Below are 72,089 nucleotides of genomic sequence, written 5' to 3' on the forward strand. Positions count from 1 at the left end.
GGCAAATTGTCCAACCTTTTACCCTTGGGAACCTTCATTCATTTATTTCGTTCTCCATATTATGCACCTCCCAAGCCACCAAACACAACCCTTCCACACACAATTAAAGTACCTAGCATTTAAGCACATTCCAAGCTCCTAATACAATGATAAAAGTACTAATGAAATGTTCTAAAATGCCACTAAATTTACCCAAGTACAAGCCATTAGCTAGGTTTAAAGACATAAAATATAACTCTTTTCAAGAGTTATCAAGTGTATACCAAATAATGCATTAGCTCATCCCTAGGTATCTCAATATTCACAAATTTAATCAACCAAATAATCACAAATTCAATAATTCATCATACATACTAGCATGCTTGTTTCCTATATTTTCTATATCATATGGTACATTCAATTGCTTAATGTTTATTTACGATGTAATATATTAAACTTAGTAGTCAAATACTAAAACATTTAAAATCATCTACTATCATGCCAAATTTATAGTTATACAATCAACCTATATACATGCTCCTAACAATTCACTTGTATTTCTACAAGATAAAACATACAATTGACAATAAAAATCAAAGAAAAGCCTAAAAATTAAAACAAATCACCTATGTTACCCTCCACACTTTAGAAAACAATTTGATCGTGGTAGTTCCGTAGACTATTGGTGGGTGCCTCCTCATTTGCTCTTTGAAGCTTAAAATTGTTGTGCTTCTTCCATGTGGGGTTCCTACATATAAAGTTTTGAAACAGAACAAATAACAATTTACTGTTACTCTTACTCATAGTTAAAATTATCTAAAAATTAAAGCTATCCTAATGCAAAAATTAAAGGTTCAATCATCCTCCTCAAAATCCATCTCCTCGACCCCATTTCGTTCCTCAATTTCACTTTCTTCCTCTTCTTTGCTTCCATGCTCCTCTTATTGTTGCTCAGCATGCGTTGGCCCGAACATGTCGAGTGTATGATTAGGCACTCTTATGTTGTTTTGCCATTCAAATTCTTGAAAGACTGGACTTGATTCTTGCATCTAGTGTATCATCCAATCCAACTTTGGATGGCTACTCTCGCCAATTTCATGTTGGGTTGTCCATTTTGCTTTCCTTTGAATGAGGCTGGAGTGGCTGTCATCTCTTGTTTGCATTTGTTCCACTCATTCATTTTTTTGTTCGAAGCTTGGTATACTGTATATACAAAGTGTCGCCAATTATGCTTTGGGATGGCTTCATTGATTGTTTTGTGGATGCCATTGTAACACCTTCCCTTTTGCATAGTGCTGTTGCTAAGTAAGGAAAGAAGATTCCCATCTTCTGACCACTGACGCATCATTTCATATTTCGATAGATCCATTTTCTGATGCATATTTGTTCTTTCTATAAAATAGCGTAAAGCAAAACTGCTCAAAAGGTATTGACATTATAAACATTTAAGTAAGAGCAACTCATCTGCATAAAAATTGAATCCACGTTTTCATTACAAGAAACATTATTGCTTGATTAAAAGAGGTTGGGATATCAGTACCTGGACGACACTTCCATTCACTCTTCCCTTCTATTAGGAAGCTTATAACGTTTTCCATTTTTATATCTTTAAAATAATCTAAATCAGTTTCCTCTGTAAAATCTCTTTCATAAAATAGAGCGTTATAAAATTCGTAAATAACTTGTGGGGTAATTCTGACTTCCTTCCCCCGTACTAGTATTATTTCCCATTCTGTCCTTCGATTCTTTTGGACTTTTGGTCCCGCAATGATGCGTAAAATTCCCAAACTATAGGAACCACAACAGAGTATTTTGGGATCGTACAAAAATATTCCCATCTATGATACCTAACCAAAGGCCAAATCTCTTGACAAAGGACCACCGACGGCTCAAATCCCCTATCTTGAGTAAATGTTTTCCCTGAAGTTCAATAAAATATTTTTCAATGTTTGGATTCGGGAAATTGGCAGGGTTCGAAACCTTCGATGGTTCCAGTTCATTAGTTCTCCTGACCTTTCTTGGTGGCATTCTCAATGGTATTCTAGGCTAACAACTAACAAACTTTCAATCAACATTTTCAATGGAACAGTAAAAAAAATGAGTTAGGGTTTCTTAACCTCATACAACTCTTACTGGGTTATTTGTAATGTTCATTTATTGTCGTTCCCTTGAGTACTTCCCATTTGTTTCTGCACCAAATAGGATTAAAAGAAGAATTTTTATAGCAAACTAGTAAAAGGAAACAAAAAAGAGGTTTAGGGTTCATCTAAGTTAAGAGGTTTGAGATGTTTTAAGGAGGTAGGATAGGTATGGATGGTGGCTTAATATGTTTTTGGGTTTTAAATGAGGCATTTTTAGGGTTGAAATCAAATGAAAATTAAGTTAAGCAAATCGAGTTGCGTAATTGGGTCGGGTTAACCCTGTTGAAAATTGCAGCGATGCCACAACACAAGGGTTTCGTGTTGTGACATCCTTAGTATTTTGTCGGTTTCGCGACATTGGGGTTCGATGTGTCGATACACTCTGAAATTTTGGAATTTTAGGTATACTTTCTTTGGTGTCATGACACAAGGATTCCATGTCATGAAATCATGTTGATTTTCTTAATGCCTTCGATTTTGGCCTTGGTGTTGTGACACGGGGTTGCCGTGTTACAACACTAACTCTATTTTTGCCTAAAATTTCAATTTCCAGAGTGTCTTGGTTCCTATAAAAACAATGTTAATAAAATTACAATCTAAGCTAAGCATTTAATTAAATATACATTAATATACATAAAATTAGAGTTTAATTAAAGCTGTCAAGTTTTACTCTCGGATTCATCCAACAGTTCAAGTAAAGTGCATAAGGAGGTTTTTCTGTTTCTGTTTCTATTTCTTTCAGTATTGGTCCATCATCCGTCATGTCATTCCACCTTTTTTTACTTGTCCCGTTCTTTAAACCTATTCTTTTGACCTGCACTGATTACAGAAAATATTTCCCTTGATCCAGGGTGGTTAGGTTTAAGGATAGATATTTCATTACAATGTTTTCCTAATTTTCTCCTATTTTCCCCACTCTGTTTGTGAGCACATTTAAAAGTTTCCATTTCTCCATTGATATTCATGGTTAACTCATTTTTCTCTAGATCAATGGTGGATCTTAACATAGCTAGAAAGGGTCTACCTAATAGAATGGGTATTTCACGGTCTTTCTCAAAGTCGAGGATCACAAAATCTGTAGGGATTATTAAATTACACACCTTCACCAACACATCCTCTATTACTCCCTTAGGTTGTACTAACGATCTATCGGCTAATTGTAATATGATTTGAATATTTTTGAGGCCCTTAACCCAAGTTTTTCATATATAGACAGAGGCAATAGGTTTATGCCAGCTCCTAAATCACACAGAGCTTTGATAAAATGTATATCCCTTATCTTTATAGGTACTGTGAAACTCCCTAGGTCTTTTAATTTCAGGGGAACCTGTCTAGATATTAGCACACTATAGGATGCATCTATATCTATCTGTACTTCAATTTGAATTTTTCTACGCCTTGAGATAATTTCTTTAAGGTACTTTGTGTGCTTCAGAAATTTTTCAATTAAATCTATTCATTTTAGTTTAACATTTAATGATTTAAACAAGTTCAAGAAACTTACAAAATCATCTTCATCCCGTTTTAGTTTCTTCTCCAACCGTGACCAGAATGGTACTTTTGTAAGTGCGAGTTCTTTAGTTGGTCTATCCCTCAGTTTAGCAGCCGACTTGGCTATCTTCTATGGTTTCGATTCTTCGTGAGGTTCTTGGGGATCTTCTTGAAGATATTTAGCACTCTCTTTGGTTCCCTCGTGTATTAGGTTCTCTAGGTCACTTAGTACTTTGACCGAATAGAGCGTAATTGCTTTCACATACTCCTTCTCTTCCCTTCAAGGATTGTTTTCAGCATTACTAGGAATGTCAATGCCAATTTGTCTCTTAATTTCTCCCATCATACTTATTAATTGGCTCCTATGATCTTCATGTTTAGTCAATGTTTTTATGGAATTGGTGTACTTAGACTGCACCTGTTTCATGTCTGTCCTCATTCACTGCATTCCCCCTTGATCCAATCTAAGCGTTGACCACATACTGTATGGTCATTTGGGTTAGACCTTTTTTGAGGCTTCTGTAAATAAGGAAGTTCATAATTAGCATTTTCAACTTGGTTAGGATTATTACCTCTTCTATGGTTTTCGCCCTATCTTAAGTTCGAGTGATCTCTTCCTAGTATTTGAATAAGGGTTTCCAGCCCTACTCCCAATGTAGTTTACACCTCGGTAGGATTATTAATGTAATGGAAGAGAGGTTTATCTCTTCCATATATAGATGACGCATTGGTTGAAGGCTCTATAGGGTCCACAATTTATTGGTATCTATCATCCTCTTAGACAGCTTTGACTGTGGATGGCTTCTGGCCATATGTGTAATGTACTGTTGGCCATTGGCTGGAATTCATTTCCATACTTTCTACTAGTTCATACGCATCATCGTATGTCCTGTTCATTAAAGCTCCTCCTACGGCTCCATTCAGTCCTAATCGTGCGTGTGCATCCAACCCATTATAGAACATTTTCAGTCTTAACCAGTTGGGTAATCCATGGTATGGGCATGTCTGAATTAACATTTTAAAACTCTCCCAAGCTTCATGAAAACTTTCTCGTTCCAATTGTTTGAACATTGCAATCTCCCTCTTTAATTAGACCTTTTTGCTGATAGGGAAGAACATTTGTAAGAATTTTCCTACGATTTCCTCCTATGTCTTGATAGATCCTTATACCTGTGAGTCTAACCAAGAGAAAGAGTTATCTATTAAGGAGAAGGGAAACACCTAAAGACGAATAGCATCATTGGTGACCCTATTGAATTTAAAAGTATCACAAAGTTGAAGGAACTATTTTAAATGCTGATTTGGGTCACCCGTCATTGTACCTCTGAACTGCAAATTGTTTCGAATCATTACTGGTTTGATCTCAAAATTATTAGTCGTGATTGATGGCCTTGTTAAATTTCCTTGAACCAGCTCCAGACTTGGTAGCGCATAGTCTCTTAAAGTTCTTTCGTTGCGCTATATGTATATTAGTAGCTAGTTGTGGTGGTGGTGCTAGATCTTCTAGGTTATTGATGCTAACCGTGTCGAATAGCGAATTATCTCGTGGTGGTAAATTACCTTTAGCAGGTGGTTGGTTCTACATTTGTTGTGGCTGTTGTTACTGTCGACGATTCCAACGAATTATTCTTTCTATATCTGTGACTGGCTCTATAGGTGTTCCCCTACTACGAGTCATACACTAGAACAAAAGAGAATAAAGAAGCTAGTAGAAATAAAAAAAATCATAGCTATAATTTAGGAATTTCCTAATTTCAATGCAAAAAATTAAAATCAATCTAGTTACGTTGACTCCTCGACAACGACGCTAACAACTTGATCGCCTCTGGACGTGGAAATGTCCAGAGTAAAAACCTTGCACAAAATATGTTAAAAAGGTGTTGCCTGCAAGTATACGGGTCAAGTTGTAATATAGTTACAACGAAGTAGGTGAGTACTCCGAGGATCGTACCCAAGGGAGGCGAGCACTAAATTAATCCTAATCTGAACACAAATAGATCTAATTAGTACTTCAAATAAATTATATTACGAATAAACATAAATAGAGATTTTTTGCATTTTTATAATAATAATGAAAATAATATAAATAAAAAAGCATTGGGGAATCAACAAGTAAATAGTATAAATCTGAGCATGGGTGATTAGTTTGCTTTAGTGATCATAACCAACTGTTTCTTTGGGGCTTCTCGTTCAATCAACTAGTCATTACCCTAGCAGGATCTTTCTATCTTCCACTAGAATAACAAGTCAAAAAGAACTACTTATCTCTAGACTTCACAACTTAGACCGATTTGGAGCTAAAGTGTTCATAGATAGGCCATACCAATTTTGGGTTGATTCCCACCTAAATGACTTCCTATGGTCATCAAGCCTAGGGTTTGTATTCTTCCTCTCCCAAACATTTGATCCGTTAAGAGAACCCTACAAAATAGTTAATTAATCATACCTCCACTCACTAATAAACCCTAAAAGAATTAGTTCCTCATGAATCTCATAAACATGATAAAATCGATATAAAAAATAAACATGAATAACGAGTCAAGAAAATAAATTTTAGGCGAAGCCTAAATTGTATCGAAGATAAAGTCGAATCCACACAGAATTGATTGAGTTTTACAGATCAGATCTCCTAACAAAAGCAAAAAAACATAACCGAAAATAATCCTAAAGCCTAAGAAAAGGGAAAACTAAATACTAAAACTAAGAAGAAAATTATACAATATGAAAAGTTGTCCATAACATGTGTTAAATGAGCCTATTTTTAAAATTAGAGTGGTCGTCATCCTTAACCTAGGTCAGTTGTCGTTTTTGAGCTTAATGTTTGATTGTGCTTAACCCTAGTTTTTATGTTATAAAATTTAAATAATTAAACATATTATAAAACATAAATGAATTTAATAAAATAAAACTTAGTTAGTGGGAAGAAAAAACAAAACATTTTCATTCCTTCTTCATGCAAGCTGAAACCATTTAGGAAGAAGAAAAAAATATTTGGTTCTAGGGTTCAAGAATTTCAAGCTTCATTTGGTTAATCAATTTAGTCCAATTTCTTGTAATTTTTATGTTTTTGGAATCCCGATAGCTTAAGCTAGCTGACCCATGTTGTATTTTTTGATGCTGTTAAAGATTGAGAATGGCGTCGTTGATAGATAGTTCAAGTTCTAGGGGGTTAATTTGATAAATTTTAAGTTTAGAGTTGAAAAAAGACTGAATTGTAAAGTTAATTGATAATTTTGTACAAAAAAGACTAAAATGCACCAATTTCCAAATTTGTGGTGGAATTGAGAAATAGAAGGTCTTATAGGGACTCTAGTGAATTCGAATTTAAAATTTGAGGATAAATTTGAAATCAAAATTAGTATCGGTTTTAAGGACTAAATTGAAAAAACTAAAAAAGTTACATAAATTAGAAATTGAATGTGAATTTGGCTATGTATTGATAATATTGTATGCTTGTTTTAATCAGTAGCTAACGTTACCCAGATCCCTCGAAAAAGAAAGGAAAAGATAAAATTTTCGATGAATAGATCGAAGGAAAAGATAAAATTTTTGACGAATAGATCGGAGTTTACGCTTTGTGTTTCTATAATCTGAACTATTTCAATTATTGCATTTTTAAATTGCATTGTATGGTAAGGTTATAAGTTGAGCTATAATTGATTCAATGAGTTTGAATGATGTGTTTGAATTGTTTACTTGTTTTAAGGATTAAATTGAATAGATTTAGAAATATTAAATGTTATTTGAAATGTGAAATTGGGATGATGTTATGATGAACTATGTTGTTATATGTGTATATATATGAGAATTATCGATTTGGTTGATTGAGATTTTCATATTGAAATGAAGAATTGATTGAAAGTAAGTGTGAGAAATTTTACCGTATTAACTGTTAGGGCAGGGTCGGGTATAATTGGTATGCCATAGGATGGAATGAGTTTAAGGTTATACAACTACATGTCGAGGAGTGCTGGGCACCCCATTTTTTGGTTATACCAACCAATGCCGGACACATCTATTTGTCGATTTATACCAACCAGCATAGGGCACAACTTATTATTTCAAATTTATCCGATAGGCACTGGGTGCCAAATGGGTGTGTTGGTTGGATCCGTGTATCCATCCGAGTTCGAGTCATGTTAATAGGAAAATAAAAATGGGAATTGGAACTACGATATGTGAAACAAATTGAAATAAAATGATTTTGATTTTTGGAATGCATATAAATGCAAATGGTTAGAAAATGGAAGTGATATGTGAAAAGGAATGTTTATTTGTGAAATGTGTTAGAACAATGATAGATATGTTTGTTGACTACATGAAATTAGAAATTGAAATAGAATGTGCCATCTTATGAATTGAAATTGCCAAATGCTATGTGAAGTTGTTTTGTCATGGTTTAATATTGGTAAATTGTGTTAGTTTTGATTAAGGAATGTAAGAAATGGTTTAGATGACATGTTAATTGCATATCATGATTCATTTTAGCTTATGCATTTAAAATGACTTATGTTATACTTAAATGTACGGATTATAGAAATACCACTGAGTATACTCAGTGTACGATTTTTTTTGTGTGCCCAGGTTAAGTATTTTTTATTCTATTATCAACTTTAGCATCCAACATCAATCCTAAACTCAAGTGTTGGTGATAGTTTATTTTGGTCACATGTACCTAAGGAGTCTTTGGTTAAACAATATTTATCTTGGATTTTGTTGGCATTTTGAGAACCTTGTATATTGATCTGCCGTAATTTGGTGTAGCAGATTAAACTAGTTTTCGGACTTTAAGAGCTAGAAATCAAGCATTATCATTAGGATTTAATTATGTTTTAGTAAGTTTTGTTAAATTCAATAAAATGGGAAAATTGAGTCTTTTATTGACCTTAGGGGCTAAATGAGGACTAAAGGTGAGATAATGAACTTTATAAGTGTGTAGGAGACTGTTAGAAGGCATATTAAACAGATATTGGCTGCTATGTCGCAACACGAAATGATCAATGTCGCAACATAAGGAGGAGAATGGAGAAATCACGAAACAGCCATTGTTGTCACGACATAGACTAAGGCTGTCGCAACATACCCTTGATGAAGTCCCAAAAGGAGTATACCGACTCCTATGTCGCGACACAGGTCTTAGTGTGTCGCAACATTGACTCTGGACAGGAAGTAAACACGAGCCAGGGTGTGTTTTGGTCTGCACAATATAACTTAAAGCTCGGGAACATCAGCTAACCTAGGGTTAAGGACGACGGCAACTTGAAATATATAAATAGGCTTCTTAGTCACATGTTATGGGGACCAATTACTTAGTTTAAAATTTCACTTTAGTTTTCTTTCTTCTTAGGTTTTAAGTTTATTTTTAGTTTGTTCTTGTTTTATATTGAGAGATCTAATTTATAGAGATAATCAACTCTGTGGATTCATTTTCATCTTTAATACAAATCAAACATTTTCTTGAACTCTACAGTTCAATACATTTATCATATTTTCTCTTTACATCAAATCCAGATTGTTTATGAAAGCTATGAGGAACTAATCCTTCCATGGAGGATTAGCGTGTGGAGGTATGATCTATTAATTGTTTTGTATGGTTATTCAACGGATCAACTGTTTGGGAAAGGAAGAACATAAAACCCTAGGTCTGAGAACCCTAGGAAGTCATCAAGGTAGGAATTAACCCAAAATTGGTATGGCCTATCCGTGAACACCTTCACCCCAAGTTAATCTAGACTGTTAGGGCGGAAGATAAGTAGACCTTGTTGACTCGTTATTTGAGTAGAAGATTAAAAGATCCTACTGGGATAGCGACTAGTTGATTGATGAGGACCTCGAAGCGACAGTTGATGGGGATTATCGAAGGAACCTAATCACCCATAATCAGATTTGATTTACTCCATTCTTTGATCTCTTGAATTTTTATTTTTTTGTGTTATTTTATTTTATTATTATAAATACAATATTTCTAAAATTAAGAAAACAAATGTTTAAAAAAATGTCAATAATATTAAAAATGAAATGTCATAAAAATACATAAACTAAATTTAAAGTGAGTAAAAGGAAATTACCAAAAAGCCCAAAATTACGGGCTTGATCAAACGGGTTACTCGACTCGGGATCCCTTTTCTGTTTTTTATTTTTTATTTTCCCCCTTTTTTTTTGCTGATTGGGCTGTTGGTGGGTTGGCTGTGGTTGGCCTGCTTGCTGCTAGGCCACTGCGTGTGGGCCTAGACAGGCCTGGTGGGGCACTAGGCTGCGAACTAGCCTGCTGTTGGGCCTGTGCAAGAATGGGCCTACAGGCCTGCTAGATTTGTTGGCCTACTTTTTTTATTATTATTTTCCTTTTTTTTGCTGTGCTGGGTCAGGCCTACTGGGCTGGCTGGGTTGGGCCTGTATTGCTGGGCCTGGCTATTGGGTTAGGCCTGTTGCTTTTTTTTAGTTGCGTTGGGCCACAGTTGTGCTGTTGGACTGCACTGATCTTGGGCCTACTGTTGGTTGTGGCTTTTATCGGGCCGGATATGTTGGGTCGACCCGACTGTATATTTTTATTTTTTTATTTTTTCCTTTTTTGTCCTTTTTTTCTTTTTTCTTTCTTTTTTCTTCTTTCTTTCCTTCTTCTTTCTTTCCTTCTTCTTTCTTTTTTTCTCTCCTCCAAACCCTATCCCCCTTTTTCTTTCAACGTTGCCTCCGCCGTCTTCGCCCGATGGTGCGACGACGGTTCCCTTTCCTTCTCTTCTTCCTTTTTTCCTCCTTTCCCCTTCTCTTCTCTTTTTTCTTTTTTATTTTTTCTTTCGAATACCCGAAAGGCTTCAAGGCGTCGCTGCCCCGCTCCGGTCTATCGCTCGATACTCCTCAACCTTCGATGGCCACGGCGGTGGTAAGGGGAAACTGAGTTTTTGAAGTTTTTTCTTATTTTCTTTGCTATTTTTTTTGTTTTTAGATCGCCTTTCTATTTTTTTATTTTGTTCATTTCCCCTGTTTTTGGTTTCTTCTTGGTGTTTTTATAGTTGATTTTTTACTATTTTTCAGGTAGCTAGGGAGGCCATCATGAGCCTAGGCCGGTCGCTGGACTACAAGTGCGCAACTGCCGCTGGCGGCTGCTAGAAGGACCAGATTACAAACACAAAAAAACTTCTAGGGTTAAAGTGTAATTTTAGGAAAAATTTGGGGTTAAATTGTAATTTTAGGAAATTTTAGGGGTCAAAATTAATGTTTGGAAATTTTAAGGGTTAAAATGAAATTTTTGGAAACTTTAGGGGTTAAAATGTTATTTTAGGAGAGTTGGGGTCAAAATGATTTTTTTTAAAAACACGAAATTTGACCCAAACAAAATTTAGTGATTACAGTTGCCCCTCTTTGCTCATCGATGTGAACAGGGATAGAGCACAGACTTAACAGCACTGAATTTTATTCGAATGTCTAATTTTTTATTTTATTTTATTTTATTTTTTTGAAAAAATGAAATCGAAAATAGCTAGGCGTACAACCTGAAGCTCAATTCACCTCTCGCATTGTGAGTTGATTTTATTTCGAAAAAACATAAATTGAAAAATATATCGACATGTGCCTGAGGCTCAACTCACCTCTCGTATTATGAGTTGATTTTTGAAAAAAAAGAATATAACATCCCATACCCGTATCTGTTGTCGGATTAGGGCACGAGGCATTACCGGAGTTTACAGAACATTTTCAATAATTTTGAGTCATTTATTATTCATATTCTGAAAATAATCATAACATCCCTCTATTGGGCCCTCGAACCCTAAAACATTCATTAGGAACCAATTGGGATTAAATCGAAATCATAGGGAATTTTTCGCAAAATCCTAAATATATATATATAGATAGATTTTAGAATATTTTTTATTTCCGAATTAGGTGCAAGACTCATACGGACGTATCACATAACAAATCATTTCATAAGAAATTGCGTAACTGAAACCTTTCCACTCTTTCATAAGTTCAATTATATTTTCATCTAAGCACTTACCATTCCAATGCACCTTATAATTAAACATATTACCATTCAACAGTAATTTGGCTCTTGCCAAAACTTCAAGCAACAACATTGGTCAGCGTACTTTAATATTGACAAACTTATTTTCTCGCCATGTCTCACTTAAATTTATTACTCGTCTTAATACACATAATTTTCCTTGTATCAACGTGTCAAAGATAGCCTCATATTTACATGTCATGATACATATCATCTACTTGGGTAAATTATATCATGCACGCACATCACTTTTACATTTTTCGCATAATGCTTTTAACTTTTTTAGAATTTAATTCTTTTACCAATAATCCAGTATATTTATATTTTCTCTACCTTTAATACATGCAATATATTTCAAAATTCACTATTCATCCATAATTCACTTGAATATCCTTATCATGTACTTCATATATATCACTTTTATATATTTTGCAATTTAATCATCAGCACAATATTTCTTGTAGCAATATGTTTTTCTTTTAATAACACATATAACATAACATTCATCATCGTCATGTGTTATAAAAATCTGTCCATACCTTTATGAGTTTCAATTCATCATAATCAACTTTTTATTCATATATTTGAGTATTGCTTTCAACATTATCAGAATTAGCTCGGTTGAGCAAGCATCTCTGTCTATAAGTAAAACAAATTTCATCAAAGTAGGGAAATATCACACTATCACAGGTTATATAATGACATGTATTTCTAGACTTCACATATCTACGTTCGGTCCGAGAATCAGCTAAATCGTAGCTCTGATACCACTAAATGTAACACCCCCTACCCGTATCCGTTGTCAGAACAGGGCACGAGGCATTACCGGAGTTTACTGAACATTTTCAACAATTCTGAGTCATTTATTATTCATATTCTGGAAATAATCATATCGTCCCTCTATTGGGCCCTCGAAGCCCAAAACATTCATTAGGAACCTACTGGATTAAATCAGAATCATAGGGAATTTTCGCAAAATCCTAAATATATATATATAGATTTTAGAATATTTTTTTATTTCCGAATTAGGTGTAGGATTTATAAGGGCGTATCACATAACAAATATTTTCATAAGAAATTGCATAACTGAAACCTTTCCACTCTTTCATAAGCTCAATTATATTTTCATCTAAGCACTTAACATTCCAATGCACCTTATAATTAAACACATTACCATTCAACAATAATTTGGCTCTTGCCAAAACTTCAAGCAGCAACATTGGTCAGCGTACTTTAATATTGACAAACTTATTTTCTCGCCATGTCTCAATTAAATTTATTACTCGTCTTAATACACATAATTTTCCTTGTATCAACGTATCAAAGATAGTCTCATATTTACATGTCATGATACATATCATTTTCTTGTTGTTTCTTCTTAAATATAAATTATTCAATTTATTATGACAATATTTCATGTACCATAATTTTATAAGTTCAATGTATATTTATTCCAGTAGCAGTTCATAATCTTGAATATGAATAATTATCAGGCAAGTTTCACATACATGTATTTTCCATGTCATATTTCAGTATATCAAATAATTATCATTTCTATGTATTTCAAGTTTAATTTCATGATTTTAAGTACTTATCATTTTCTATTTTTATCCCGTTGAATTTCTCGGAATTTCGATGGATTTTCAAGGGTACACTTTAGTGTACAAATTCGAGTCTGTCAATTCATATTCATGTGCGCACATTTTCATTTCAGAGAGCAGACTCCCGCGAACCTCATCTTTGCAACGGGATTACCATTCTAGGCTAAATCCCCTGTAATATAAACTCATAAAGTATTGTCGGGATTACCAGTCCAGGCTAAATCCCTTGCAACGATAATTACTCTAATGAGCTAGGATCTGAATTACCAGTCCAGGCTAAATTCAGACCCTAATTCAGATTACCCGTCTGGGCTAAATCCATTTTCCACATACTCTTCGGGAGGGCTATATCAGGATAGGATCACCCGTCCGGGCTAGATCTTTTTTACCGTCAATTCTTTTTCAAAGATCCATCAAATTTTCCTTTCATTCAACTGGGATTTCTTCCCCTTTTTATCAATTATATCAATGTTTCAGTGAACATTTAAATCATATTCACATCAATAACATACATTTCAAGCATTTAAGAATATAATTCAGGTTACACGAACTTACCTCGTTACTTGTTCGTGTTTACAATTTCACTAATCCGATGTTTTATCTTTTCCACGTTCAAGTCTCATATTTGTGTCATTCGGATCTTTATAAATAAATTTAATCATCATTTTCATTCATTTCATATTCTGATACATTCAATTAATGCTCTAGGCAAGATTACCATTTTGCCCCTAAGCTTTCAATTATCGACGATTTTAATCCTTAGGCTCAGAAAAATAAATTCTTGTAATTTAAATCCTTATTTTAAGCCTAATTATTCCCATACATATTGATAAAAACCCATGAATTCTATAAAATATCGAATTTTTCAAAATTTCAACACTTTTCAATTTAATCCCTAAAACATGTTTTCACCCGATCTCGTTCTAATTTCATTCAATTTTGTAACTTAAATAAATGAACAATCCATTTCATGCAATTTAGTCATTTTTAAATTTTACAAAATTACCCATAAAGTTTTACTTTTATTCAATTTAGTCCTTGAGCATAAAAGTACAAATTATCCATGCTAGTGAATATTCATTCATATATATATATATATATATATATATATATATATATTCCTCCTCCTCCTCTCCACTCCAAATACTTAATTTATATAACATGCTTATAAGTAACATTATCTATGATTTCACTATTTACTTGTAAATTTATTCAACCATTAGAGTCATAGTCACTAAATTATTTTTATCTTGAGCTACAGAATTCCAAATTAGGATCCCCTAATTTTCCCTGAAACCAGACTCATATATCTTCTGACCCTAAAATTTTTATAATTTTTGGATTAGCCAATAAGTACAATTTATTCTTTAAAGGCACCTCTGTTCTGCTGTCTGATAGTTCCAAACCTTCTTCACTAAAACTTAATCATCTCTTTGTACAGAATACTGATGATGTTTCCATTTGTTTCTATTGAAAAAGACTCGTTCAAGATTTTAAACATATAAATTTAAGCCTCTAATTAATTTTATTAAATTTTTTATGATTTTCTAAAATCAAAACAGGGGAACCCGAATTCATTCTAATATTGTCTCATAAAATTTATTATATCTCATGATTTACAATTCCATTACTTACACCGTTTCTTCTATCAGAAACTAGACTTAATAAGCTTTAATTCCATATTTTTTTCATCCTCTAATTCGATTCCCATAATTTATGGCGATCTTTCAAAGTTAACCTACTGTTGCTGTCCAAAACTGTTTTAGTGCAAGATGTTTATTACCATGTTTATAACACCCTTATTTTCTTTCTCTACACTATTTCACATCAGTTTCTCTTATTTTCTCTTCACTAACATATCAAGAACATAGGACCATATATATGAAAACTTTACATTAACATCATTTCCATACTTTTCAATAATATCAAACTTAAGAATATATTAAAATCTTGATGTTCTTACCTTGTCATATTGATTTCAATCTTTAACTTGATTTTCTATCTCCTCCAGCTTCTATTTCTTGAATCTAACTTGATATTCTAGCTCCCCATAATCTCCTTGTTATCTTTCTCTCTTGATGGATATGGAAATTCTTTTGATTTCTAGATGAAAATGCTATTTTTTTTGGTGAAAGGACCAAATTGTAAAGAAAAGAAAGTTTCTTTCTTTCTTTTTTCTTCATACGTTGGAATGCATGGGAGAAGATGACGGTTCTTCATCTTTCCTTCCATATATATATACTAAATAAAATAATAATAAAATAATAAAATATCATTTAAAATCAAATTAAAATATTAATCAACTAATATTTATTTATTTAATTAATCTAAAATATCTCCAACATCATCATTATCTTCTAGATTTCTCTCTCTTCTAATTGACCATTCTTCCCTTTATGATCTTTTAAAATTCCATCCTTGAGTCATCACTTAATTTGGTAAAATTACGATTTAATCCCTCAAAATTCTTCACTTTTTTCAATTTGGTCCTAATCCATCCATTTTCCTTAGTTTCTAGATCATTCCACCCTTAAAATATTTACACCATTGGTCCTTCAACATTTTCATATTTACACTTTAACCCCTCAAATTTTGAGTATTTACTCTTGGGCAACAAATCTTTTCTCACTTTTGCGATTTAATCCTTTCGTGAACTAATATGTCATAATATACTTCTCATTGTTGACATAACTCCAAAATTTTCCCTTTTTGTCGCTTTATTTCCATATTTTATTATATCAAATTTAATATCTTACTGTAAAAATTTTTGGGGTATTACACAGAAATTGAAAAATACATCAGCGTGCAACCCGAGGCTCAACTCACCTCTTGAATTATGAGTTGGTTTTTGAAAAAACATAAATTGTAAATTAGCTCAGCATGTGCCCGAGGCTCAACTCTCCTCTCTCATCATGAGTTGATTTTTGAAAAAATAGAAATTGAAAAATACATGGCATGTGCCCGAGGTTCAACTCACCTCTCGCATTATGAGTTGATTTTTAAAAAAAATTAAAAAATACCTCGGCATGTGCCCGAGGCTCAACTCACCTCTCGCATTATTAGTTGATTTTTGAAAAAATAGAAGTTGAAAAATACCTTGGCATGTGCCCGAAGCTCAACTCACCTCTCGTGTTATTAGTTTATTTTTGAAAAACATAAATTGCAAAATACCTCGACATGTGCCCGAGGCTCAACTCACCTCTCGGATTATGAGTTGATTTTTGAAAAACAGAAATTGAAAACTACCTCGGCATGTGCCCGATGCTCAACTCACCTCTCGCATTATCATTTGATTTTTGAAAAAATAGAAATTGAAAAATACCTCGGCATGTGCCCGAGGCTCAACTCACCTCTCACATTATGAGTTGATTTTTGAAAAAACAGAAATTGAAAAATACCTCGGCATGTGCCTGAGGCTCAACTCACCTCTCACATTATGAGTTGATTTTTGAAAAAACAGAAATTGAAAATTACCTCAGCGTGCAACCCGAGGCTCAACTCACCTCTCGTATTATGAGTTGATTTTTGAAAAACAGCAATTGAAAATACATCGGCATGTGCCCGAGGCTCAACTCACCTCTCGCATTATCATTTGATTTTTGAAAAAATAGAAATTGCGAAACACCTCAGCATGTGCCCTACGCTTCACTCACCTCTAGCATTATGAGTTGATTTTTGAAAAAATAGAAATTGAAAAATACTTCGGCATGTGCTCGAGGATCAACTCACCTCTCGCATTATGAGTTGATTTAAAAAAAAAACAGAAATTAAAAAATACCTCAGCGTGCGACCCGAGGCTCAACTCACTTCTCGCATTATGAGTTAATTTTTGAAAAAAAATAAATTGAAAAATACCTCAGCATGTGCCCGAGGCTCAACTCACCTCTCGCATTATCAGTTGATTTTTGAAAAAACAGAAATTGAAAATACCTCGGCATGTGCCCGAGGCTCAACTAACCTCTCGCATTATGAGTTGATTTTTGAAAAAAAAATTTAAAAATACCTTAGCATGTGCCCGAGGCTCAACTCACCTCTCGCATTATGAGTTAATTTTTGAAAAACAAAAATTGAAAAATACTTCGGCATGTGCCCGAGGCTCAACTCACCTCTCGCATTATGAGTTGATTTTTGAAAAACAGAAATTGGAAAATACCTCAGCATGTGCCCGAGCCTTAACTCACCTCTCGCATTATGAGTTGATTTTTGAAAAAATATTGAAAAATACCTCAGCATGTGCCCAAGGCTCAACTCACCTCTCGCATTATGAGTTGATTTTTGAAAAAATTAAAGTTGAAAAATAGTTCGGCATGTGCCCGAGGCTCAACTCACCTCTCGCATTATGAGTTAATTTTTGAAAAACAAAAATTGAAAAATACTTCGGCATGTGCCCGAGGCTCAACTCACCCCTCGCATTATGAGTTGATTTTTGAAAAACAAAAATTTGAAAATACCACAGCATATGCCCGAGGCTTAACTCACCTCTCACATTATGAGTTGTTTTTTGAAAAAATAGAAATTGAAAAATACCTCGGCATGTGCCCGAGGCTTAACTCACCTTTCGCATTTGAGTTGATTTTTGAAAAAAAAATAAATCGAAAAATACCTCGGCATGTGCCTGAGGCTCAACTCACCTCTCGCATTATGAGTTGATTTTTGAAAAACATAAATTGAAAAATACATTGGCATGTGCCTGAGGCTCAACTCACCTCTCGCATTATGAGTTGATTTTAAAAAAATAGAAATTGAAAAATACCTTGGCATGTGCCCGATGCTGAACTCACCTCTCGCATTATGAGTTGATTTTTAAAAAGATAGAAATTTAAAACTTCCTCGGCATATGCTCGGGGCTCAACTCACCTCTTGCATTATGAGTTGATTTTTGAAAAAATAGAAATTGAAAATAATTCTTGAAAGAATCAGGGTTTCGAAAAAATCATCAGGTGAAACTCAAAAGCCATCTTTTTCATTGATTTCGTGCAACTTTCTCCCAAAATTCCTTGCTCTGCTGGGATACATGTATATGTCATGTATGATGTTATTCTGATATGCACGTGTTTGTCCTAAATGCTTTTATGCCTACATGATCATGCCATGCACCCTGGGCTGTTTGCCACGTGCCCCCCTTTTTCGCGAGAGACTGCATTCATTGCCCCAATCTTTGACTTTTCTCTCAGGTTTTGTACTCATCTTCAAGTTTGGTGAGTAGCCCACATTTCTTCGTATATCACCTTCCTGCCCCCTATTGAACTTTGTTCTTGTTTCGGGGTCCTTGTACTTATCAAATTCTCATCCCGGTAATGCTAAACATTCCTTTTATTTAGAGTATGTCATCTTACTATTTATCATTTAAATGAACCAAATATGAGATGCTTGACAATGGCACAGTAGGTACGAAAGAAATACCTCACATTCCTATTTAATTCAAACGCAACAAAAAAAGAAAATTGACAAGGAATAGTTCAATAAAGAAAGCGTTATAAAGAAAAGAAAGTGAATTCAATGGCCACAAATGCTCTAGATATCCAACGCAATAAATTTTCCACATTTTTTCATCCAGGATCTTTTCGAGCATGACTTCCTATGTAGAAGATTTCGAGCTTCTGAGAATGCTTCAAATATTATAAATTCATTATTCGACTCCCTGTTTAAGTCGTCTTGCTCCTTAAGTCCGAACCCACTTCATTAGGACGCCCTTTCTGATTTTCATCCTAATCCTTTCTGTTTATCAAGACGCCCTTTTTGGGTTTTCATCTTGATTTTTAATCTTTTTTGTTTTTTTAGGTGTAGTATTTCTTCACAACATCTGAATTCACTAGATTAGGTAATTCTTTCCCATCCATCTCAGTGAGAATCAGAGCCCTCTCGAGAATGCCTTTTTTACAACGTACGACCCGTCCCAATTTGGTGACCATTTTCCTCGAAAGTCTTTTTGTATTGGGAGGATGTTTCTTAGTACGAGTTCCTCTTCATGGAAATATCTTGGCCACACCTTTTTATCATGGGTCATGATCATTCTCTTCTGGTACATCTGTTTATGGCAAATTTCCTTCAAGCGTTTCCCTTCAATAAGGTTTAGCTGATCATATCAAGCTCGAACCCACTCTAATTCTTCTAATTTTGATTCCATCAAGACGCGTAGGGATGGGATCTCAACTTCGATGGGAAAAAAAGCTTCCATTCCGTAGACTAGAGAGAAAGGAGTTACTCCCGTAGATGTCCGGACAGAGCTACGGTATGAATACAAAGTGAACGATAGTTTCTTCTGCCAGTCTTTATACATCTCAGTCATCTTCTCGATAATTCTCTTAATGTTTTTGGTAGCCGCTTCTACTGCTTCGTTCATTTTCGGGTGATAGGGTGGGGAATTATGATGTTTTATCTGAAATTGGTCACCCACTTCTTTCATCATCTTGTTGTTGAGGGTCAAAGCATTATCTAAAATGATTCTCTCTGGTAAACCATATCGACAAATGATTTCCCTTTTTAGGAATCTGCAGACTGCAGTCTTTGTCACATTAGCAAACGAATGACTTCAACCTATTTTCTAAAGTAATCTATAACCACAAACATGAATCGGTGTACATTAGAAGCCTTCGGGGAAATTGGCCCTATAACATCCATGCCCTACATAGAAAAAGGCCATGGAGAAGTCATGACATGAAGGGGCGAAGGAGCTGCATGAATTTTATTGCCGTAAGTTTGACACTGGTGACACTTTCGTGCGTAGCTAATGTAATCCCTTTCCATCGTTAGCCAAAAATAACCAAGTCTCGTAATCTGCCTAGCCATAGTGAAACCATTGCCATGTGTTCCACAAATTCCTTCATGGACACCTTCAAGTATTCTTCTGGCTTCAACAGCATCCACGCATCTCAGGAGTAGTTGGTCTTTTCCTCTTTTGTATAGGATATCCCCGTCAAGAACAAATCTAACCTCCATTCTCCTAATTGTTCTTTCGTCATTCTCGTTTGCTTGCTCGGGATACCTTTGATTCTTGGTATACTCCAAAATGTCATGGAACCATGGTCATCCATCTGACTCCTTCTCAATGCTAAAACAATGTGGATGGACCTCATATATGCTCATTTGAAGAGGCATTATTTCAGTTTCTTTGCTTGCTTTGAACATTGAAGCCAAGGTGGCCAGGGCGTCAGCCAATTGGTTTTCTTCTTGTGAGAGATAGTTAAAAGTCATTTCTTTGAATCCTTTGACCAATTCTGCAACAAGATCACAATACTTGATCAATTTCGAATCCCTCACTTCCCAATCTCCACGAATTTGATAAATCACTAGTGCTGAGTCCCCATACACCTTTAAAATTTTGATTTTCTGTTCTATAGTTGCACGAAGTCCCATGATGCAAGTGTCATATTCTGCTATATTATTGGTACATAAAAAAATTATCTGGCACTGAGCAGATAATGGTTCCCTTCTGGCGACACTAAGACGGCTCCTATCCCGTGCCCCAACGCATTCGATGCACCATCAAAACTCATCTTCCATGATTGGTCTTTTGATGATTCACCTTCTTTTTCAAAAAAATACATCACGTCTTCATCTAGAAAATCAAATTTCAAAGGCTCATATTCTTCCAATGCTCAAATTGCTAAGAAGTTAGCTATCACGCTTCTTTTTATCAACTTTTGGCTCACATACGCGATGTCATACTCAGACAACAAGATCTGCCATTCTGCCATTCTTCCTGAGGGTGCGAGTGATTCTATCATGTACTTTAATGGATCCAGCTTAGAAATTAACCATGTCATATGATACAACATATATTGTCTAAGCCTTCGAACTACCCAGACCAATGCACAACAGAATTTTTCAATTGACGGGTACTTTGCCTCATGCTTTGTAAAATTTTTGCTGAGGTAGTAAATCGCATTTTCTCTTTTCCCCGACTCATCATGTTGCCCCAGTACGCAACCCATTGAGTTTTTGAACATGGTCAGATACAATATTAAGGGTTTTCCAAGGGTCGGCGATACTAGCACTGGAAGATTAGACAAATACTATTTTATCTTGTCGAAGGTCACTTGGCACTCCTCGTTCCATTCTCCCAGATTATGTTTTCAAAGGAGTCAAAAAACTGGATCACACTGGTTGGTAAGTTGAGCAATGAATCGAGAAATGTAGTTCAACCTTCCTAAAAATCCTCTGATTTCTTTTTGTGTGCGCGGAGGTGGCAGTTCTTGTATGCCTTTTATCTTATCTGGATCAACCTCAATACCTCCCTTACTAAAAGTTAAACCTAGCAATTTTCCCGAGGTAGCCCCAAATGTATGCTTAGCTGGGTTAAGCTTCAGCTGGAACTTTCTTAATCTTTCGAACAGCTTCCTGAGGTTCCTAACATGTTCTTTTTCTTCCTGGGATTTGGAAATCATATCATCGACATAAACTTCTATCATTTTTGGGATTTGGAAATCATATCATGTCATGGAATAACATCATCATGGCTCTTTGATATGTTACCCCAGCGTTCTTCAATCATAATGCCATCACCTTGTAGCAGAACATTCCCCATATTGTTACGAATGTGGTTTTCTCCATATCTTCGGGAGCTATCTTTATCTGATTGTAACCCGAGAAACCATCCATGAAAGAAAACAATGAATGTTTTTCTGTATTATCTACCAATGTATCAATGTGTGGCAAAAGAAAATTATCCTTAGGACTTGCCCGATTCAGATCACAATAATCCACACACATTCGCACCTTACCATCTTTCTTTGGTACTGAGACTATATTAGCTACCCATTCTGGATATTTGGAGACTTGTAGGAATCCAGCATCAAATTATTTCTTGACTTCTTTTATCTTTAACAACATTTCAGGTATCATCCTTCTTAACTTCTGTTGAACATGTTTGCATTCTATTTTCAATGGGAGCCTATGGACCACCACATCCTCGTTCAACCCTGGCATGTCCTGATATGACCATGCAAATATGTTTTTGTACTTACAGAGCAAGGCAATCAAATTTTGTTTGTTATTCTCTGAAATGGAAGTCCTAATCTTCACTTATTGCTTTTTTTCTTCACTTCTCAAGTTTACTATCTCAATAGATTCTTGATGGGGTAGAATCTGTCTCTCTTCTTGTTCTACCATTCTCAGTAAGTCGAGAGACGAGACACAATCTTCAGTATTTTCCTCTGCTTCGAATTCTCCTAAACAAATAACTTTCTCGAAATTGATTTTAGGACTTGTAACGGGATTGTTCATGCCATTGATATTTGAGCACCTGAAAGACGAATGGAAAAGAAAACTATAGAGGAGCATCAAAGTATTGGAATTAACACAAACAATGTTATGGAATGATATGAGATACATGTAGGGAAAGGATAAAAAGATGGAATAATTATGAAGCTAATGGAAATAAAAAGACCATGACAAAATGCATCTTCATTAATGTTCATTGAAATGATAAATAGCAAACATAAGCTCTTACAAAAGGAATCCCACTATTTAGGGACAGAAAAAATGGAGAATAAGCATTGGGCATTACTCTGGAGAGGACTTAGAAACTACAAGAAGGTCCACAGCAGTCCAATTATTCAAAACATATCTTGGAGGACAAAGGCGTATCATTGAAACATCCTCAACTGCTTCACCCTCGTTGTCAACAACATTTATGCTGATGTTATGAAGACCCTGTTCAATCAAAGCGCTTCGTGAATTGTCTTGCCCCTCGTTTTCATTTTTTACCGCATTCACATTCCCATCAGCATGGTTAGGAAGAGGATTTCTAGCCACATTACTAACGCCATCAAATCACAGAATGCCAGCATCGATGAGATCTTGAACCCTCCTTTTAAAGGCAAAGCAATTTTCTATAGAATGCCTTTAATTTCCAGCGTGATACATGCAACTAGCGTTAGGATCATACCATTTTGGGTATGAAGGCTTTAGGGGTGCCATATAATGTGGGGATAATAATTGCTTCTTCAACAGTTTCAGGTATAACTCTCTATATGACACGGGAATTGGGGCGAACTGAGGCTTTTCTGAACTGGGTTTCACCGGTCTTTGGTCATTTTTTGGGTTGGCTTTGTGGGGACATAGTGTTTGGTGGGGACATAGTGAACGGTGTTTGGTTATTCATGGCGTAGATGGGATAAGGACGAGGTGCTGGATAGTAAGGAACTTGGGGAGGAAAATAAAAGTTTGAAGGCGGGCGATAATGAGGTCGTGGTTGGGCTAGGTACGGATAGTGGCTCTCGGTTCCAACCATATGAGTTTATGCCTCTTTTTTCCTTACGGTTACTGCCCTTTTTGAACTCTCGAGGCCTTCTATCCTCCCACTCTTGATAGCGTTTTCTATAAGCTCCTCGGATATCACAATGTCTACGGAGTCTTTTGTGGTGCTTCCTACAAACTTATCATAAAATGGTGCTTTCAGAGTGTTGATCAAGAGGACTATTATCTCCGTTTTAGTTAATGGAGGCTCCACCTGAGCCGATATCCCTCCATCTTTGCGCATATTATTTGAAAGTCTCTATCGGCTTCTTTTCTATCATTTGTAGGGTTAGTCGATCGGGTACTATATTTGATACATGCTTGTATTGCTCACAAAATGTCGATGCTACGTCCTTCCATGATCGGATCTTTTCTCTACTGAGCTGATTATACCACTAAAGAGTTGATCTGATCAAACTGTCTTGGAAACAGTGTATCAGCAATTTATCTTCATTCACGTAGCCAATCATTTTCTAGCAAAACATGATAAGATGTGCTTTTGGACGTCTCGTCCCATCATATTTTTCAAAATTTGGCACCTTAAATTTCGGGGGTAGGACCAGATCGGGTACCAAACCGAGCTCTTTGAAACTCAACGCAGAGAAGACTTCAGTACCTTTTATTGCCTTGAGCCTTTCTTCTAGGATCCTATACTTATCTTGAGCGTCATGATCATCAAATTTAAACCTTGCTATTTCAAAAGGATTGTCCAGATCTGGAACAATTGGATCTGTAGGATTTTCCCTGGATTCGATACGAATATCCCTTGCCTTAGATAAGCAAGTGGTATAGGACGTTGCTCTAGGACTATAGGTTCCCCTTAGGGGTATCCTCTTTGCATTGTATGGGCGTGAAGTGAAGTGAATCCTGGGGCATAGAGTGGATCCTGATCATTATTCGCTCTTGACTGGGGTTCCATGATATCAAGGCTCTGCATGAGTCCATTTCCTTTGACCAAAGTTGTCGTCATCTCCATCATTTTGGCCATTTGATCTATTTGCTCGAGTGACTCCTCTCGAGATCTTACCATCAGATCTCTTGCCTCTTGCTGTGACTTGGCCAACTGCTCTTGCAACTCTCTTTGGGTCCTTTCCATCCTTTCACTTCTTTCGTTTAGTTAAGCATCTATAGCTCTAGTTCTTATATGCGTCCTATAAGGATGACGTGATTCTAGACTTGTAGTGTTGCAATTGTGGATTATGCGGTTTTAGCCTTAGTGAATGGTTAGGGTAATATGTACATGCAATGAATGAATGAATGAATGAGTTACCAGTGAATGTTATTCATGCATAAGTATGCAAAAAAATGGGTGTTGATTTCAAGATAGCCCCATACTTAGGTGTTTCATTAATCAAAAGAGTTCATTAAAAAATATTTTGCTAATGAAGATGCCCCTAGTGTATGAGTCCCATTGTTTCCAGATCCTAGTCAAGTCTTCGAGGTTATTCTGACAATCATTCAAAGTCACATGCCCCGGAAGATTGGTGATATACGCTTCCTTTAATCTGTCCCATTTTGCTTTCTAGGTCCTCAAAGACCAATCTCGGACTACGGCATTTTTCTTGGTTACTAGCGTAAATGACTCCTCTATCAGAAACCCGTTTTTGGCAACCAATCTCTAATCAACATCTTCCTAATAAGATGCCTATGATGCATGATGGAAAATAAAATGAAGACAAATAACCTTGGTTAGTAATCATAACAAATTTAAACAGAGGAAAAACCACGATAAATCTAATAGATTAAGCTATTTAATCATGCTCTTTTTTTGAGAAACTAACCCACATTTTTACCCAATCATGCTTTACGAAATAAACCTACCCACATGCTCATCAGATAATCTACCTGATCCCAAATCTATTACACGAACCTGATTCCTTCGCAAAAAGATAAATGTAAAAGAAATACAAGGTAGAAGACATTTCTCCCATGTACTTATTTGGTAACTATCCAACGGACGGAGGTTCGGCATGGCTCTAATCGGGTGGCTTGTATGGTTCACTATATGTGGTTATGATTCTAGAAAGGTACTCAAATTGTCTGTACTGTCACCTACTAAGGCTAGTACGGAGCCTCGGTCATCACCCATCGTAGGCTCACAAGCTTAATTCGAGGGATTACATTTACTTATGCCTATGCGAGGGACAAGTTAACTCACGAAAGCATAAGTCATATGTAACCCAGAAGTATTTCACTAGCCTGTGCGGAGGGACGAGTTAACTCACAAAGTTGTAGCGTTTACTTCTATTTAAACAGACGAAGCTCGGGTAGAGAGCTCATGTTATGCAAGAATGCAAGTGCACGGTGTGTGGGGAGAAACTCACAAACCTTTTATTTTTAATTTTTTTACTAAAAACAAACTAAAACCGTAAAACTTAGAGGTGAAAAAAAAGAAAAATAAAATAAGTTAGAAAAATATTTACAACATGATGTAGATGCATGACTTTTCAAAAATCAAATTCAAGGATCACGATTAAAAATTAATTTGAAAAAGGAATTTTGAAAATTTTGACAACACGCGTTTAACAATAGACTAGACTCTCAAAAAACAGTCCCCGGTGGAGTCGCCAGCTGTAGTGACCTAAAGAATTTACATGGGCACTAGTCGAAGTGATTATTGAAATTTTGAAAATAGAGTCTCGATTTTATTTAGAAAAGGGAGTTGCCATCGATCATTTTTCTAAGTGTGATCGGACACCTACTAAATCCTCTTTTCTAAAAAGAAAAATTATTTTTTTAAAATTATTTTAAAAGATAGTCGATTTTAGGTCTACGTCAAAATTTAGTGAAAATTAGGGTTCATGACGCCCAAAATTGGTATCTCGTTAAGCTCGTGTTATCTTAATTTTCAAAAATACGAGTTCAATTTAATATTTAATCGTGATCCGATAAAAAAATTGATAAGTTACATATTATTATATATCCCTTAAAATATAATTTGATATTTTACAGAATAAACATTTTTTTAAAACATGAGGATTTTTGAATTTTTTGATTTTTTAGAAGGGCGTCTCGTATTTAACACGAACCGATGATATTCACCCAGCATAGCGATGAAATCAATGACTTCATATCAAATCGGTTCATTGCCTTATTTATTGACATTATTTAAATTAAAAAAATTATAAATACAATATTTCTAAAATTAAGAAAACAAATGTTTGAAAAAATGTCAATAATATTAAAAACGAAATGTCATAAAAATACATAAACTAAATTTAAAGTGAGTAAAAGGAAATTACCAAAAAGCCCAAAATTATGGGCTTGATCGAACGGGTTACTCGACCCGGGATCCATTTTTTTTCTTTTTTCCCCATTTTTCCTGCTGATTGAGCTGCTGGTGGGTTGGCTGCGGCCAGCTTGCTTGCTGCTGGGCCGCTGCATGTGGGCCTGAACAGGCCTATTGGGGCATTGGGTTGCGAACTGGCCTATTGTTGGGCCCCGAGCGGAAATGGCCCTACAGGCCTGCTGGATATGTCAGCCTGCTTTTTTTATTTTCTTTTTTTTACTGTGCTAGGCTGCCTGCGTTGGGTCAGGTCTGCGGGGCATGTTGGGTCAGGCCTGCTGGCCTCTCCGCTGGCTTGCTCTGAAATTTGGTGAGTTGGGCTGCATTCTTGGGCCAGCTACTTGGTTAGGATGCTTTGCTTTTTTTAGCAGTTGTTAGGCCATCACAGTGCAGATTGGGCCATGACTTGGTCTTAGGTTTCTTTGTTGTGGCTTTGACCTCTTTGTTGGTCGTGGTCATGGTCTGCTATCGAGTCAGATTCGAGTCGTACGGGTCAAGTCGAATCTACCTGACTGTTTATTTTTTATTTTTTTCTTCTTTGTTTTCCTTTTTTTCTTTCTTCTTTCCTTCTTTTTTTCTTCTTTCTTTCCTTCTTCTCTTTTTTTTCTCTCCTCCAAACCTTAGCCCCTATTTTCCTTTCAACGTCGTCGTTGTTGTCTCCACCTAATGGTGCGACGGCGATTCCCCTTCCTTCTCTTCTTCTTTTTTTTCTCCTTTCCCATTCTCTTCTCTTTTCTCTTTTTTATTTTTTTCTTTCAAAAACCCGAAAGGTTTCAAGGCGCCGCCGCCCATGTCGGTCCGTAGCTTGATGCTCCTCCGCCTTCGATGGCCACGATGGTGGTAAGGGGAAACTGAGTTTTTGAAGTTTTTTCTTCTATTTTCTTTGTTGTTTTTTTTTGTTATTTGATTGGCTTTCTTTTTTTTTTTGTTGTTCATTTCCCCTATTTTTGGTTTCTTCTTGGTGTTTTTATTGTCGATTTTTTACTGTTTGCAGGTAGTTAGGGAGGCCATCATGAGCCTAGGCGTACCACGGATGCAGTCCATAACTTCTTATGTTGGCAAATGCTGAAGTACTAGATTGCAAACGTAGCAAAACTTCTGGGGTTAAAATAAAATTTTGGGAAATTTTAGGGTCAAAATGTAATTTTAAGAAAATTTAAGGGTCAAAATGTAATTTTAGGAAAGTTTAAGGGTTAAAATGTAATTTTAGGAAAGTTGGGGTTAAAATGATATTATAAAAAGCATAAAATTTGACGCATACAAAATTCAATGATTACAGCAGCCCCTCTTTGCTCATCGTTGTCAAACAGGGATAGAGCAAAGATTTCAAAGCATTAAATTTTGTTCGATTGTCTATTTTTTTATTTTTTTATTTATTCTTTTTTTTTGAAAAATAGAATTCGAAAATAGCTCGGCATATGACCCGAAGCTCAACTCACCTCTCGCATTATGAATTGATTTAAAAAAAAAACATAAATTGGAAAATACCTCGGAGTGTGACCCAAGGATTAACTCACCTCTCGCATTATGAGTTCATTTTTGAAAAAATAGACATTGAAAAATAATTCGGCAAGTGCCTCAGGCTAAACTCACCTCTCGCATTAAAAGTTGATTTTTGAAAAAACAGAAATTGAAAAATAACTCGGCATGTGCCTGAGGCCCAACTCACCTCTTGCATTATGAGTTGATTTACCATTTAAATGAACCAAACATTTGATGCTTGACAATGGCACAGTAGGTATGAAAGAAATACCTCACAGTCATATTTATTTCAAACGCAACAAACAAAAAAATTGACAAGAAATTGTTCAATAAAGAAAGCGTCACAAAGAAAAGAAACCGAATTCAATGGCCACAAATGCTCTAGTTATGCAACGCATGAACTTTTCCACTTTTCTTCGTCCAGGATCTTTTCGAGCATAGCTTCCTATTTAGAAGGTTTCAAGCTTATGAGAATGCTTCAAATATTGTAAATTCGCTATTCGACTCCCTGTTGAAGTCGTCTTGCTCCTTAATCCCAAACCCACTTCATTAGGACGCCCTTTCCGATTTTCATCCTAATCTTTTTTATTTATCAAGATGCCCTTTTCGGGTTTTCATCTTGATTTTCTTATCGTTTTTGTTTTTTTAGGTGTAGAATTTCTTCACAGCAACTGAATTCACTAGATTGGGTAATTTTTTCCCATCCATCTCAGTGAGAATCAGAGCCCTCCTGAGAATTTATACAACGTACGGCCTTCCCCAATTTGGTGACCATTTTCCTCGAAAGTCTTTTTGTATTTGGATGATCGTTCTTAGTACGAGCTCCCCTTAGAGGAATTCTCTTGGCCACACCTTTTTTTCATGGGCCATGATCATTCTCTTTTGGTACATTTGTCTATGGCAAATTGCCTTCAAACGTTTCCCTTCAATAAGGTTTAGCTGATCATATCGTGCTCGAACCCACTCTGATTCTTCTAATTTTGATTCCATCAAGACGCGTAGGGATGGGATCTCAACTTCGATGGGCTTTTGAAGTTTTTTTTTCTATTTTCTTTGCTGTTTTTTTTTGTTTTTGGATTGGCTTTCTTTTTTTTTGGTCATTTCCCTTGTTTTTGGTTGCTTCTTGGTGTTTTTATTGTTGATTTTTTACTGTTTACAAGTAGCTAGGGAGGCCATCATGAGCCTAGGCCGGCCGCGGACTACAGGTCGTAACTTGCGCTAGCGGCTACCAGAAGGACCAGATTGCAAACACAACAAAACTTCTAGGGTCAAAGTGTTATTTGGGAAAATTTGATGTCAAAATGTAATTTTAGGAAAGGTTAGGGGTCAAATGTAATTTAAGGAAAGTTGGGGTCAAAATGAATTTTTTTAAAAAAACAGGAAATTTGACCCAGACAAAATTCAGTGATTACAGTCATCGCTTGTTGTCATTGGTTACAATCTTTTATTTGTTTAGCTTGTAGCATTGTTTACTGCTGGAATAAAGTATCACTGATAATACTTTGAGATGGTTTCAACGACAACTCAGTGCATGCCTTCGAAACGCCTGCTCTTTTACATAAAATCGTTACTAAGTGGGGAAAGAAAACTCCCGTTTTCTGGCCACTAATACATCTATTCATATTTTGATAGATCCACTTGCCAATACAAACCTGCGTTTTCTACAAAATAGCATAAAGCAAAACTGCTCGAAACCTTTTAACTTTAGATACATTTAAAGCAAGGACTATTTGTGTATGCACAAATTGAATCCACATTTTAGCCTTCGGGAACATGATAGCTTGATTGAAGGAGGTTGGGATACTAGTACCTGGACGGTATTTTCATTCACCCTTTCCCTCTGGTAAGTAATTTATAATATTGTTCATATCTATGTCCCTAAAGTATTCCAAATCGGTTTCATCGATAAAATCTTGGTCATAGAATGAAGCATTGTAAATATCACAAATACTTGTGGGTTACTTTAACTTCTATCCCCCGTACAGATGCTCCTCCACCTTCAATGGCCACGGCGATGGTATGGGGAAATTGAGTTTTTGAAGTTTTTTTTCTATTTTCTTTGTTTTTTTTGTTATTTGATTGGCTTTCTTTTTTTTTTGTTCATTTCCCCTATTTTTGGTTGCTTCTTGGTGTTTTTATTACTAAGTTTTTTACTATTTACAGGTAGCTAGGGAGGCCATCATGAGCCTAGGCTGGCCACGGATCAATAGTCCATAACTTACTCATACAAGCAACTAGGAAGGACCAGATTGCAAACGCAACAAAACTTCTGGGGTCAAAGTGAAATTTTAGGAAATTTTTGGGTTAAAATTTAATTTTAGGAAAGTTTAGGGGTTAAAATGTAATTTTTGGAAAGTTAGGGTCAAAATGATATTATTAAAAAAACACAAAATTGACTTGGACAAAATTCAAGGATTACAGCTGCCCCTCTTTGCTCATAGTTGTGAAACAAGGATAGAGCAAAGACTTAAAAGCACTAAATTTTGTTCGATTGTCTAATTTTTTTATTAATTTTATTGACAAATAGAAATCGAAAATAGCTCGGCGTAGGATCTGAACCTCAACTCACCTCTCGCATTATGATTTGATTTTAAAAAAAACATAAATTGGAAAATACCTCGGAGTGTGACCCGAGGCTCAACTTGCCTCTCGCATTATGAGTTGATTTTTGAAAAAATAGAATTTGAAAAATACCTCGGCATGTGCCCGAGGCTAAACTCACCTCTCGCATTTTGAGTTGATTTTTGAAAAAACAAAAATTGAAAAATACCTTGACATGTGCCCGAGGCTCAACTCACCTCTCGCATTCTGACTTAATTTGTGAAAAACATAAATTGAAAAATACCTCGGCATGTGCCCGAGGCTCAACTCACCTCTCCCATTATGAGTTGATTTTTGAAAAACATAAATTGAAAAATACCTCGGTATGTGCCCGAAGCTCAACTCACCTCTCGCATTATGAGTTGACTTTTGAAAAAATAGAAATTTAAAAATTCCCCTGCATGTGCCCGAGGCTCAACTCACCTCTCGCATTATAAGTTGATTTTTGAAAAATAGAAATTGAAAATAATTCTTGAAAGAATCAGTGTTTCAAAAAAATCATCAGGTGAAACTCAAAAGCCTTCTTTTTCATTGATTCCGTGCAACTTTCTCCCAAAATTTCTTACTTTACTGGGATACCTGTATATGTCTTGTATGATGTTATTATGATATGCACGTGTTTGTCCTAAATGCTTTTATGCCTACATGATCATGCCATGCACCCTGGGTCGTTTGTCACGTGCCCCCTTTTCCGTAAGGGACTGCATTCATTGCCTTAATATTTGACTTTTCTCTCAGGTTTTGTACTCATCTTCAAGTTTGGTGAGTAACCCATGTTTCTTCGTATATCACCTTCCTACCCCCTGTTGAACTTTGTTCTTGCTTCGGGGCCTTTGTACTTATCAAATATCCTGGTAATGTTCAACATTCCTTTTGTTTAGATTATGTCGTCTTACTATTTATCATTTAACTGAACCAAACATGAGATGCTTGACAATGGCACAGTGGGTATGAAAGAAATACCTCACAGTCATATTTATTTCAAACGCAACAAACAAAGAAAATTGACAAGGAATAGTTCAATAAAGAAAGCGTCATAAAGAAAAGAAAGCGAATTCAATGGCCACAAATGCTTTAGATATCCAACGCATGAACTTTTCCACGTTTCTTCATCCAGGATCTTTTCGAGCATGGCTTTCTATGTAGAAGATTTCGAGCTTATGAGAATGCTTCAAATGTTGTAAATTCGCTATTCGACTCCCTGTTCAAGTCGTCTTGCTCCTTATGCCCGAACCCACTTCATTAGGACGCCCTTTTCGATTTTCATCCTAATCTTTTTTATTTATCAAGACACCCTTTTTGGGTTTTCATCTTGATTTTTTTATCGTTTTTGTTTTTTGAGGCGTAGTATTTCTTCACAGCAACTGAATTCACTAGATTGGGTAATTTTTCCCATCCATCTCAGTGAGAATCAGAGCCCTCCTGAAAATTTTTACAACGTACGACCCTCCCCAATTTGGTGACCATTTTCCTCGAAAGTCTTTTTGTATTTGGATGATCGTTCTTTGTACGAGCTCCCCTTCGCGGAATTCTCTTAGCCACACCTTTTTATCATGGGCCATGATCATTCTCTTCTGGTACATCTGTCCATGGAAAATTGCCTTCAAGCGTTTCCCTTCAATAAGGTTTAGCTGATCATATCAAGCTCGAACCCACTCTGATTCTTCTAATTTTGATTCCATCAAGACGCGTAGGGATGGGATCTCAACTTCGATGGGCTTTTGAAGTTTTTTTTCTATTTTCTTTGCTTTTTTTTGGTTTTTAGATTGGCTTTTTTTTTGTTTTGTTCATTTCCCTTGTTTTTGGTTGCTTCTTGGTGTTTTTATTGTTAATTTTTTACTGTTTGCAGGTAGCTAGGGAGGCCATCATGAGCCTAGGCCGACCGCCGGACTACAGGTGCACAACTTGCGCTAGTGACTACTAGAAGGACCGGATTGCAAATGCAGTAAAACTTTTAGTGCCAAAGTGTAATTTTGGGAAAATTTGATGTCAAAATATAATTTTAGGAAAGTTTAGGGGTTAAATGTTATTTAAGGAAAGTTGGGGTCAAAATGAATTTGTTTTAAAAAAACACGAAATTTTACCCAGACAAAATTCAGTGATTGCAGTCGCTGCTTGTTGTCATTGGTTACAATCTTTTATTTGTTTGGCTTGTAGCTCTGTTTACTGCTGGAATAAAGTATCACTGATAATACTTTGAGATGGTTTCAACGACAACTCAGTGCATGCCATGGAAACGCCTGCTCTTTTACATAAAGTCGTTACTAAGTGGGGAAAGAAAACTCCCGCTTTTTGACCGCTAATACATCTCTTCATATTTTGATAGATCCACTTGCCAATATAAACCTGCGTTTTCTACAAAATAGCATAAAGTAAAATTGCTCGAAACCTATTAACTTTAGATACGTTTAAAGTAGTGACTATTCGTGTACGCACAAATTGAATCCACATTTTAGCCTTCGGGAACATGATAGCTTGATTGAAGGAGGTTGGGATACTAGTACCTGGACGGTATTTTCATTAATCATTTCCCTCTGGTAAGTAATTTATAATATTGTCCACATCTATGTCTCTAAAGTATTCCAAATCGGTTTCATTGATAAAATCTTGGTCATAGAATGAAGCATTGTAAATATCACAAATATTTGTAGGGTTACTTTAACTTCTCTCCCCCGTACAGATGCAATATCCCATATATGGCCTTCAGTATTTCTAGACTCATGATCTCGCATAGATGCATAAAATTCTTAAACTATCGAGGCCATGGCAAAATCTTTCGAGATTTTCCAAAAACGTTCCCACCTATGGTACCAAACTAAAGGCCATATCTCTTTACAAATGATCATCGACTGATCAAATCCCCTCTCTTGAATGAATGCTTTCCCTTGAAGTTTATTAAAATATTTTTCAACACTCAAGTTCCCAAAACTAGAGGGATTTTGAACCAACGGTGGCTCTGGTTCATTAGTTCGTCCAAATTTTCTATGAGGCATTATCGTTAACTAAGAACTAAAGTAAAATATCAAGCAAGGAAATTTAATGAAACAATAAAAGTCTAAGTTCGGAACCTTTAAAATCGTTGAAGTTGTTGAATTCCTTGTTTTGTGCAGCTTCTACTGCTCCTTTGGGTATTCTCATTTTTTGTTGCACTAAATATGATTGAGAGATGGAGGTTTTAAATTAAAGATGTGGAAATTGAGGTTTAGAGTTAAGAAGTTTTAAGAGATTTTGAGAGGGTTGAAAGGATTGAGTGGTTAAGATGTGTTTAAGAAGAAGGATAATGTGTTTTTAGGTTAAAAATAAGAGGTTTAGATGGTTAAAAATAGGCTAAAATAGGTTATAAAGCTGGCGGGTTACACTTATTGGGTCAAGTCACCTGTAGAAAATTGCAGCGACGTTGCGACATAAGGGTTCCATGTCGCAATTTCCCTAAGAGTATACCATTGTCGCGACATTGAGGTGTTGTGTTGCGACACACCTTGCAGCTTGGAAAACTTGGTGAAACTATCTTCTATGTTACGACGTGGAAGTTCCATGTTGCGATATCAAGGAACTTTTTTCAATTCCTGCATTGGGTGCGGGATGTTGCGACATGATGTTGTCGTGTTGCGACACCAACTCTGTTTCAACCCATTTTTCCATCGTGAGGAAGTCTCGGTCTAAAAGTAAACATATATCAAATAAAAGTTAGAATCTAAATTATATGTTTAGTTAAATATACAATTATATACAGGAAATTTGAATTTTTAATTTCATCATGTTTTACTACCAGATTCATCCAGCAATTCCACCGTTGTGTTCCCACTTGTGTCTCTTTCTGCATTTTTCCACCAGCCGTCATGTCCCTTTATCCTTTTATGCTTGTATCTTTCTTTATACCTGCTTTTTAATCTTGCATTAATCACATTAGGCGTATCCCTAGATTTAGAGCAATTGGATTCAATGGTAAATATGAAATGTCATTGTTCTGTCAATTTTGCTCTGGGTTTTCTCACTTTTGTGATATCCACATCTGAAAGTTTCAGTTTCACCATTAATTCTCATTCCTAGTTCACTTTTCTCTCAATCAATGGTGGCTCTGGATGTAGCTAGAAAAGGTCTTCCCAACAAAATGGGTATCTCCTAATCCTCTTCAAAATCTAACACTACAAAATCTGTCGGGACAATAAAACTACGCACCTTAACTAACACATCCTCTAACACTCCCTTCATTGCATAGCAGATTTTTTAGCTAATTGTAATGTAAGTTGATTATTTTTGTGTCCCCCTACCCTGAGTTTTTCATAAATAGATAAGGGCATTAAGTTTATACTAGCTCCTAAATCGCATAGAGCATTCTTAAAATAAATTATCCTTATCTCTCTTAGAATCGTAAAGCTTCCCAGATCTTTCAGTTTCTAGGGTACATGTTTGGGAATAATAGCACTATAGGATGCATTGATATTGACTTGCTCTCCTACCCTACCTTTTCTACACCTAGACATGATTTCTTTTAAAAATTTGGCATACTTTGGGACTTTCTTGATTAATTCAATTAATGGCAGGTTGACATTCAATGTTTTGAACAAGTTTAGAAAACTTACAAACTTATCCTCAACCCATTTCTATCTCTCTTCTAATCTGGAAGGAAATGGTACATGTATGATGTTCATCATTTATTTTACCCTCTCTTCTGGATCGACTGCTGGTTCAATGACCTCCTCTAGTTCTGGCTCTTGATCCACTTCTTTGGGTTTTTTTATAAAGCCTTCTGTATTTCCTTTTGTATCCTCTTGTACCAAGGTTGTCGGGTTACTGAAGATTTTGCCTAACTAGAATGCAATCGTTTTTACTTGCTCATTCCCTTCTTTCCAAGGATTATTCTCAGTATTGTTGGGTATGCTTGTGCCAATTTGACTTTTAATATCTCCCATCATACTCATCAAATGGCTCATTTGGTCTTTCAGTTTAGTCAATGTCTTCGATGATTTAGCACTCATATTGCACTTGCTTTACTTCTGTTCTCATTGACTACATCTCCATTTTAATTTGATCCAAGCATTGACCACATATAGTATGGTCACTTGGGTTAGCCCTATCTTGAGGTTTCTGTAAATATGGAGGTTGGTAATTAGTGGTTTTTAGCTTGATTTGAATCATTATTACCTCCTACTTGATTTCCTCCCCATTTCAAGTTTGGGTGACCTCTCCAACCAGGACTGTAGGTATTTTAGTAAGGATTTCCACCCCTATTTCTGATATAATTCACATCCTCAATAGGATTGCTGATGTAATGGAAGAACTATTAGTCTCTTTCTTACATAGATGGTGCACTATTTAAAGATTTGATACGGTTAAGTCTATCAACTAACTGTTGGTATTTGTCATGTTCTTGAAAAACCTTTACCGTAGTAGATTTCTAGCCATATGTGAATCATTCAATAGGCCATTGGTAGGAGTTCAATGCCATGTTCTCTATTAATTCATACTCATCCTTGTACATTCAGTTCATAAGAGCTCCTCCTTCTACTCCATTTAATCTAAATCTTGTATTGCGCCCAACCCGTTGTAAAACACCTACAATTGCATCCACTCAAGAAATCCATGGTATGGGTATTTCTGGATCAATGTTTTAAAACATTCCCAGGCCTTGTGAAAACTTTCCCCTTCAATTTGTCTAAAAACAACAATTTCTCTTCTCAGTTGAACTGCTTTGCTAATAGGGAAAAACTTCTATAAAAACTTTCTAGCGATCTCATCCCATGTTGTGATAGATCTTGATACCTATGAATCTAACCAAGAAAAGGTGTTATAAATCAAAGAAAAGGAGAACAACCAAAGACGAATAACATCATCAGTGACTCTGTTGTATTTGAAAGTATCACAAAGTTGGAGAAACTATTTTAAATTTTGATTCAGACCTCTCTCATTGTGCCCTTAAATTACAGATTATGTTGCATGATCTGAATCATTGTTAGTTTGATCTCAAAATTGTTAGCTGTAGCTGGCCTCGTTATGCTTTCCTGAACCATGTCTAGACTGGGTAATGTGTAATCTCTTAAGGTTCTCTCATTACGTGCCATAGGGAAATGTGCGAGAAGCTGTGATTGTGCTAGTGGGTCTCCTAAGTCGTTGTCGTTAGCTTCGTTGAACAGCGGATTCTCACGTGGCATGTTTCCTATAGCAGGTGGTGGTGGATCTTGCATTTGTTGTTGGTTTTGTTGTTGTTGATGATGATTTTTATGAATTATTCTCTCTAGATCTTTAATTGGCTCTATAGGTGTTTCCTTACTACGAGTCATGCACTAAACCCAAAAAGAGAAAATTAGCAACAATTAAAATTAAAATCGTATTGATAACCTAAAAAAGTTCCTAATTATTCTTACTAAAGTGCAAAAATTAAAATTAAACTAGTGACGTTGCCTTCTCGGCAACAACACGAAAAACTTAACCTCCACCAAACGTATTAACGTCTAGAGTGTGAATATTGCAGTAAAAGATATATTAATAGGCGGTATCTGCAAGTATACGGGTCCAGTTGTAATGTAGTTACAACGGAGGAGGTGAGTACTCCGAGTGTTGTACCTAATGGAGGCCAGTGATAGATCAATTTTAAACTAATCACCAAAAGATCTAATTAGTACTCTAAATAAGTTATAGTACGAAAATATAAATAAAATAGATTTTTATGGTTTTTATAATAGTAAAATATAATAAAGAAGCAAATATCAAGAGATTGAAACGTGGAATTAATCAAATTTGGTTATTGTGATTAGCTCATTTTAGTAATCTTTATCAACTGTCTCTTCGGGTTCCTCGTCAACTAACTAGTCGATACCCTAATAGGATCTTCCGATACGTCCACTAAAATAACGAGTTATCAAGGACTACTTATCTTCTGACCTCACAGTCCAGACCGGCTTGGGGTGAGGGTGTTCACGGATAGGCCACACCAATTATGGGTTAATTTCCACCTTGATGACTTCCTAGGGTTCTCAAGCCTAGGGTTTAGGTTCTTCCTTTCCCAAATAGTTGATCCATTGAGTAACTCTACAAAACAGTTCATATATCATACCGCTACATATTAATTCCCCATAGAGGGATTATTCCCTCATGGCTTTTGTAAACAATATAGAATCAATACAAAGCGTGAACATGATAAAGGAATCAAAAGTATAGATTTTAAGAAACAACCTTATTTGTATTATGAATAAAAGCAAATCCATAAGGTTTGATTGTATCCATAAATCAGATCTCCCAAAATAAAGCAAAGAGCAATCTGAAAAGAAATCTAAAACCTAATAATTGAGAAAAACTAAACTCAAATTAAAAGAGAAATTTTAAGCTTAGTTATTGGTGTCCATAATGTGTGACAAATGAGCCAATTTATAGATTTCAAGTGGCCATTGTCCTTAGCCCTAGGTTAGCTGATGTTCCCAAGCTTTAAGTTTGATTGTGCGGACCAAAATGCCTCATGTCTTGCATATATTCCCATCCAGAGTCAATGTCGCGACACATCAGGACCTATGTCATGACATAGAAGTTAGTATACTCTTCTTCGAGATATCTTTAGGGGTATGTCGCGACATCCCTTAGTTTGTGTTGCGACGTCAAAGGTAGTCTCAAGATTTCTCCATTCTACTCCCTATGCTGCGACATTAAACCTTTTGTGTTGCTACATAGTCACCAGTATCGGTTTAGCACTCTTTCTAATGGTCTCCTGCACACTTACAAAGTTCATTAGCTCACCCTTAGGCCTCATTCGACCCCTAAGGTCAATAAAAGACTCAACTTGCACATTTTATTTACTTTAAATAAACTTAGTAAAACATAATTAAAACCTAATAATAATGCTTGTTTTCAAACTCCTAAAGTGCAAAAATTAGTTTAATCTACTACACCAAATTACGACAGATCACCTACTTAGACCTTACTCTATATGCCTTACTTCTATAAACAATATTCCAACATTAGGGCTTCATCAGGTGAGATGTTACAACCTTCATCTTCTACGATTCCAAATTTTCTTAAAGGTAATCTTATCTCCTCTTCTTTCCATACTCATTTTTATTTTCATACAGGAATGTCGAGAATGAATGCTCGTGATAAAGGTCATACCAAAAGTAGTCAAGTTTGAACCCCCAAAAATATCACCATTTTCAAACCCAATGAACTTGAAAACACTCTCCTACGAGTTTCCACTCCCATTTATTAGTGTAGGACCACCAAAGAAGAAGTGAACCGATTCTTAGTAGCCCGAGGCTTCTTTCGTCCAAACTTTTCTTACAACATTAGAATACCACCAAGGTGTCGTCTAAATGGCAACACCTAAGGTTTTATCCTTCCCTTTCTTCTATTAGAAGTTGGATTCCACTTACCTTTACACCTCTTCTTTTGCTCAATCTTGGGGGAATCTAGTAGCTTATTTCATCGATTATTTCTAGAGAAATGAACCACCCTTCTTAGGAGTTTTCCAACTATTTTATCAACTAAAGATTACAAGGGGCAAATATTAGATATGCCCACTTTAGTGTTCGAGAAGGCCGTGAACCAATGATCCAAAATAGAATTTCTAATCTTCACTAGAGGAGGGAAAAATTCATAAGGGTCATTTGTAAACTAGAAAATGGGTTTGGTGTTCCCACCTGTTGGTCCCTTCCCAAAGAATCCATTTGCTCACAAAGTCTACTCGTTGATTCTAAGGTTACAGATAAGTAATTCAAATATTTGAGTAGGGGGCGCAATCTAGAGTTTGTGAATCAGTTACGATTAGCAGTGTCTTCTAATATTGTTTACTAAATTAGTGTCCCAATGGCCGTAGAAGTACTGACTGAATCAATTGGCCAGACAACTACAATGTGCCTTCAACTTCGACAACTTGGCCTTACGATGGCAACACAGATCTTAACCAGGCGTGCATGATAACTCCTATTCTATTTTTATAATTTTCTGGGATTCATTCCCGTAATTGGCTTATTACTCCTAATATTCACCCTCCTACTTCTTTTTTTTCAAGCAAAGCTAACACTTACAATGATGGTGCAAGACTCAATTTATATAGTTTTCATGCATAAAATGGCTTATTTTATGTTAATTTGAGCATATTATATTTTTAAGCTATAAAGTAGGCTATGCATGATTAAATTAAATAATAAAATATAAATTTATATTTAATAATTTATTTTTAATATTTTATTAATAAATTGAGTTTTAATTAATTAAGTAAACTGATTAATTAAAGTGGTTAAATTATATTATTTGGTCCTCTAAACTATCTACTATTTTTGGACAGGTCTGAGAGTTTTCTTCTAATTGCAAAATCGTCCAAATTGGGGACCAATTCAATCCAATTTTCAGCTACATATGGATTTCATAAACCAGTTTTTGGTTTAATTATACAAAGTCCTTAAAGATTTAAAGAAATTGGAGATTTTCCCGAACATTTGTTGATGACCGAGTCTTAGTCCTGAGTTGTTGTGGTACTCAAATTGACCAAAAATAAAGGGAAAATCTGCCACCTTTCCTCAATTCATGGCCGACCACTCTTGGATGAAGTTTCAAAGGATGGACACTCCTATTTTTAGCAAACTAGCTCCCTTGCCTCACCTATAAATAAGAGCTCATTTCTCACTTTTTCAATCATCCCATCATCTCTCACTCATTCATCATTATCTCAACTCTTTAGCTATCTTTCCCCTTCATCATCCTTTCATAAGGATTTTAGCAATTAAGCCTCTTAAAGAACCCTTGGTCGGCCACCTTGGACAGCCATCAGCAAATGAGCAACGCAAAGAAGCGAAGGAGCCTCGTCAGTCAGAGTCTTGGGTGACAGCCACTCTGAATTGGATTTAATATTTCTTTTATTTAATTTAATTTAAAGATGTTTGCTATGTGTTCTGTGTTCTTGTTTACAACAATGATAGCATAATTTTATTTAATCTAGGATGATTATTTTGATTAAATAATATTTATTTGATTCATGCTTATAATGTTTGTGTCTCAATTGAGCATGTTTTTAATTAAAATTAAGTTTGTATTTCGTTCATACGTTATTGAAATGCACCTGAATTAGCTGAGCGATCCTAACCCGACGATGGCTAATGGACGCATAGTTGAAATGTGCATGCTCAATTTAAATCTTAACCCGACTGAATTGTAGGCTGCATAACAACTCTAACCAAGCTCTGTTATCTGCATAGTTTTTAGATTTGTGTAATTAAATTGTTTCAAACCTAACACGTCCCTATTCCCTTACACGAATGCTAAGAAACACTTAGTAAATAAGGATCAGTAAAATGCGTATTTACTAAGTAAAGGATTCCAAAAGGACGTAATGTGGTTTCCAAACTCATGAAAGATCGAGTTGCCATGGAATGTTTTTCCGAATGTTATTAAGCATGTTGATAATAAATTGAGTTTAATTAAAGTAATTATCCTAGTTTATTTATGTTATAATTGTTGCAAATTGTGTTTAATTTTACTAAAATCTATTTCATTCATATAGTTTGCATACTTAGGATAATTTGCATTAGGGATCATTGCATTTAGTTTAATATATTTTAATCACCACTTCTCAACTATATTGTGTTTTTATTTACCTAATTGTTAATATAATTTTACAAATTAAGTGACTTAGCACTAATATAATCCCTGTGGAGACAACAACTCGATACTTACTTATTACTTGATAAATATTGTGTACAATTGCACAAACCCCAGCGTTACAAGTTTTTGGCACCGTTTTCGGGGATTGTTAACTATTGCCATAGTCATTTTTTTTGTGAAATTACTTATTTTCAATTCAATTTATTTCTAACATTAGTAACTTATTCTTTTTAATTTGTGATTTTTTGTTCAGGTGTTTATGAGCATAGATCAAATTATCGATTTACTCCCTATAGACCCTGAAATTGAACGAACTTCCAGACAAAGAAGACGTGTACGCACAGATCAAAGACAAGTCAAGATAGACCTTGGGAATCAGAATCAAGACCAATGTAATAAAGTCGATCATGTATGAAATTCTATCCTCATTGTTGATGATAGGGATCAATGCATCACACAATATGCTGTGTCACTTTTCAGTGAGCTAAACCCAGGAATTAGAAGGCCAGATATTAAGGCAACCCAATTTGAATTGAAACCAGTGATGTTTCAAATGCTACAAACAGTGGGCCAATTTAGTGGTATGCCCACGGAAGATCCACATCTCCACCTTCGATTGCTTATGAAGGTGAGTGATTCATTCAAGATAGTCGGTGTGACTGAAGACGCACTGAGGTTGAAGTTGTTTTCATACTCGTTGCGAGATCGAACATGAGTATGGCTCAATTCAATGCCACCAAGTTCCATATCTACATGGCAAGAATTAGCATAGAGATTTTTGGTTAAGTATTTCCTGCCTATTAAAAACACTAATTTGAGGAACGAGATCAACATTTTCCAACAATTAGATAATGAGTCTTTGTATGAGGCTTGGGAGCGATTCAAGGAGTTACTTTGTAAGTGTCCTCATCATGGGTTTCCTTACTGTATCCAGTTGGAGACATTCTATAATGGACTCAATGCACATACAAGATTGATGGTAGATGCTTCCGCGAATGGTGTAACTTTTTTTAAGTCTTATAATAAGGCTTATGAGATCATTGAGAGGATGGCGAGTAATAACTATCAATGGCCAACAAATCGAACAACTTTAGGAAGACGTGTAGCTAGAGTTCATGAAGTTGACTCTCTTACTTCGTTATCAGATCAGGTATCGTCTATTTCCACTATGTTAAAACAGTTAACTGCTAATAGTAATAATAATTTTGTAGCTCAGCCACCTAGTCCATTTGAAGTAGTTTCCTGTTTGTACTGTGGGAAAAGTCATTCTTTTGAGAATTGTCCATCAAATCTTGAGTTAGTGTACTATGTGGGGAATCAATATCAAAATAGGAGTGGACAAGGACCCCAGTCCAACTTCTACAATCCTTCATGACGTACTCATTATAACTTTTCTTGGAGCAACCAAGGAAATGGATCGAACAAAAACTTATTACAGCAAAGACCCAACCAATCTCAAGGGTTTAATCAACAAGCTCCAAAACCACCTCAAGCTGAGGCATCAAATAGTTTGGAGAACTTGTTGAAAGCGTACATGGCAAAGAATGACGCTTTGATCGAAAGCCAAGCAGCAACACTGAAAAATTTGGAAAACTAAATGGGTCCATTGGCTACGGAGCTTCATAATAGAGCGCAAGAAACCTTATTGAGCAATACTGAGAATCTAAGGAATTTGGGTAAAGAACATATCAAGGTAGTGGCATTGCGAAGAGGTAAAAATCTGGAACCCTGATTGATTGATGTCGAAAATGATCATGTTGAAAAGGCGGAAAGTCAACCAAATGTTGAAGTTCCTACACCAAAAGAATCAGAATCTGCAAAGTCTGACAAGGTAAACCCTGACTTAGTGAATTCAGATATTCTAACATCTTCTTTGGATGTAGATTTACCTACTTAGAAAATTTGTCCGGTTCAACTGAAAGTTTCATCACCTTCATATCTGCAAAAATGGTAGCAACACAAGCAGAAACAGTAGGTGCAATTCAAGAAGTTTTTGGATGTTCTGAAGCAGTTACACATTAATATTCCGTTGGTGGAGGCTTTAGAAAAAATGCTGAATTATGTGAATTTTATGAAGGATATATTGTCTAAGAAAAAATGACTGAGTGAGTATGAGACTATTGCCTTGACAAAGGAGTGTTGTGCGTTCCTGTAGAACAAACTGCCACCGAAATTTAAAGACCTAGGAAGCTTTACTATACCCTGTAACATTAGTGAATCTTACTATGGTAAAGCTTTGTGTGACTTAGGAGCGAGTATCAACTTGATGCCTAAGTCTATTTTCAAGATGTTAGGGATAGGTGAAATAAGACCTACAACTATGACGCTTTAGCTAGCGGATCGATTATTAGCATATCCTGAAAGAAAGATTGAGGATGTTTTGGTAAGAATCGATAAATTTATTTTTCCTGCTGATTTCATTATTTTAGATTTTGAAGCAGATAAGGAAGTGCCAATTATTCTTGGAGACCTTTCCTAGCCACAGGGAGGATGTTAATTGATGTACAGAAAGGCAAACTCACCATGCAAGTTCAAGACGACCAGGTAACTTTTAACATTCTTAAAGCAATGAAATTTCCCGATCCGACAGAGGAGTGTTCAGTTATGGAAGAGATAGAAACCTTGGTTTCTATGGAAATCAAATTTGAGGAAGATCCATTGGAGAAAGCCTTAGAGTTTGACCCTTTGGAGGATGAAGAATGTGAAAAAAACATGGCTTTGATAGAAGCCAATCCGGGAAATTTTATTCAATCCACACGGTTTGAACCATTGGAGTTGGAAGTTAGAGAATTTGTGCAACCCAAGTTGTCAATTGAAGAACCACCTAAACTCGAACTGAAGGTACTTCCTTCCCATTTGAAATACGTTTATTTAGGTAACTGTTCTACTTTGCTTCTGATTATTTCAACAGAACTATCAAAAGATTAGGAGGAACAACTGATTGCTATTTTAAAGAGATTTAAGAAAGCAATTGGTTGGACTATAGCTGACATTCGAGGTATAAGCCCTTCTTTTTGCATGCATAAAACATTTTAGAAGAAGGTGAAAAAGCATAGATTGATAGGCAAAGGAGACTCAATCCTATTATGAAAGAAGTTGTGAGAAAGAAAGTGATCAAATGCTTCGTGGGTAAGTCCGGTATAGTGTGTGCCGAAGAAAAGTGGAATCATGATTGTTGAAAATAAGCGTAATGAGTTAATTCCAACGAGAATTGTTACCGGTTGGAGAATCTGTATTGATCACAGAAAGTTGAACAAAGCCACTCAAAAGGACCATTTTTCAGATCCTAAACTAACCATGCGATTCCTACATAAGCATGTGTTTACACGATTTGGGACACTAATAGCTATTATTAGTGATGAAGGTTCTCACTTTGTGAACAAATGGCTTAAGTGGTTGCTTGATAAATATGATGTGAAGCACAAGATTGCTACTGCCTATCACACCGAGTCTAATGGACAAGTTGAAAGAGTGAACCGTGAAATTAAAGGTATCCTTGAAAACGTATTCCGCCCTAGCAGAAAAGATTGGTCTCGAAGGCTTGATGATGGATTGTGGGCCTATCGAATAGCATCTAGGACTCCGTTAGGAATGACTCCTTATCGGTTAGTCTTTGGAAAGGCATGTCATTTGCCATTAGAGTTGGAGAATAAAGCTCACTGGGCTTTGAAGCAGTTAAACTTTGATCTAAAGCAGGCCGGTGAGAGAAGGATGTTACAACTGGATGAGTTGGAAAAGCTGAGGTTATTTTCCTATGAGAATGCCAAAATGTGTAAATAAAGATCAAAGAGGTGGCATGATACTCATATACAACCTCGCGAGTTTAAAGAAGGTCAGAAGGTGTTGTTATTTAATTCAAGGCTAAAGTTATTTCCTGGGAAGCTGAAATCTCGATGGAAAGGACCCTATACCATCTACCAAGTTTATCCTTACAGAGCTATTAAATTATACGACAATTATAGAGGTACGTTTAAAGTTAATGGTCAACGTCTCAAACACTACTAGGATGGTGAAGTTGAGCGAATTGAATCGTATCTCATCTTAGCAGACCCATAATTTTTCATGAACTCATTGTGTAAATAAATAAATAATTAGAACTTATTTTCTTAATTAATTACCCTCCAACCTTTCCTGGGAATTAATTTAATGTAATTTGTTAAGAAGAAATTTTCTAATTAAAAATTTTAAGTTTTATTTTGTTCAGTTTAAATTTTAAATTTTTATGTTAATAAAGAGGGTCAAATTTGGCCCAAGTACTAATCAGACTGGGTTTGAGGCCCAAGACAGCAAAAAGGAGGAAAAAAATTAGGCCTTGCTGTCACACCCATTACTTGCAGCCCAAGTAACTTTAGTGTAGCTAAATTTTTACTACATGTTGCCCTAATATTTCCCTATATAAACCCCTCTTCATTCTACCAATTTTCATATCCCTCAAAGCAATTTGCTTCCACCCGAAAAATCCCTAAATCTCTTCTTTGTGCTGTCAACCTCAAATCCCGAAAGAAACCCTAGTCATTTTCTCTATTTTTGTCGAAATTCCCTATTGCTGCCTTAAAAAGATCGCTACCGCACCATCCTTGCTGTCGCAAGATTTTTTCCGTAGCAAGTTATACCAACTTTGCCGATCTATGTTTTCTCTCTTGCATAAAAAACTGCTGAATTTTTGGGAAAGTACCATGTCTCGTAAAAGAACTAGATCGTCAAAGACTACTCCTGAAAACCCGATTGTGATTGATGAAGAAGTGAAACAGCGATTTGATTCAATTTTCAAGCATCAACCTATGATGCCGAAAAAATGTTTTAACCTGAAGAGTAATGATTTGATGGTTGTTCTTGTGCCAATTAGAAAGATAATCAATGCTCTCAAATGGGAACGATTCTGTGATGCTCGTTCACTTTCCAAAGATGAACTAGTTCGAGAATTCTACGCTAGTTTCACTATGCTAGATGCTACTGAAGTCATTATTCGAAAGGAAAAGGTACCTTTTACTTCTAAGTCCATCAATGATTTGTTTAATTTACCTGATGTTGAAGAAGATAAGTACTACCCTATGATGAACAATATCAATTGGGATTTTCTTCAACAAGTGCTTGATGTTGTGACAAATTCGGGATCCCAATGGATTATAAGAAAGTATGGGAGCCATTCTTGTCGAAGAGAATACTTAAAACCAGTAGCAAAGGTATGGTTTTATTTTGTTCACTACAGTTTTATGCCTATCTCACATAGTTCCACAATCTTGATGGAACAGATGCTCTTGTTATATGTAATCTTGACAGAAAAATCCATTAATGTTGGAAAAATTATCCTCAAGGAGATTTATGATTGTGGTAAAAAGAAGCCAGGAAGTGTTTATTTCCCATCATTAATCACTGCCCATGTTAAAACACAAACAAATCTGAAGAGGTAGTATGTTCAAGGGTGTATTACAAGTCATGATCTTGAAAGGTTGGTAGAAAGAGTGCATGAGTTGAACCAAGGTGAGCAAGAGGAACCAACAGAGCTAGAAACTGAAGAGTCAACAAATAAAACAGAAACTGAAGATGATTCAATTACAGACACTAAAGATGAAGAATATGATAAGGAACCAAATAGTCCTCAACCAGTTTAAGGAGCTGAAAACCCTAAACCTAGGGCTGAGCCAGAAGAAGAACCAGTCAAGCTAAGTGTTGAACCTGAATATACGACTCCTGTAAGGCCCAAATTTCACCCGAGGCCCAAATTAAACTAAAAAAAGAGTCTACAATCCATTACAAAGAAATTAAACCCAAATACCTTAACCCAACATGCCTAAACGACACAAATACAAATAAAATAACCCTAAGCCTGATTAACAGTAGCCCAAAGCCCAACAAATTTTAGCAAACAAAAACCCTAGGTGCACTGCACCTGGGTCTTTTGACCCCTAGCCGCCAGCTTGCCTGCACCGCGTCTGCCACCATCCAGCACGCCTCTGACACCTGCAAAATAGAGAATAACACGCAACAAAAAAGGTAAGAAAAAAACAACATAGAAATAGATAAAAAAACTAGAAGCAAATAGTTGTAATCTCGGCTATAAAAGCCACTCCAATTTCTTTGTATTTCTTCTTCTTTTTTCGAACAAGAGTAATAGAAAAAAGAGAGTTCAAACTGTACAAGGTGATTTTTTTAGATCTATTGTTATTTTTTAAAATAATAAATAAGTATAATAAAATAGAGTTCAAACTGAGGTTGGGCCGTGCGCCACCGTCGGAGGTCTCCTCTGTTCGTCAAGGCCGCGGAAACCATTTAGGGTTTTGCTCAGGTTGCGACTAGAAAGACAGAGAGGCCGAAAGGCTATTCTTTTTTTTTCTTCTTCTATTTTAGGTTTTAAAAACACTCAAATCAGGTTTATTTTTTTAAAAAAAGAGGGATCTTTGAAAAAGAATTAGGTTTTGGTTGTTTTTGGCCTTCCGGCATGGTGGCGCTATGGCGAAGCCACCACGCGAGCTCGTCGGCCTCATAGGCCGGATGTGGTGTTGAGAGAGATGGGGAGGTTTTGAAGTTTTTTTTTGTAAAAACATTGAAAAACTGAAGTTTTTTAAGAAAAAATTTGGTTGAAATAATGACACTAAACAGCACCGTTTTGCAAGTGGGATTCAGGTGCCAAAACAACATCGTTTTGGCCCTGACCCACGACCCGATCCAGCAGCCCACAAGATTCGCGTGTTTTTGCGTTGAATGGGCTATTTGCGCATGGGCTCCCTCCCCTTTTGTGTCGTGGTGCAATCTGACCCTTTTGTTTCTTTCATTTTGGCCCCATAAATTTTATACTGGTTTCATTTTAATCCGCGCTGAGACGCTGCGCTTTAGGACTAGGGAATATTGCCCGATCAGTCATTCATTCCTTGCGCGCGCTCTATTTTAATTCCATTTCAACCTCATCCTTAGTCTATTTAATTTATTTATTTATAAAAAAATGCTCTTTTATCATTATTTATTGTAATTTTTTCATATTTATTATTTATTTGAAACTGTTTTACATTAAATTTATTTAAATTTCTTTTATATATTATTTATTGTAAACTTATGTATGTATATCTTTCAAATTTTTATGTACGTATATATTTTAAAACTATTTTATATGTTTTTATATATTATTTATTTTAATTGTTTTCATTGTTATTTTAGTTTTTTATATTCCGTTTATTTGGATCGTTTATTATTTATTTTGAATTGTCTTTATAAATAATTTATTTTGAGCTATTATTTTCTTTAAATTGATTTATATATTATTTTGTTTCGTTTTCTTTGATTATTAATATTTGTATTTGATGTGTTGTGTAATTATTACCATTATGTGTATTATTTCGTTTACTCGTATTTTCATGCTATAGTGATTCATTCGTGAAACATTTTGGTCGTAAATTATTTCTCCATGTTGTATATTATCATTCCATCAATATAACCCTTCATTCACACATTGTTTTAAGCGTTACAATAATTTTTTTAATCCAAATACGCAAAAAATGAAAACTTCAATATAAGGCCATGCTTTGCGTTTTGGCAATTCGAGAAAACCGTACCCGAACTTACGGGGTTTCAATTTTTTCGTTCGGCCTAAATAACAAAGAACCCTTTTTAAATTTCAAAATGAAACAAATTTTGTTATAAGGTAACATTAAGCATTTTGGTGATCCGAGAAATTGTACCCTAACTTACGGGGTTTCGATTTTCTCATTAAACCTAATTGGCGAAATGTCCTTCTAAATTTCGAAATATGAAATTTCAATAAAAATTAAAGACAAGCTTATTCTCTAAAGTTTCAAATATCGCGTCCTAAGTTACAGGATGTAATATTTCGTTACTTTGAGATGAGTGGGTCTGTAACTCACTTTTTAATTTACTCAAATGATTTTAAAATTTACATTAATAAAGAAGGATAGTATTTTTAAAATCTTTTCAAAATTTCAACTTTCGGCATTTAAACATTAATTAATCAACTAGGTACCAATTTTGGGCGCGTCGAGGGTGCTAACCCTACCTCGTGCGTAACCGGCTCCAGAACCTGTTTTCAAAATTTCGTGGACCAAAAATGACTGTTTTAATAAATTTAAACTTTTATTAAAATGGTTATATTATGAGGTGATCCAATCACACCTAAATAATAAAAGATTGGTGGCGACTCCATTTTCATTTTCAAAATGGTTTCGACAGCTTGGCGACTCCACTTGGGACACTAAAATAAGAGAGTTAAGCAATGAATTGATTACTTTTTGTCCTTTTGTCGAAAATCGAAAACTTGGTTTCAATGTACGATCTTTGCGTAGTATTTCATCCGTCTTTATTACGATCTTTATCATTGTGGTTTAATTGTGATGTCGGTTTCAGTTTTGATATCTTTCTGCACATTGCATCGCATGACCACTCGATTATACCCTTTTAAGTGGGAGTGAGAAACTACGCCTTTGTGAGGTTTTCACTTTCGTATAGGATAGTGGATCACTTTCGGGATATATCTGTACCTATGTCTTCATGAGATTTTCATCTCCGCATGGCCATAGGAAAATGTATTCCCCTGAACTGAACTCAATCCATATGAGCCTATAATGGGTGAAGATCGAGGAATTTGCCAGTTTGGATACCTTTACTTTAGAACCAAATAACATATAGTGAGTCTTAATAGCTTACCCTAGGAAGAACCACGCCAAACCCTAGTGGTCACCCAAATAGGTGCTTTGTTTATTATTCCTTGCTCACTTTAGCTTTGTATAATGTACTGACTTGTTTTGTTTTACCTTGACTATGATTGCATTGCATTTTCATAATAGGAAAGAGGTGTTGATTCATGTTCAGTTGTTAAATAGAGAGCTTGTCATGGAAAACAGATTTCTTGATAAAGTGGAAGACAATACGGTTGTCCGAATATGGTCCAAGAAAACGTGATAAGAAAAGGATGATAGTCTAATGGAGGACTACACGACTTTGCTTCGTTGCCCAAGGATTCAAGTTGTTAAAGATTATTCGAGAGTCGTCAGTGTCCCAACCTTTTTAAAGAAGCTAACAAGCATTACGAGAATGAGTGAGCAATGAGTCGCGGCCCGGATCAAGTAAAAAGGAGCTAGTAGAGGCATCCATTGGAAAATTCGTGAAATTTATCTTAACATCCGGATAAAGAAAGGGATCGATGTCTTCACCTGGAGTATGAGAGCAAAGCCGTATATATATCCGCTTTATGTAAAGAGATTTTTTTTCTAGTAAAGTTATTCTAACAGAATTGAATCAGAATCAATGTCTCTTTTTTATCCATTTCATGCATTTGCATTACATTACATCATATGCTTTAAAGTCCACCAAAAAGATCCTAATTGGTTAAAATCATTTCAGTTAATCTGGAAACCAACAAAAATTTACCATCCAAACACCATTACGGTACTCGAGCAAAGTCAAGAAGCATGGAAAAAAGATTGGAAAGACTTGAACAATTTCAAAAGGAGGTGCAAGATCAACTACAAACGCAAATGCAAGAGCAGCTAGCTAAAATTCAGCAAGATATGACGGAAAATATGTTGGAATCTCAAAGAAATACGATGGCTCAGTTGACCCAATTACTAAGTGGAGGAGTAGATAAGGGAAAGGGCCCTATGGCCAATCCTGGGGACGATAATGAGGAGCCGCTGTATCCTCCAGTTTTTACTCCACCAAATGCACAAACCCAAGCTGAGATGCACCCGCGGAGACCATCCGTCACAATTGAGCCTCAACAATTTCAGGCCAGTGCTTCAATGCCAACAAACTTTCAAGCTGGATCAGGTTCAAACCCGGGAGATAACCCAACTAATCCTGTTATACCCGACTTTGATGAAATGGCTGAGAAGGAAAAAGCGAAGGCGGAATTGCCAAAGCAACTGGAGGACAGATGTAAATGGTTGGAGGAAAAATTCAAAGCCATAGAAAGTGCTGATAGTCATCATGGAATCGATGCTAAAGATCAGAGCTTGGTTTCAGACTTAGTACTTCCTTACAAGTTTAAAATGCCAGACTTTGAAAAATACAATGGAACCAGTTGCCCCGAGGCTCACATCACCATGTTTTGCAGAAGGATGACTGGTTACGTTAATACTGATCAACTTCTAATACATTGTTTCCAAGACAGTTTGGTAGGGGCAGCATTCAAATGGTACAATCAATTGGGCCGTACCAGGATTGGTTCATTGAAGGATCTAGCTCAAGCATTCATGAAGTAGTATAGTCATGTAACGGACATGACTCCTGATAGAATTACTCTGCAGAATATGGAGAAGAAACTAAGTGAGAGTTTTAGGCAATATGCACAAAGATGGAGGGAAGTTGTCATCCAGGTCCATCCACCACTCCTAGAAAAAGAAACTACTATGCTCTTTATCAACACGCTAAAGGCCCCATTCATCACGCACATGCTGGGAAGTGCCTTAAAAAGTTTTTCAGATATAATCATGAATGGTGAGATGATTAAGAATGCCATAAGAAGTGGGAAAATAGATGCAGGAGAGAGTAACAAAAAGTCAGCTTCAAGGAGAATAGAAAATGAGGTGAACAATGTAAGCACGTATAATAAAGGTTACTGAAAATAAGTTACTGTAAATTAGCTAAGAAAAGTGGTTGCTGGTCAACAAGGTTCATCAAGGCAAGAATCTGACGCAAAGTAAAATACCGAGAAGCTCCAATTTACGCCAATCCCAATTTCGTACAAGGAGCCGTATCAGAGTTTATTTGATGCACACGTTGTTTCCCCTTTCTACTTAGAACCTCTACAACCCTTGTACCCCAAATGGTATGATGCAAAAGCCCAATGTGAATACCATGCAGGATTCATGGGGCACTCGATAGAAAATTGCACTGCCTTCAAAAAGTTAGTTAAAAGACTCATCAGTATAGGCATTGTCAAATTCGATAATTCACCCAATGCAGAAAATCTGCTACTCAATCATGCTGATAATGGGGTAAACATGATGGGTGAAAATATGGGGAGAAGAATCAAGGCAGATATTGCAGAAGTAAAAACTCTTTTGAGATGGGTATAGAAGGATATGGAAAGTAGAGGGTTAATTATTTCAGATATAGAGGGGAGCTATGAAAAGATGAAAAATTAATGTGAATTCCATCACGAGGAAGGGCACGAAATCCAAGAATGTGTAGAATTCAGGGCCTCGGTTCAAGGCATGATGAACAATAAAGAAATGGAGTTCTGTGAAGAAGTTAAAAAGGAGGGAAACATTCACATCAATGCCATACATGAAGACACAACTGAAAAGGGACCTTATTAGATATTCGCCCTTGTAAACTTGGGAGTGTTCTAAATAATTGGACTGCAGAAGAAATCCCTGTAGTATTTAGAGCCTACTTAGTGTAATATTCAGAATACACTTGTTGCTTTCAGCCTAGAGGCAATAAGAACTCCTTTGGGAAATAGGTTCATGTCTAAACATCATTATTTTAAAGAAATGTATCTTTGTGATCATTTTTGAGCCAATATTCTTTTATTCTTTACGAATAATTATTTTTGATTCTTTCATTCTTTTGGATTTTCTTCCAAATCAATCCTTCATTCATAATCATACTGTACAGATAATTATTCTAAAATTCATATATTCTTTGTATATTCTTTTGTACCTACAATAGGTCCCTGGATATCAATGACATGAGTGACGCTACTACAAACTCAGAATCTCCTTTTCAGTGAGACACGTGTTTAGAGGGATTTCATGACTTTGAAGATGACATAAATTGTAGCCTATCTCCGGACTTGTTGAGGATGGTAGAACAGGAAGAGAAACAAAATTTACCTCATGAGATTGTGACCTTGAGGGAACATGCATAGTCGAAGAAACGAAGCAAGACATTGTGGAGTTACTTCAAGAGTTCAAAGACGTCTTCGCAGGATCATACCAGGATATGCCCAGGTTAAGCACTGACATTGTAATCTGACAATGCATTAAATTTAAACAACAGTACGATATCAAAAAGTTGCAGTATGTTCAAGATTAACATCATGAACGATACAGTGAAAAAAACTCTACCGGGGCAACGCCTTTCTCTTTGGCTTATCATTGTTTTGCCCATTGAAGTCGAGTTTCCATATCTCTGAGTTTTTGTTGAATTTTATCTCTATTAAAAGGAAGATCCAAAATTTTCCGTCATAGTCAAATTTCGCCCCAGAAAGCTCTATGAGAGAAACCTGATACCAAAGAAGATCCTTTGTATACAAAATGAAAGTAGATGGGAAGGATCTTGTGTGGAAGACTTTATCTGGAAAAGCATTGATTCTGATCGAAAGGGATAACAAGGACTTGCCTAATCCTATGAGTTCAGGTCCAATAAAAACATATTTCGAAAAAAAATCAAAATTAAAATAAAAAAATATTTCAAAAAATGAAGATGATGAAAAAAGAAAAGAAAAAGAAAAGGAAAAAAAATGAGAGGCCAAGACGAAAACCCACAAAGGGCACCTCGAGACCAAAGGGGATTTGAGTTGAAAACCCAAAAAGGGCAACTCAAATTTTGATCAAATTGGGGCATGTGGTGGTTTTGGTATACCTGAATCAGCAGGAAAGGGTAGGCGACATCTTGAGGCATCGACAAAGTACTATAGATCTCCTAAACACATGTTAAACTTAGAATGGTCTTCAGAAAGTTGTACAGAGAAGTTCAAGCTGCGATATCTGAGGCACCTAGTCTTCATAGTTTTTATATTGAATTTGTTGTTCTTGGAATACTTCATTCTTTTTCTAGATACGTGTTCCCAATCAATTCCTTTTTATTCTTGCTATCCTTGATAATTTATTTCGAGCTATGCTCCCAAATCAATTCTATTTTATCCATTGTTATGATCTTTTTGCAAGCATGTTGCATTAGAACAATGATTAATGGACTAATAATACTTTCACAAGGGAAGTTTTGCATATTACTCTAGAAGTTTCTAAATAACACAAGAACCTGAAACATGACTATTGTTTAGAACGCACCAAGTTTAAAGGTTAAAATATCTAAGAAGGAAAAGTCTAAGACTGTCCTTTCAGATTTTGTTGTCAAAAAATTGACTGAACAAAATGACAAGATGTTATGTTGGTAACAAAGCTTCAATGAACAAAAAAGCAATGATCATCGAGTGATAATAAGAGGTTTTCTCGGAGAATAAAATTTTACAATTGTGCATAAACATTTGGTATGACACCTTAGGAATGGTGTAAGGCCAAAGAGATTCATATCTTGTATCCTTGAATTGTAGTAGGAGAGGATTGAGAAAGAGCCATATCTTATACTCCTATATTACAGTGCGAGGAGGATGGTTCAAATTTTATGTCCCAAAATTACAGTGGATTGAACCTTGAAGATTAAAGTGGATTAAACCTTGAAGATTATAGTAGGGGGCAATCCGATTAAGTAAGATATGAGTGTTACTAGCCGGACAAGATAACATTCTGTTGTGCTGGTAATAAAGCCTTATGGAACAATGAGCAATAACAACTCAAACATTAAGGGATTATTTTCATGACATTTTGCATTCATGCATGCACATTTAGTTAAGAGATTTTGATTCATTCTGATCATAATATTCTAATCACTAGGCATAAATAGGCCTATGAAAAGGATTCTACAGGTCACGTTCCCCAGAGAATAGATCGGTGAAACCACAAATCCTATCTCTCTGAAGTTGAAGTGGAGCAGATTGAAGACACCTGAAGTTGCAGTGGAGCAGACTGAAGGCAGCGAATCTTGTTTCCCTGGCTTTACAGTGGAACAGATTACATCTAAAGGTAGTGAATCTTGTTTCCCTGGCATTACAGTAAAATAGATTAAAGCTGAAGGCAAGGAATCCTATCTCCTTGGCGTTACAGTGGAACTGATTAAAGGTAAAGGTAGCGAATCTTGTTTCCCTAGCATTGCAACGAGTAGATTAAAGCTGAAGGCAGCGAATCTTGTTTCCCTAGCATTGTAGCGGAGTAGATTAAAGCTGAAGGCAGCGAATCTTATCTCCCTAGCGTTAAGACTGAAGACAGCGAATCTTATTTCCCTGGCATTGCAGTGGCACAGATTAAAGCTACAAATTATGGCGGATCTTATCTTCTTGAAGTTGTAGTGTAGCAGATTGAAGCCACCAGCCTTATCTCCCTGAAGTTGTAGTGGAGCATGTTGAGATTACAAGTCTTATCTCCCTAAAGGTGCAGTGGAGCAGACTAAAGATAGTAGATCTTATCTCTCTGAAGTTGTAGTAGAGCAGAATATCGCAAACCTTATCTCCCTGAAATTGCAATAGGGCAGGTCGAAGTTACAAGTCTTATCTCCCTGAAGTTGCAGTGGAGTAGACTGAAGATAGCGAATCTTATTTTCTTGAAGTTATAGTGGAATAGATTGAAGCTATAAATTACAGATCTTGTCTCTCTGAAGTTACAGTGGAGCATGTTGAGATTACAAGTCTTATCTCCCTGAAGGTGCAGTAGAGCAGACTAAAGATAGTAGATCTTATCTCTCTGAAGTTGTAGTAGAGCAGATCATTGCAAACCTTATCTCCTTGAAATTGCAGTAGGGCAGGTCGAAGTTACAAGTCTTATTTCCCTGAAGTTACAGTGGAGCAGACTGAAGATAGCGAATCTTATTTCCTTGAAGTTACAGTGGAACAGATTGAAGCTATAAATTACAGATCTTGTCTCTCTGAAGTTGCAGTAGAGTAGATCACATCAAACCTTATCTCCTTAAAGTTGCAGTGGAGTAGGTTGAAGATACCAATCTTATCTCCCTAAAATTGCAGTGGAGCGGATTAAAACGATGAATCCCATACCTCTGAACTTGCAGTAAGCTAGATTAAATCTACCATAACAAATCTTATTTCCCTGAAGTTGTAGTGGAACAAATTGAAGCTATAAATTACAGATCTTATCTCTTTGAAGTTGTAGTAGAGCAAATCACATCAAACCTTATCTCCCTAAAGTTGCAATGGAGCAGGTTGAAGATACCAATCTTATCTCCCTAAAGTTGTAGTAGAGCAGATTGAAGCTACTAATCCTATCTCCCTAAAGTTGCAGTGGAGCAGATTAAGATGATAAATCTCATACCTCTAAAGTTGCAGTAGGTTGGATTAAATCTACCATAACGAGTCTTATCTCCCTAAAGTTGTAGTGGAGCAGATTGTAGATAGGGGATCTTATCATATCAAACATTATCTTCTTGAAGTCGCAGTGGAGCAAGTTGAGGCAGCAAGTCTTATCTCTCTGACGTTGCAATGGAGCAGGCTAAAACCACAAATCTCGTCCCCCTGAAGTTGCGACAGAGTAGATTGAAGCTACAAGTATCATCTCTCTGAAGTTGCAGTGGAGTGAATCGAAGCAACAAGACGCGGTGGGATGGAATGAGGCTACTTGAAGAAGATGAGCACCAAGAAGTCAAGACTCGGTGAGACCGGGAAAAATTGGTCGTTCTCAAAAGTCTTTGCTCCATTCTCGTTACATGATAATGAGGAAAGAGGGGCAGCTGTAAGGTCCAAATTTTGCCCGTGGCCCAAATTAAACTAAAAAAGAGTCTACAATCCATTACAAAGAAATTAAACAAAAATACCCTAACCCAACAGGCCCAAATACAAATAAAATAACACTAAGCCCGATTAACAATAGCCCAGAGCCCAACAAATTTCAGCAAACAAAAACCCTAGGTACGCCGCACCTAAGTCTTTTGACCCTTAGCCACCAGTCTGCCTGCACCGCCTCTGCCACCATAGCAGTACGCCACAGACACCTACAAAATGGAGAATAACATGCAACTACAAAGGCAAGAAAAGAACAACATAGAAATAGACAAAGAAAACTAGAAGCAAACAGTTGTAATCTCAGCTATAAAAGCCACTCCAATTTCTTTGTATTTCTTCTTCTTTCTTCGAACAAGAGTAATAGAAAAAATAGAGTTCAAACTTTAGCAGGTGATTTTTTTTATATCTTTTGTTAGTTTTGTAAATAATAAATAGGTATAATAAAAAAATGAAAAAAGGTTGAAACGCACCTGAGGTTGGGCCGTGCGCCACCGTCGGAGGTCTCCTCCGCTCGTCAAGGCCGCGAAAACCCTTTAGGGTTTCGCTTGGGTTGCGACTAGAAAGACAGAGAGGCCGAAAGGCTATTCTTTTTTTCTTCTTCTTCCATTTTAGGTTTTAAAAACACCTAAATCGGGTTTATTTTTTAAAAAACAGAGGGATCTTTTAAAAAGAATTAGGTTTCAGTTTTTTTGGCCTTCCGGCACGGCGGCGCTATGGCAGAGCTGTGGCGGAGCCACCGTGCAAGCTCGCCAGCCTCATAGGCCAGATGTGGTGTTGAGAGAGATGGGGAGGTTTTTGAATTTTTTTTGTAAACGCATTAAAAAATGAAGTTTTTTCAGAAAAGAATTGGTTTAAATAATGACACTAAACGACATCGTTTTGAAAGTGGGATTCAGGTGCCAAAACGACATCGTTTTGGCCCTGACCCGCGACCCAATCCAGCAGCCTACAGGATCTGCATGTTTTTACATTCAATGGGCTATTTGCGCACGAGGTCCCTCCCCTTTTGCCCCGCGATGCAATCTGACCGTTTTGTTTCTTTCATTTTGGCCCCATAAATTTTATACTGGTTTTATTTTAATCCGTGCTGAAACGTTGCACTTTAGGATTGGGGAATATTGCCCGATCAATCCTTCATTCCTTGCGCGCACTCTATTTCAGTCCTTTGCAGCCCTATTTTATATATTTTCAGTTTAAACCGTGAATTTTAATTCCATTTCAACCTCATCCTTAGTCCATTTAATTTATTTATTTATAAAAAATGCTCTTTTATCATTATTTATTTTAATTTTTTTCATATTTATTATTTATTTGAAACGGTTTTACATTAAATTTATTTAAATTTCTTTTATATATTATTTATTGTAAACTTATGTATGTATATCTTTCAAATTTTTATGTATGTATATATATTTTAAAACTATTTTATCTGCTTTTTATATATTATTTATTTTAATTGTTTTCATTGTTATTTTAGCTTTTTTTATATTACATTTATTTGGATTGTTTATTATTTATTTTGAATTGTCTTTATAAATCATTTATTTTGAGCTATTATTTTCGTAAATTGATTTATATATTATTTTGTTTCATTTGCTTTGATTATTAATATTTGTATTTGATGTGTTGTGTTGTGTAATTATTACCATTATGTGTATTATTTCGTTTACTCGTATTTTCATGCTATAGTGATTCATTCGTGTAACATTTTGGTTGTAAATTATTTCTCCATGTTGTATATTATCATTCCATCAATGTAACCCTTCATTCACACATTGTTTTAAGCGTTACATTAATTTTTTTTCAAATTCGCAAAAAATGAAAATTTCAATATAAGGCCATGCTTTGCGTTTTGGCAATTTGAGAAAACCGTACCCTAACTTACGGGGTTTCGATTTTTTCGTTAGGCCTAAATAGCAAAGGACCCTTTTTAAATTTCAAAATGAAAGAAATTTTGTTATAAGGTAACATTTTCCATTTTGGTGATCCGAGAAATTGTACCCTAACTTACGGGGTTTCGATTTTCTCATTAAACCTAAATGGCAAAATGTCCTTCTACATTTCAAAATATGAAATTTGAATAAAAATTAAAGACAAGCTTATTCTCTAAAGTTTCAAATATCGCGTCCTAAGTTACAGGATGTAATATTTCGTTACTTTGAGATGAGTGGGTCTTTAACTCACTTTTTAATTTACTCAAATGATTTTAAAATTTACATTAATAAAAAAGGATCGTATTTTTAAAATCTTTTCCAAAATTCAACTTTTGGCATTTAAACATTAATTAATCAATTAGGTACCAATTTTGGGCGCGTCGAGGCTGCTGACCCTTCCTCGTGCGTAACCGTCTCCAGAACCCGTTTTCGAAATTTCGTGAACCAAAAATGATCATTTTAATAAATTTAAACTTTTATTAAAACGGTTATATTACGAGGTGATCCAATCACACCTGTCGAAACCATTTTTTTAAATTCGAAAAAATAGGGATCGACTTAAAAAAGGAAAATAAAATGAGAGTCTCCACCGATCTTTTATTGTGGTGTGATCAGATCACCTTGAAAATAATTTTACGTCTGCGAATTTTGAGAAAATAGGTTCAGGAGTCGGTTACGCACGAGGAAGGGTTAGCACCCTCGTGACGCCCAAAATTGGTACCGAATTGATTGTTTAATGTCTTAGTGTCGAAATTTTGAAAATATTTTAAAATACGATCCTTCGAAAAGAAAATTTGAGTAAAATGAATTGGATGATAAGACTCGCTTATTTCAAAGAAATAAATTATCGCACTCAGTAAGTTAGAGTGTAATATTTCAAATCTTCAAAGTTAAGTTTATCCTTTGACTTTTAAAACCTATGCATTTTGAGAAGGATGTCGGATTATTTGGGTCAAATGAGAAAATCAAAACCCAGTAAGTTAGGGTTCAATTTCACAAAATTCCTAAATATTGAATATTGCCTTTATTTTTTAAAATCCTCGTCTCGAGAAAATAACATGTCATATCCAATGTGTTAAGACACAACGTGTTGAATTCCGGAGAATGGGTTTTTATTTGAAATTTGTATGTTTGAAAAATTTCGATTATTCAGATTCGACGAGGAAAATTTGAACCCAATACGTTAGGGCTCAATTCTCTCGAGGATTCCAAACTAGGAGTATTTTGAAGATTTTTGAATAAATTGGTTTTGATACTCAAATGATATTAAGCATAACCTTTTAAACGAATAAAGTATGATGGAGCAATAATGTACATCGTGAAGTGATAATTCGTAAATTTAAATATACACTAATGTATGAAGAATAACCAAGTAAATAAGCAATACAATACATAGGAGCGATAATCTCATATCCCACATTGTACAACATTCAAAGATTAAACGAATCATTAACCAACTTCAAAGATCTACTACATAAATAATAATATTTAGATGAATTTTGAAACAAATATTATGAAAATTAAGGTACGTAATAATATACATGTATTAATTTAAATAAGTAATGCATAGGGATTGAAAAACTTTATAAAAATAATGATCTATATAATAATATGTAAAAGTTGAAATATACCAAATATGGAGGAAGATATATGTATTTTTTAAATAATTATGTACATATATATAATAATATTACGTTTAAAAAACTTTTATACAAATAAAAATATATAATGAGTGAAATTAAAGAAAAATATTATAGAATAAAAATTTTAAGGACGGTATATATGATATAACTAATTTACATAAAAATGATTAATCAAAGTGATAATGAATATATAACAAGACATAATACAAAATAAATTTTAAAATAATACTATATAATAGATTTTTTAAAATGTATGATAAATTAAAATAATAACTAAAAATAATAATATATCTTAAAATTATATTAAATAACTTAAAAACAATGTCAAAGCGGATGTTAAAATATACTATAAGTAAATTTAAAATAGATACCAATCCAATTTAATTATGCTATTAAAACTAAATTTGAATTGAAACTTAATTTAAAGTACAATAATAATAATAATAATAATAATAATAATAATAATAATAATAACAAAAGGTTTAGTTGTCGTAAAAAACAATAAACATTTACAAAATTAAATGAAATACTAAAAAAATAAGAATAAAAAAAAGGTAATCGCATTAAAATTACAGCATTCAAAGGACTAAATTTACAATCAATTCAAAATTAAGGACTAAAGCAACAATTAAGCGCACAACTTCAAGAATTCAAATCCAGAGAACAAAAAAGCCACCGTTTAAGGAAGGACTTAAATGAAATCGTAACCAAATACACTGTATAAATTAAAAAAGGACTAAATCGAAACAACACCCAAGCACGGAGGGGCCTACAGCGCAAATAAACCATTTAGTAAAAACGTGCGGATCCTTCCCTTGGGTCAGGTCACCGCGCGGTTCGAGGGCCTTTAAACGGTGCCATTTTCAAAGCTACCGAGACATGCTTAAAACGGTGCCGTTTCAATAATCAGCATAAAAATAGAAAAAACCCTAAACTAAGCTTAATCTGTCATTCACAAAAAAAAACAACTAAAACCCTAAACCTAAGGATTTCTCCCCACGCCGCTCAACCTTCCAGATCCCATTTGCTCCGATTACGACGAGAGAAGCAGGGATCTGACGGTCACATTACGCAGGTAGATTCTTATCCCTCATCGGTTTTTTCCAAACAATCCGTAAAAGAAAAAAGAAAGCAAAGAATCAAAAAAGAAAAAAAAGATCGAGAGTAAAAAAAGAAAATCAAACTCGAAATCACCTTTTTCTTTTCAATTTTTTTGTTTGTATTGATATTCTCTCTGTGTATCTGATACAATATGCGTGTGTAGTCCCCCCTCTACAGATTCAGTTTTAATGGCCTAATAGTCAAAAAGAATAGAAAGAAAAATCAAAATCTCCCCCCCCAATTTTTTTACAACTGCTATATGTCCTTTTTGTTTAGTGTTGTGTTCGCTTGTTTGTTTGCTGCAGGTACACACCAGCTAGAGACGCACGTGGAAGACACGGCACGTGCAAGAGGCAGACAGAAGCGATTGTGGCCGAAACTATTGTGGCGGCTAAGGAAGAATGGCTACTGGACCATTCTAAAAAAAACTAGGGTTTCGACATTTGGGGAATGTTTTGGGCTAGGTTGGGCTGGATTAGACTAAAAATGATTTGGGCCAGATATCGGGCCACTGTAATTGGGTCTGGTGAATTTTTGTAATTTGGACCATTTATTGGACTGTTTAGTTTTGATAATTTTGTTTTTATTTATAAAATTGGGCCAGGTAAATTGGGCCGGGTAAATTGGGCCTATTACAGCTGTCCTTCTTTGCTCATTGTCGTGTAATGGGAATGAAGCAAAGACTTTAAAATGGCCAATTTTGCCCGGTCGAGCTTGGACCTTGGTGCTCTTCTTCTTCAAGTGGATCATTCCATCCTACTGCATCTTCAGAGGTGTAGGAATTGATGCTTTTGATCCACTCCATTGTGACGACAAGGAGATAGGATTCGTAGCTTGTAGCTTCAATCTTTTTAACTCCAATGTCGGGGAAGCAAGATTCACTGATGTGACTTTAATCTGTTCCAATGCATTATCTAGGAGATAAGGTCTTAAATTCTTCAGTCTATTCCATGTAATCTCAGGGAGATAAGACCTGATACGATCTGCTCTACTGGAACTTCAGAGAGATAAGATATTTTACTTTAATCAGCTCCACTGTAATCTCAGGGAGATAAGATTACTAGCTTCAATCTGCTCCGCTGTAATCTCAGGGAGATAAGATCTGAAATTCTTCGGTCTATTCCACTGTAATCTCAGGGAGATAAGGCCTGATACGATCTGCTCTACTGGAACTTCAGAGAGATAAGATCCTTTACTTTAATCCGCTCCACTGTAATCTCAGGGAGATAGGATTACTAGCTTCAATCTGCTCCGCTGTAATTTCAGGGAGATAAGATCTGAAATTCTTCAGTCTATTCCACTGTAATCTCGGGGAGATAAGACCTGATGTGATCTACTCTACTGTTACTTCAGAGGGATAAGATCCTTCACTTTAATCCGCTCCACTGTAATCTCAGGGAGATAAGATTACTAGCTTCAATCTGCTCCGCTGTAATCTCAGGGAGATAAGATCTGTAATTCTTCACCTACTCCACTGCTGACCAGGGAGATAGGACTTGTGGCTTAAATCTGCTTCCTTACACTTGAAGATAAGATTCGCCGTCTTCGATCTTCTCCGCTACTGCTTAGGGAGACAAGATCTGTAATTTCCAACCTACTCCACTGCTGACCAGGGACATAGGACTTGTGGCTTAAATTTGTTTCCCTACTCCTGGGGAAGATAGGATTCGCCGTCTTCGATCTGCTCCATAATTGCTTAGGGAGATAAGATTTGCAATTTTCAACCTGCTCCACTATTGCTTAGGGAGATAAGGCTTGTATCTTCGATCTGTTCTTTGGGGAACATGACTTGTACAATTCATTTTAAGAACCTAATTATGCCTAATGATTAGGATGACATGATCAAAATGTATCAAATGCTCCTAACTAGATCAGTGCTCCTCTAAAAAAGGTCTTCTTTACAACAAAGGGACATCCCCGGCTTAGCATTCATTTCCTTTTAGAATCTTTTTGTTGAGCAATGGTCTTTTTCGGCATCCACCCTTTCGTGGAATTCTCTGAGATGACCCTATTTATTATGGGCTCGTATCATCTGGTACATCCGACCCTAATGAATGGCTTTTAACCCCTTTTCCTAGGTCCAACTAATTACATCGCGATTGGATCCTTCCAACTCTAATACCCGGAGGGAGGGGATTTCAATAGGTAAAACTACCTCAACCCTGTAAACCAAAGAGAACAGCGTTGCTCTGGTAGAAATCTTGGTAGATGTTCGGCAAACAAGGAGGACAAATGGTGATTTCTCATGCCAGTCCTTGTAAGTCTCAGCCATTTTTGCAATTCATTGTCTTGCAATACAGTGACAAACCGTAGTGTCTGATTTTGAATTGATTACAGCTCTCAGCTATCACATTATCATTCAAGTTCAATGCATTTTCCAATACCATCCTCTTGGAATTCTATATCGATATATAATGATTTTGTCCCCTAAAGCAGCCTTTCAAAAAATGAAGCAATGCCCATTAGAAGTCTTCGATAATGGTGATGTCCATGCCCCATTGTGCTCGAAATTTGAGTCTCCGTTTTCAGGTTTTCAACTCAAATCCACCTTTGGTCAAAGCACCCTTTGCGGGTTTTCGCCTTGACCTCTCCTTTTCTTTTTTTTCTTTTTTCTTCTCTCTTTTCGTTTTCATTTTTTTTTACTTTGATTTTGATTTTTTTAATTTGATTTTGATTTTGATTTTTTCTTCTTTTTGTTTTGATTTTGATTTTTTTTTCTTTTGCTCTCTTTTTTTCTTATTGGATTTGAACTCTTGGGATTAGGCAAGTCCTTGTTATCCCTTTCGAAGAATCTTCTTTGATATCAGATTTCCTTTATAGAGCCTTTTGGGGTGAAACTACGGCTGAAAACTTTTGATCTTCTTCTTCCATCAAGATAAAATCCAACAACATCTTGAAGGGATAGAAACTCGACTTCAAATGGGCAAAGCTATGTTGACTTAACGAGAGAGGCATTGCCCCGGCAAAGGGTTGCATCGTTCATACTGGAAATTTCTGACATCGCGCAGTTGTGCAGATTTCATTATCAGTGGTTAACCCTGGCATATCCTGGTAGGACCATACAAAGGCATCTTGGAACTCTAGAATAACTTAACGAGGTCTCACGTCATCTTTGTGGTCATGTCAATTCCAATCTTCACCCAGCTCATAATTTCTAATGGTTCCTCATGAGGTAAGATCTGTCTATCCTCCTGCTCATCCATCCTTAACAAGTCCAGAGATAAGTTACAATATTTGTCATTTTCAAAGTCATGGGATCCCTCCGAACATGTGTCTCGCTTAAAAGGAAAATCTGGGTTCGTAGTAGAGTCATCCACGTAATTGATATCTGGGGACCCATAATAAGTACCAAGAATATACAAAAGAATGTATAAATTCATGAATAATTATTTGTACAATATGATTATGAATGAATGAATGATGTGGAAGAAAATCCAAAAGAATGAAAGAATCTGTAATTGTTTGTAAAGAATGAAAATATTGGCTCAGTAGTAATTGCAAAGATGTATTTCATTAAAATAATAGCGTTCATACATAAGCCTATTTCACAAAGGATGTTTTTATTTATAAAATTGGGTCGGGCAAATTGGGCCTATTACAACACCTAAATAATAAAAGATTGGTGGCGACTCCATTTTCATTTTCAAAATTTAAGTCAACCCCGTTTCATCAAAAAATGGTTTCGACAACTCCTATGCCGACTTCTACAAGTACTTCAAGGAAATCAGAGTTGTTAATTTTGATGGATATGTGCAAGTTCATGCACAATCAACAACAAACTTACTGGAAATATGCAAAAATTAGAGATGATTCAATTCGAAATACTTTTATGAATATCTCTAATACTTTTGTTCCTGAGTTCCCAGATGTTATCTTTGAGACATGGACGAAAGAGACTGACGATGCAAGCGAAGATAGAGCTAAAGAAGACAAGGGGAATAAGTCAGTAAAATAAAATGGGGGATTCTTGTCTTGTTATTTATTAATTGTTTTTAGGTCTTTAGGAATTTATTTCTTTAGTAATTAGGATATAAGTTTTGCAAAATAAAACATAGCAAGCATGAATAAATACTTTTTTAGAAAGAAAAAGACTAAGTGATGTGGCAATGGGAATGAACATGTCTTGGATTGGGTTATTAGGAAAGACTTGGTATTTAAGTAGTCTTAATGACTCGCCTCTCTTTCTTTACAACCCTACCTGGTGTTCAGTTTTCATTCATTACTTTGTTTTTGCAATGAGGACATTGCTTCTTTTTAAAGGGCGGGTAAGGCAAATAATTGCTAGAAATTTTTAAAATTTTCAAGTATGTTTCAAATAATTTCTTTCATAAGTATGTTTTAATAAATGAATGTTTAGAGAAATTATTTTTAATAAGATAGCTTGTATGCAAGCATGAATGATGATTTTATCTGAGTGATTGTATGTTATCATGAAAAATGGAATGTTTTTATGATCTTAGTCTTAGGTAATGTTTGCCATGAAAACTTAGTTTCTCTTAAGATTAGACACGCATGAAGGTTTATATCTTTAGAATTGACTTAGTAACTTTCTTGAGGCGAAATCCTAGGGGACATAAAAATCTAAAATGATATAGGCACCATTTTTCTTTGGATCGTTTGAGCCTTTTCAAGCCCACCTTATGATATTGGACCCTTGAAATTATAATTTTGAGCTTAAAGGCCTGTTCATTGTAATAAACCTACATTATAAGCTAGTACCATCTTTTTAAAATTATCCTAATTTTGTGCATATATCTTAAATAAAGTTGTCTTGGGAATCAACATTTGAGAAAATTTTCATAAAGATGTATGTGCTCATGCTTAAAAAAACAACAACAAAGACAAAGAAAGAGTGAAGAGAATTTTGCTCAGTCTCCAAAAAGAAAATGTATGAGTATGAGTTCAAAATAAGTTTGGGGTAGTTCCAATGGTTCATTTAAAGGAAAAGGTTGAATTTCGAGAAATCCAAGACAAGTTAAAGGTTAAGATTTTGAAATCGAAATGTCCCATCTCTTAAAATCCCCACCTTTAACTGAGCCCTATTACAACCTTATAAAAGACATATTGATTTGATGATTATGTCACCTACATTAGTGGAGAGAAAGTATTAAGTTCAACATATGAAGATCATAAATAAGCCTTATGATTGTTTTGCTTGATTGATGAGAAATTGTGTTGAATGAAGAATATTTTCTATGGCTATGACATACATGCAAACTATGATTCGTGTTGGCATATCTTGAAACTTAGAATAAAATTTTCAAAATGTTTGTATATGAGTTTCTTATTAATAAAGAAGATCTATAAGCATGGATTTATTGATGCATGATTATGAGACAAAGATTGATGCTACTTACACTCTTAGCAAAATTTGCCTTAGCAAGACCTTATACTGTGCATGAACATTACTCGGCACGAGCAAAGATTTCAGTTTGGGGGTGTATAAACTGAAAAATATATAGGATTTTTCCTATATAATTCATCACCTTTTTACTTAAATTTGTTGTTAAAACCAAGTAATTGTTTAATAAATTAATGAAATATGCCAAAATATAAAATTAGGACACGAAATTATTAAAATGTGATTTTATACTTTATTATATAGTTTTCATGCATAAAATGGCTTATTTTATGTTAATTTAAGCATATTATATTTTTAAGCTATAAAGTGGGCCATGCATGATTAAATTAAATAATAAAATATAAAGTTATATTTAATTATTCATTTTTAATATTTCATTAATAAATTGGGTTTTAATTAATTAAGTAAATTGATTAATTAAAGTGGTTAAATTATATTATTTGGTCCTCTAAACTATCTACTATTTTTGGACAGGTTTGAGAGTTTTCTTCTAATTGCAAAATCTTCCAAATTGGGGACCAAGTCAACCCAAATTCCGGCCGCGCATGGATGTCAAAACCCATTTTTTGGTTTAATTATACAAAGTCCTTGAAGAGTTAAAGAAATTGAAGATTTTCCTGAAGATTTGCTGAGGACCGAGTCTTAGTCCTGAGTTGTTGTGGCACTCAAATTGACCAAAAATGAAGGGAAAATTCGCCACCTTTCCTCAATTCATGGTCGGCCACTCTTGGAGGAAGTTTAAAAGGATGGACACTCCTATTTTTAGCAAACTAGCTTCCTTCCCTCACCTATAAATAAGAGCTCATTTCTCATTTTTTCAATCATCCCTCATCCCATCATCTCTCACTCATTCATCATTCTCTCAACTCTTTTAGCTATATTTCCCCTTCATCATCATTGCATAAGGATTAAGCCTCTTAAAGAACCCTTGGTCAGCCACCTTGGAGAGCCATCACTAAAAGAGCAACGCAAAGAAGTGAAGGAGCCTTGTCAGTTAGAGTCTTGCGTGACAGCCACTCTGAATTGGGTTTAATCTTTCTTTTCTTTAAATTTAATTTAAAGATGTTTGCTATGTGTTCTTTGTTCTTGTTTAAAAAATGATAGCTTAATTTTATTTAAGCTAGGATGATTATTTTGATTAAATAATATTTATTTGATTCATGCTTATAATGTTTGTGCCTAAATCGATCATGCTTTCAATTAAAATTAAGTCTATGTTTCGTTCATACGTGATTGAAATGCACCTGGATTAGCTGAGTGATCCTAACCAGACGACGGCTAATGGATGCATAATTGAAATGTGCATGCTCAATTTAGATCCTAACCCGATTGAATTGTAGGTTGCATAACAACTCTACCCAAGCTCTATTATCTGCATGGTTTTTAAATTTGTGTGATTAAATTGTTTCAAACCTAACATGTCCCTGTTACCTCACATGAATGCTAAGAAACCCTTAGTAAATAAGGATCAGTAAAATGTGTATTTACTAAGTAAAGAATTCCGAAAGGACCTAATGTGGTTTCCAAACTCATGAAAGATCGAGTTGCCATGGAATATTTTTCCGAATGTTATTAAGCATGTTGATAATAAATTGAGTTTAATTAAATTAATTATCCTAGTTTATTTATGTTATAATTGTTGCAAATTTTGTTTAATTTTACTAAAATCTATTTCATTCATATAGTTTGCATACTTAGGATAATTTGCATTAGGGATCATTGCATTTAGTTTAATATATTTTAATCACCACTTCTCAACTATATTGTGTTTTTATTTACCAAATTGTTAATATAATTTTACAAATTAAGTGACTTAGCACAAATACAATCCCTGTGGAGACGATAACTCGATACTTCCGTATTACTTGATAACGACTGTGTACGCTTGCACAAACCCCAGCGTTACACTTACAAACTCACATGCTAACACCCTAACACCATTGGATCCACCTATAATCCCTATAAACCCTAAACCATAACATTTTTTGTCTGTTGAAAGTGATGAATTCTTCCTTTGGTGTAACCTTTATGCTTTAGGGTCATCAACTATTTCCTTAAATTCCATCTTCCAGAGCCAATACAACATGATCCCTCAGTAAATGAAAAAGGCCTTCTGATTTTACATTAAGCCCAAATCAGAATCATCTCCTATCTTGCAGATAGCCAAAATTTCCCAAGCTCTATCTATGGAATATGGGCTATTGAGTGAAACTCTTCAGGAGTTCAACAATTACTACAAAGCCAAGGTTACCAACTTAGAGGAGTCGAGTAAATAAAAAAGTGAGACAATACAAGATTATGTTGTAATAAGTAGGTCCTTAAATGCGTAGTTGAACGTCTCGACTCATGCATCATGGATTGGAAGCTCAAAGATAGGGACTCAGAAAATAAGTGCAAACCATTAGAGAGTAAGGTTGAGTTATTGGAGAAGGGCAAGTACTCCAAGTGCAGAAGCTACACTACGAGGCCAAACTTGGTAGCCTTCGCCAATCCAATGATGAATCCTTATAAGAAAATAGCAGGAGGACACAACCAAGAACTTGAATGAGGCACTGCCAGAGTTAAAAGCTAACTTGGTTCTCCACGCCCAAGTGGCCGCTGGTCCGATGGACCTGAGTCAGGTAGACTTTGTCTTCCTAAAGGACATCTCTACCCATTAATTTGGTTTCGATGTTTACAATCACAAGGGTAAAGTCTACAAAGACTTCTAGTCAAAATGGAAACAAATTGTTGGTTTCTTCATCCATAACTCGCTCGAAATAGAGGGTGAAAAGAGTCCCAAAAAGCTCAATGACTTAGAGAAAACTCTAAGGGTGGTGGAATAAATCGAGGAGGTCTCCTTACTAGAGAAGGTTCCTGTCGCATCCACTGAGCATCATGTCGAAGGAGAGGACTAAATTTCTATTTATTCTATCTTTCCTTTTATTGTCCTCCATCTCATGTAACATCCCTTTTGTTCATATTAATGAATTGATCATTTATCTCTCCTTTATCTTTTTGTTTCATTGTTATTTCTCTTTATTAAGCCATTTTTAATACATCAATCTCATGATCAGATAATTGTCAACATACCTGAGGAACTCTACCAGGTTCGACGTATTATGCATATAGGGGTTTTTCATCTACGTAATCCAAGGACGGATTGAACTGAGCTTTGATACCAAACTAGTAACACCATCAACCTGATCCGAGTAACTGAATCTAGATCTTTGGTATTACCATACATATACAGACAAAAGCTTAATCTACGTATATAGTTTATAGATAATTACAACTTAATTACAAATTTCAAACTAAAATATATAAGTACAATAAGTAAATACAAATACAACACGAGGTAATTAAACTACAATGATACCCAAATTGAAACTCTAATTTAGTACATATAGCCCAAGTAAAATTCTAAGGAGTGATTTAGTCTTTGAACACGCCATCAAACTTGTTCTGTATGCATAATATCCTAATACGCCACTCCTTAGGCGTAGCCTTGGCATCCCTCCTCCTACGCAGACTCATATCCATTCAACTATAACAAAACACACACCTATATAAGTTCATAAGAACTTAGTGAGGAAAACATCATTTATCTGTTTCATTTTTGCACATATCAACTGGTAACTTATTTAGATGATCATATCGTTCTGAACCTTCAAATTAACTACTGGCGAATACTCCTACAATTTCTATTCTTATTTACGTGTCAGATATCATGTCTTACTCAAAACTCATTTCTTACCTATCAACATCTTCGGTACGCCATTTGCCTCTTTCAATCTGATCTCTTATGAGTCTTTACCCATTTCCTTTACAGAGGTCCTTACGACCGAATCACCTTTACCCTTGTATATGTGACTTTAAGTCGTCGTTCCACAACCCATGTTTGATCACCTATACATAACAGGTACATTCCTTCTAATATACAGTTAGAAAAATCCTTATTCAGAATACGCTTCTTTTACGTTTACCCATCACTTGTTCTATATCTCATCATTTCATTATTCACAGTCGAATCATGGTGCCTTGTTGATCTTTCTAATCACACTTACAAGCCATGCTGAACACACCAAAGCAATTTGATACAGAACACGCCCAAAATCATTCCTATAGGTTACGCCATTGCAAGCTTTACTAGGATATGCCATAAATACACTACTTTTAGATTTTGCCATGTACACTGTTCTTTTTGGTTTTCGCCACAAAGGCTATCACGTCAGAATTTGTCACACAGACTATTGATTCATTGTTTGCGACAAGGGTGGTTATTAAGAGTGTGCCACGAAGGCGTTCATTACGGAGTTTGCCACAAAGGCATTCCTTTCATGTTCTGCCAAAAGGGTTTTTTTTTCATATTACACCACAAAGGCTGTCATTGCAAGGTTCGTTGTAGATGCTATCCCTTCATGATTCACTACAAAGTCATTCCTTTCATATTGTGCCATATAGTCATTCCTTTCCTAACGTGCTTACAATATGAATTTGCCTAAACTCACATTATTTGAGGTTTTCCTATCTTCATCCTAGGACAAGCAGAGAACCCTATTGGGTAATCACTGTCTTTTAGTTCCTTTCAAATATCGTGTTTAAAGTCCCGACAGACCCTTTTAGACTCTATCGTAGTGAGCAAACACACTTGACCGACTCTTCATGTATTGACAACATTTAAAACTTCACACTTTGATCCATTAACAACACCCGATTAACTCACATCTCATCACATACATTCTGTTTGTGCTTATACAATCATATTTCATCATCAGAATACTTATCACATGCTTAACTTGTAAAATTCCATACGGGCTACACATGCAAGACCTAACAAACATTCATACAATAGTATAACTTTCATATTATACTTTTTTTATGTCGATTTCATAGTTCATTTAATTTCCACAAAAACATCTCACATACATGGTATACATGCAGGAGTTAGTTTAGGGACTCACTTGACAACCATGAACAGTAGCTTGAACTCCTGATCCAACAAGGAACTATATTAACCTACTGCTTATAAATCAGAAGAATATCGTTAAAACTCATTCGTAACCTTTATCATCATCACAAACACAAATAACCTTATACTGAGCCTTAATTCTTCATCTTACTGTTTATGCACTCTTACAGACCTATTC

General features: G+C 35.5%; 1 protein-coding gene and 3 non-coding genes across 4 annotated transcripts; 2 read left to right on the plus strand and 2 right to left on the minus strand.

Annotated features, from left to right (window-relative positions):
- Nucleotides 1-4,596: 4,596 nt before the first annotated feature.
- LOC128035141 (small nucleolar RNA R71) lies at nucleotides 4,597-4,702 on the plus strand. Its single transcript, XR_008191543.1, has one exon. It is a non-coding gene; the product is annotated as a small nucleolar RNA R71 (small nucleolar RNA).
- A 15,532-nt stretch (nucleotides 4,703-20,234) lies between these two features.
- On the minus strand, nucleotides 20,235-20,564 carry LOC128034789 (uncharacterized). The gene has a single exon (XM_052623629.1). It carries the CDS (start codon nucleotides 20,562-20,564, stop codon nucleotides 20,235-20,237), a length of 330 nt encoding a protein of 109 aa, XP_052479589.1.
- Nucleotides 20,565-36,394: 15,830 nt separating this feature from the next.
- Nucleotides 36,395-36,501, plus strand: LOC128035138 (small nucleolar RNA R71). The gene has a single exon (XR_008191539.1). It is a non-coding gene; the product is annotated as a small nucleolar RNA R71 (small nucleolar RNA).
- A 5,710-nt stretch (nucleotides 36,502-42,211) lies between these two features.
- On the minus strand, nucleotides 42,212-42,318 carry LOC128034986 (small nucleolar RNA R71). The gene has a single exon (XR_008191390.1). It is a non-coding gene; the product is annotated as a small nucleolar RNA R71 (small nucleolar RNA).
- Between the last annotated feature and the right edge of the window lie 29,771 nt (nucleotides 42,319-72,089).

This window comes from Gossypium raimondii, chromosome 11, assembly GCF_025698545.1.
Source record: "Gossypium raimondii isolate GPD5lz chromosome 11, ASM2569854v1, whole genome shotgun sequence".
Classification (NCBI taxonomy): domain Eukaryota; kingdom Viridiplantae; phylum Streptophyta; class Magnoliopsida; order Malvales; family Malvaceae; genus Gossypium; species Gossypium raimondii.

Excerpts from the sequence above, each read along its gene's own strand:
- LOC128034789 (XM_052623629.1), bottom strand. The coding sequence starts at position 20,564 with ATGGGACTTCGTGCAACTATAGAACAGAAAATCAAAATTTTAAAGGTG.